The 67,925-nt window shown below is 37.2% G+C and overlaps 4 protein-coding genes across 10 annotated transcripts; 1 reads left to right on the top strand and 3 right to left on the bottom strand.

The window, feature by feature from the left end:
- Window positions 1–9,518: 9,518 nt before the first annotated feature.
- LOC111469317 (glucan endo-1,3-beta-glucosidase 14-like) lies at window positions 9,519–12,469 on the top strand. Of its 6 annotated transcripts, XR_002714849.1 has the most exons (6): window positions 9,519–9,742; window positions 10,144–10,206; window positions 10,282–11,312; window positions 11,783–11,891; window positions 12,053–12,135; window positions 12,208–12,469. XR_002714849.1 is itself a non-coding variant. In XM_023114551.1 (5 exons), exons 1-4 carry the CDS (start codon window positions 9,688–9,690, stop codon window positions 12,119–12,121), a joined length of 1,218 nt encoding a protein of 405 aa, XP_022970319.1. In that variant the 5' UTR covers window positions 9,519–9,687; the 3' UTR covers window positions 12,122–12,129; window positions 12,208–12,469. The 6 variants fall into 6 exon arrangements, 4 of the variants coding, with proteins under 4 accessions (XP_022970319.1, XP_022970318.1, XP_022970320.1 ...); XR_002714850.1 differs by lacking the exon at window positions 10,144–10,206; XM_023114551.1 differs by lacking the exon at window positions 11,783–11,891 and having other exon boundaries at window positions 12,053–12,129.
- Window positions 12,470–14,861: 2,392 nt separating this feature from the next.
- Window positions 14,862–20,255, bottom strand: LOC111469322 (coiled-coil domain-containing protein 94 homolog). The gene is made up of 8 exons (XM_023114559.1): window positions 20,091–20,255; window positions 19,019–19,225; window positions 18,626–18,910; window positions 18,425–18,490; window positions 18,225–18,278; window positions 18,002–18,109; window positions 16,529–16,613; window positions 14,862–15,256 (listed from the first exon to the last, which is right to left on the bottom strand). The coding sequence occupies exons 2-8, from the start codon at window positions 19,214–19,216 to the stop codon at window positions 15,063–15,065; spliced, it is 990 nt and encodes a 329-aa protein (XP_022970327.1). The 5' UTR covers window positions 19,217–19,225; window positions 20,091–20,255; the 3' UTR covers window positions 14,862–15,062.
- A 29,454-nt stretch (window positions 20,256–49,709) lies between these two features.
- LOC111469333 (probable calcium-binding protein CML48) lies at window positions 49,710–52,426 on the bottom strand. The gene is made up of 5 exons (XM_023114572.1): window positions 51,898–52,426; window positions 51,515–51,561; window positions 50,271–50,446; window positions 50,170–50,188; window positions 49,710–49,977 (listed from the first exon to the last, which is right to left on the bottom strand). Exons 1-5 carry the CDS (start codon window positions 52,292–52,294, stop codon window positions 49,867–49,869), a joined length of 750 nt encoding a protein of 249 aa, XP_022970340.1. The 5' UTR covers window positions 52,295–52,426; the 3' UTR covers window positions 49,710–49,866.
- Window positions 52,427–62,429: 10,003 nt separating this feature from the next.
- LOC111469316 lies at window positions 62,430–66,086 on the bottom strand. 2 transcript variants are annotated; one of them, XM_023114548.1, is made up of 7 exons: window positions 66,034–66,086; window positions 65,814–65,937; window positions 65,630–65,696; window positions 64,396–64,652; window positions 63,556–63,767; window positions 63,212–63,467; window positions 62,430–62,996 (listed from the first exon to the last, which is right to left on the bottom strand). In XM_023114548.1, the coding sequence occupies exons 1-7, from the start codon at window positions 66,039–66,041 to the stop codon at window positions 62,700–62,702; spliced, it is 1,221 nt and encodes a 406-aa protein (XP_022970316.1). In that variant the 5' UTR covers window positions 66,042–66,086; the 3' UTR covers window positions 62,430–62,699. The 2 variants fall into 2 exon arrangements, with proteins under 2 accessions (XP_022970316.1, XP_022970317.1); XM_023114549.1 differs by lacking the exon at window positions 66,034–66,086 and having other exon boundaries at window positions 64,396–64,650; window positions 65,633–65,696; window positions 65,814–65,973.
- Window positions 66,087–67,925: the final 1,839 nt, after the last annotated feature.

Below are 67,925 nucleotides of genomic sequence, written 5' to 3'. Positions count from 1 at the left end.
AAAAGTTTTTTTTTTTTTTTTTTTTTTTTTTGAAGTTAGACATGGAAGTTTTTTTTTTATTTGATGAGATGACGTAGAAGGTTTATTCGAATTTTTTTAGTTTGGCTTAGTCACCTCGCACGAGTGTTACTTGTACCTATAGTGAGACTATGATTAGAGCTTTCAAAAGTTAAAGAATGTGCTGACCATAACTCTACAAATTAGATGTTCATGAGGATATATGAAGGTTTGTAAATTGTAATGATGTCCAGAATAAATATATGAAGGTTTGTAAATTGTAACGATGTCAAGAATAAATAACTAGGATAACACGAAAAGGTTGGTGCTCTTTCTCGTGTTAGTAAGGTAACATGAGAAGATTAATGCTCTATACTGGAACATGAAAATATTTGTCTCAATAATAGTTGGTCTTATACCAAATTATTGATGCTCAATTAACGGATGCCAAATTGAACATCCTTACTAGTGATTAGCTAAATTGTCATCTTAAAGAAAAACCATGTACCAAGGAGATTATCCCCTCAAGAAGTTGACGTTAAAAGAGATGCCCAAAGCACTTTTTAGTGCATATGGTTGGTACCAAAAGTAAGATAGTTTCAAGAACTATAATGATGGTGTACTACAAAACAAAAAGATATAAGATACCAAAATATACTAATAAATATTTGATGGGTCAACAAGTGACAACTATGTGACAAATGCTTGTTGATTTATGATAGACCCTAGGACAACAAACTTCTCTATCAAGGATGTTTTTGTGTACCAACATGTGATTAGTTGAGAAATGAGATTGAATGAAAGCTCATAACTCACCTTATTTTCTATGCATCTAAGTTGTAGTAAAATATACCAAGACCTAAAACAACATTTTTGGTGGTGCATCTCGAAGAATAATATAAAAAAGTTTGTAAATAAATGTGTTTGCAAATAAATCAAGGCATTGAAATAGAGGATAAGAATTGTTGCAACCTTTGAGCCGTTCTAGAGTGGAAGTGGAGAGGGACTTCATCGTAAGTCTACCAAAAACCTTGAAGGTTAAATGGTGATATTTGTGATTATCAATAGACTCATCAAACCCACACATTTATTACCATAAAAACTATCTACTTTGTGGATAATTGGCACAAATATATAGGGAGATATTCAAATGACATGCGGTGCCATTTTTCATAGTGTCGGATTTGGACCCTTGTTTCACGTCAAATTTTTTACAGTCTTCAAAAAAATGTAGTGTTCTTGATTATATTTTTTATACTTCTTTTCACCTAGAGAGAGACGATGTTTGAACCAGACGTTGGAATATTTTTTACGTATCTCCGTGTTGGATTCTCAAGCAATTGAGATTTAAGTTTCATTTCTCGGAATCTCTAATAATAAATCTCAAGCAACTAAAGGCGTGATACAGTTCTAGGCTTTGTGTGGAAAATGGTATAGGTCTCTAGTATATTTAGACAAAGTGGATGAAAGCGTCTTATTAGAACCAAAGTTTGTACAAGCCACTAATGAGCTGGTGCATAAGATCAAGATGAGGATGCATATAGCCTAGAATAGACAGAAAAAATACACCGATGTATTATAAAAAGACTTGAAATTATAAGTAAATGACAAAGCGCCGATGAATAGTGTTTTGAGGTTTTGAAGTGAAAGCTTAGGCTTAGGCTCATGCTTCATTGAGCTTTTCAAAATTCTAGAATGAATTGGATTGGTAATATATCTATTGGCTCCGTCACCATCTTTATATGTGATGCATAATGTGTTTTATTTATTTGTGTTTCGTAAGTACATGATCAACTATACCCATATGATAGACCATAAGCCTTTGTAGTTAGACTAGAGCTTGGTTATGAGGAAAATCCCATACATGTTTTTTTTTTTTTTCCTTCTTCCGAGAAGTAAAGACCTTGAACACTAGAACAGGAGGATGGAATGATGAAGAAGTAACATATGTTCTTCCAAGTTTAACATACTTTTAAGGGACAAAAGTTCTTTTTAGATAGGTATATTGTTGTAGTCAAATTGAAAAAAAAAAAAAAAAAAATCCTTGGATCAACTCGAATTCAAATATGTTTATCAATTTGTTCTACATCCTACTATTTTTTTTTACAGTTATGAAGCTATTTTTGACGTAATTGGACTTGGTTCAAGCCAGGTTTGATCACATCAAGCAAAATTAGGCTAAGACCAGCTAAGGAAAGCAAAAGGACAATGGTTTAGACAAAATTGTAAGTACACGTACTATTGGAATTCCTACGAGTTAGGTTGGATGAATTGTTTGGTGTATGAATAACATGTGACATGCGGTCTATTTCCGTGTTATTAATTATGATATGATATTCAACGAATTTTTTTTATGCATGTATTTCCTATTTGTTAAGTATGTTTGCTATGTCAATATGATCACGTTTGTGCCATTTGAGACACCATGATGTATCATGTACGATAAGCATGAATGAAATAGCATGAATGTGTATATAAGTCTCATAGGAAATTTATGTCATGATAAGTATTGATAAGTATGGAAGTATTATGTACTTTGAACCATGATTTTTAATGCATGACTTCATGCATGTGGTATGTTACACAAGTATTGATTACTTATCCAGTATGTTGTGACGTACACCACGTTAGTATATGCCCTCCTTTTTTTATTATTGGTTTTTGACCGTGTGATTGTGTTCTAGCCCATAGTCAGACATAAGGAATATATTAACGAGCCTACTAGCGGGTTTATGCAAATGTATGGAAACTATATGTAGAAAAGTAATATACAGTGAAAAGAAAGATTAAGAAATAGTATATTCGTTGGGTTTACAAGGTTTGTATTACATATTCTGTCATGATTATTACAAGGTTTATGAACTTTTTAATTTTTTAAGATAAAATATTTTTAATAATTTTCTTTTTTTAAAAAAAAGACATAAGGTAATTATTTTAATTTTTGTAGCATATTTTATTATAGTTAAATTGATTATAAATTTAAAAGGAAAGTAAGTACGGGTAACATTTTAGTTACGTTTATAATTCAATTACACATCAAATTAATAACAATACGATCACGTGATTCCAATTCATTCACTATTTTCGTTGTCATTGATTTTCATTACGCGATTCTAGTTCATTCACTATTTTCGTTGTTATTGATTTTCATTACACGATTCTAGTTCATTCACTATTTCCGTTGTTATTGATTTTCATTACGTGATTCCAACTCATTCACTATTTTCGTTGTCATTGATTTTCATTAGGCGATTCCAGTTCCTTCACTATTTCTGATGTGATTGATTTTTTAAAAACGGAAAGAAAAAAAATAAAAAATTAAACTGCATTAAATTTACATCTAGATTGTTTGGAAAGACTTGTTTTGTAGACTTTTCTTAATTGAAGAATAGTAGGATAGTGTCGATTCACAACATCACCAATCGACTTCCACTCGAAAAGGTACTCTGATGTAGATTTAAATTTCTTAAAATATATATTTGTTGTGAAATTGAAAGCAAATTATGAAAAGAAAAAAAAAATCAATTATATTTTATTGAAAATTTTAAGTTCTTTTTTAAGTAATTAATCATCATTTTTTTTTTTTGGTTATATTTATGAAAAAATGAGTGAAAATTAAATAAAATTTATCCATCATTGTTAAATTATATAGATTGTTTGAGGTAGGGTGTAAATGGTCCGGGTTGGGTTTGGTTGAGGGTTTTTTTGATCCAACCCAAAAGTTCCGGTTTGTTGGATTGGTAACTCAACCCAATCCAAAAATTTTCACAACCCAACCCTCTATTTTCGGTTGGGTTCCAGTTGTTTCAATATATTTTTTTTTAATTTAACTAAGCCTCCCTAAAAAGATGCCAAATAACTATAGTTTCCACCTATCTAGCCACAATTAATGGAGTGCAGAGTGTGCACTCACGGCTGGTATTGGGTAGAGTGTAAAAAATGTCATCAAAATACCATCCCAATTTGAATACCATCAAAATGCCATAAAAAAAAAATGCTTCATCCACAACGGTAGCTCAGTAGCTAAGCTAAGAGTTCTTTCAACCACGAGAAGAAGAGATCCACTACCGACGACGAGGAGAGATCGAGACTGAGAGACGAAGAGGAGAGTCAAGACCACAGCATCGCGACATCACGGAGAGAAGTCGAAGTCTGAGAGTGAGAGACTGAGAGGTTCAGAGTGAAAAAGTGAGACGAGAGACTCAGTGTGAGACTGTGAGAGAGTGATAGACTGTGAAAATGAAGACCGAACAAGAGACAAATAGTAAAAGGTTAGAGATGAGTCCAAGAGACAAAAGTCTCCGACTCACAGTCAAATGGTAGACGCCAGATGTGTACGCCATCGCAGGACGTAGTGACAGATAATACAACGTGGGCTTCGATTTTGGTCTTTGGCCCCGTTCAATCCTTTGGTTGTGGCTGTTGGGCTTTTATTTATTTATTTATTTATATATGTTTTCAGGTTGGGTTGGGTTGGGTTGACCCAATCAATTTTTTTTGGAACCCGAACTCGACCCGAATCGGATCGGGTTCAAAAATTTGAATCCAAGCCAAACCCGACATCCCATTCAACCCAACCCTTATAATTTTGAAGTTATTTTGAAATTATTTTAAAAATGTAATGTAACAACGAAAATACTAATAATAAAATAAAAAGAAAAAAATAATGTAGATCAAGAATTTTTACCTCGGTCTTAACTTTAAATAATATATTTTTTTATTTAAGTTTTATTACCCAGCACTATAAAAACAATGAAAACATGAAATTCAATTTTTTTATTGAGTCAATTAAGTTTATATTTAAAATAGGTGAAAGCTCGATATAAGTGAAAACGAATTCCAAGAACTTTGGCTACTTAATATGCTTGATGTCAACCAAGCAAGTGACCTTATTATAGAATAGACTATAAATTGTATGAGTTAAAATTTATGATGTATGAGTTATGCTCATGTATGAGTTGTATCGTATGATGTCGTATACTAGTATATGATGATAAATGAGTTATGATGCTTGATGATGTGCGTAATATATATATTTCGATAAATGACGTACTTGATATGCTTGAGGTACTTTATGACAATATGGTGAGTATGATGATTGCATGACATGTTTTCCATATTAAGCATGCTATATGATAATGGTGTAACACAAGCTCATCGACAACACGATTATCAGGAGTTACCACCGATACCGATAACAAACTCCGACAACCAATCATAAATTTTGCAAAAGATTTCCACAAAAAAATGTACATAAACATCAAGTAAAATATTTCAAACCAGTTCTATTTAAAACATTATTAGCCAACATAAATTTTAAATAACTAATTACATAAACCAACCCAGACATGGATTCCCAATAGTCTCTAGTAGCCCTTTGGTCTCGTACTCGGTTGGCTTGCATCATCTAAATCTGGAAAGAAAAGTTATAATAATTTTGAGGAGTAATTAGATCATTTAACTTATCTTTCAAGAATTATAACTAATCTTTCCCGATGTTGTTAAGTTTTATTCGCCATTGACTCTAGTTTCTCTTACTAGGATCATCTGTTCGTTAATGAGGTATCTCAGCTACCTCCAGCTTAGGTTACTGACTCTCTTTATATGCTTATCTAGAATTTTTGGACTTGTATGTAAGACTCGCTCTCTGTCAAATACGACCGGTCTACTAATTTCTCTAGCGGCTAGTATAACTCATATACCAACGGTTAGGAGTACTCGTTCTCTCTAACTTAGGACACAGCGCGTTGGTCAAGAACTCTGCGGGAATTAGTAAACTACAATACTCGTATAATTAGGTCATGGCTCCACAATCTATAAGCATATCCTAGAATCAGAACCTTTCCATTAACATGCTTAGCATACTCACGTCTAATGCATGGTTTCATATGTTTATAATGTTCGACACATAGAACATTCTAGTAATCATTTATAACATGATTACATCACAGGCAAGCAATCACAATACACAATTAATTAGTCAATATTATCATAGCACATATTAACATACTAAGCTCTTAATCATGTAAACAACATACTCGCATGTTGTAAAAGAAGTTAAAGAACTAGTTTAACACACGATATACTACTTGGTTTCGAATCCCTTTTTCCCTTGGTTGTACGTTTAATAGGGTATTTCAACCCAATTTCTTCCAATTAGACCTATATTTCACCATTTTCAAGATAAATATAGACTAACTTTGATAGGACAGGTCAAAAGGAGTCGAACAGGACAAACCGGGAGCCAAAATGATGACGCACGCGCCTGCACACGCTCGGTGTGATTTTCTCACGCCCCTGATCTGCGCACAGTCGCGCTCTCACTCTCGGACTCCCATTCGCCCCACGTGTCTCTCACGCGCTCGTCTTCAACCTCGCGTTTTCTGCAATTTTTCCCAACTTTTCCGTTAATACCCGTTGTATCCCTAAGTCATAACTTACTTCTACAATCTGAATTTCACCTCGATTTCTTCTACAACTTTATAGATCTCCTTATTATAATTCTAACCAGCCTTATTTTATAACTTATTACGCAATATAGACCAAGATATCGAAATTTAAAAGGTCAAACAAATGGGTTTTCGTTACCTTTGGGATAAACGCTTAAATCAGCTTAAATTCAGAGTTTCAATGGCTGAAAATCATCACACTCGTTCGCCCCATCCTCACGTTTGCACACTATCACAACAAACGCTGAAGAACCTTACGATTTACCGAGTATATGGGTAAGATTCTCCTTCCTCGTTTTCTTTTTTTTCTTTCTTTCTATTCCTCTATTCTACGTTTTTTTTTTTAAACATTCTTACCGGACCTTTATAATTTTCATTCCACCAACTCACAAACCCTTCTCTCCTCAATGTTTCTACAACTCCAACCCACGTGTGTCACTATCCTCTCCCTCCATTATAGCAGCTCTATAGCAGCGACTTGGCGCAACAACTGTTTTATTTATTTATTTATTAATTAATTAATTAAATTTATTTCTTTTAGATCATTACAGATGGTGTTATATTGCATCATGTCGATAGGCCAACATAGGACACAGCCTCAAGAGCATAAAAATGATATTAATATAAATATCCAACGAGCATATGTTACTTAATGTATCAAAGAGATGAGCAGGTTTGTTAGAAGAGATGATAAGATGAAATTTAGAAGTACTTCCCCAAAGACGATAAGTGTGGTCAAGCACAATATGATGATGAGGGTGTTCATGGGAAGGATGACACCAAGGGGTTCTACTGACCTCCAGATATCGCTACAGATTAGCTTGACTAGAAAGGGTCCAAAGGGTGTGCAAGCCCCATGGAGATTCACACTTGCATGTGTAGATCGTGTGTTTCCGTACTATACATCCATAGTAGTCCGAGATTGGAGGCCACCCCTGAAAAATAAAGATAGGTCCCTAAAGTATGATTGCATATGTTTAGGATATGAGTATGTAGAAATTTAAGGTCTACATGTAAGGTAAAAGTGAGCTATAAAAGTAAAAAATTGAGTCAAAGTCAATCGAGAAGAAAAATAGTAATTTTGACCCTTTTTCTAATTACTGGTATGGATTAGCCCTAACAAGGTTATTCCTACCAAGAAGGTTAACGGAGAATAAAAAAAAAGAACAAAGGAAAGGAAAGGAAGAGAGAAAAAGCTTGGGGTTTTGAGAGAGAGAAGCGAAGAGATACCGAATTTGCTCCAAATCATAGTTTAGAGTTAGAATTTCGAAGTTCCTTCACAAGATTAGTGGCCTTGGACGAACCATTCTCGACTTTTGGACTACTCAAATCCATTAAGAATCAAGTAAGAAACAAAGGTAAGAATTTCGAGCTTTTGGTTTTGGTTTTTCTCCCGATTTGGAGTTTTTTTTGGGATTATCTTGATGTTCTTGGAGGAATTTTGCACAATATTCATGAAGGAAGTCAGAGTTAGTTTAAATCGGTATACGACATTCTGGCGTGTGTCAAGGAATAGTAAGATTTATAGTTTTGGACCATCTTTGGACATGTTTATTTCGTTTTATGATTAATTATAAATTACGAGAAAAATACCTTGGTAAAGATGGTTTAAAATTCGATAGGTTTAGTCAAGAAACCAAGTTCATTCCAGTTATGTATAGGAAGTTTTAAAAATTTAAAGAAAATAGAAAAGAATTGATAATCTAATAGAAATCTAGAAAATTCGTGCGGCGGCAGGATGGACATGTTTCAGGAAGGGGCGAAGACATGTGTCAAATCGCCAATGGAAGACTGCGTCTGGCCAAGAGAGTGGCGCACCACGAGAGGAATGGAGCAATGCTTCTTGCACTAGACGGTGAAGTGTGTCACGAAGACTCAACCCGACTCGGTAACCAGCTATCTTCAGGTTTATCCAAAGACCTTTGTCATGGATTATGAGTTATAAATCTTGATTCTAATCTACCGACCTTAGTTCTAAGATTCTATTTTTCTTATTCTAGTTCTCATGATTCATATCCTTGTCCTCATTCTTAATTTCTTTGTTATTGTCTAAGGTTCTTGTTTTTTACGTGGTACCTAGCTATCTTCGTGTCTTAATGGACTTGTCTTATGGAATGCTACTTTAGGGCATGGTATATTTGTATCTTTGTTATGAACCGTCTTGTATGCCTTATGGTCGATTATAGTTTATCATGAGGTAACATCATTAGGTCATGGGTTAGGTTACTGAACTGGGTCGATGCACATACAAGTCTAGAAGTTAGGTCGTTGGCGACCAATTGGGCCATAGACATTCTACTGGGCGAGATTGTATAGATCATTGGACTGATCTAGTGGGTAGAAAGATGGCAGGGAGAGGGAGAGAGATTTATGGAGAAATATAGTTTATAGGTATAGATATCCATTTCTATCCACATATTTAGAATAATACAATTTTTAGATTCTTTCTAAAGTTTAAGGGTATTATTAAGGTATTTAAAAATGGAGGAAATTATTAAAATAAATTATAAAGTTTAGAAGTATTTTCTCCCATATATTATTATTGTTGGATGATGAAAGTTCCACATCGGCTAATTTAGAGAATGATCATGGGTTTATAAGTGAGGAATACTAACTCCATTGGTATGAGACCTTTTGGGAAGCCCAAAGCAAAGCCATGAGAGCTTATGCTCAAAGTGGACAATATCATACCATTGTGGAGAGTCGTGTTCGTCTAACAATTATTACTCCTAAACTATATGAATATTATAAAAAAATTAATAGTTTAAGGTGGGTTATTCAAGGATAAAATGATAAATAAAAATTATTTAATAAAATTTTAGTATTTTTTTTAGAAAAAGGTTTAAATTAGAAATATTTGGGAGGGTCCCACAGGTTTTTATGAATTGATTATTGAAAAAGAGGGTGTGAGGGAATGGGAACAATTTAGATTCGGAATAATCTATTTTCTGAAAACTGTAAAAAATAAATATTGTCATTTTAACCTAAAAACTGTATATTTAATTATATTTAATTACACAAATAACTATCTAAAAATATATATTATTTAGAAAACAAGGTAATTCAAATAAAGGCTGTCCGGATGCGTCTGCAGCGTCTCACTGTAAAACGCGTACTCCATGAAATTTAGCCCCCAGTTTCTGGCCGGGGATTATCCTTCTGCTGATTCACGGCCGTTACGGAGGCGGACGTAGCGGTGCGGCGGTGTTTTGTTGGTTTGGCCTTATCATTTCAGTCCTTCATGGCTAACTTCCACCGCCTCTTCCGAGTTCTGTTGATGGTTTTCACTCTTTCAGGTTTGCTTTCTTGTTCTTGGTTGTTTGGCTGCTCGGAAACTGCGGAAAATGCTTTGGAACTTGTTTCTTGTTTGTTTTAATCGGATATTCAAGAAAGAATGTAGAAATTTTTGTTACGGGAGTTGTGAGTGTGTCATCGAGTGAGATTCTGTGTTTGTTTCTTGAATTCAGTGAGTTGCAGAGGATTGTCGTTCTTTCTGGTTTCTTTTTAATCGGATATTCAAGAACGAATGTTGAAATTTAGGTTACGGGAGTTGTGAGTGTGTCATCGAGTGAGATTCTATGTTTGTTTCCTGCATTCAGTGAGTTGCAGAGGATTGTAGTTCTTTCTGGTTTCTTTTTGCTTTTGCTTCTACTCTACAAATTGCAACGATTAGTTGATTGTAATTCCGTTTTTGTAGCATATTCTTTGTCTTTTACGAATTTCTGTTCTCCAGTGAATAATTACGAAATTGTGATGCCCTGTAATTTTCAATTTAAGATTCGTTCCTCTTTCAACGTTTTGGCTGTTCTTGAATTCGGATTGTGTTTTATTTCAGGTTCAGTAATCCGAACCATGAGTGTTGGAATTGGAATTAACTATGGCCAGATCGCTAATAATCTGCCGTCTCCATCACGCGTCGCCATTCTTCTCCAAAGTCTAAACATCAGTAGAGTAAAATTGTACGACGCAGACCCTAATGTCTTGTTTGCATTCTCCAGGAGTGATGTGAATTTCATTATAGGACTTGGTAATGAATATCTTCAGAACATGTCCGATCCCGAGGAAGCCCTAGCTTGGGTTCAACAAAATATTCAAACACACATCTCTCAGACTCAAATCACTTGCATCACAGTTGGCAATGAAGTTTTCAACTCCAATGATTCCCAATTAAGGTCTAATCTTCTTCCTGCAATGCAATCTGTTTATAACGCGCTTGTTAATCTTAGGCTGGATAAGCAGGTTTCTGTTACCACAGCTCATTCTCTTAATATCCTAGCCAACTCTTTCCCTCCGTCGGCTGGGACATTCAAGCCGGATCTTGCTGAATTCATACAGCCAATTCTCAATTTCCACTCGATGGTTAAGTCACCTTTTCTTATAAATGCATATCCCTTTTTTGCATATAAGGATAGCCCTGCCCAAGTTCCCTTAGAATATGTGCTGTTCCAGCCTAACCAAGGGATGACTGATCCCATTACAAATTTGCATTATGACAATATGCTGTATGCTCAAATCGATGCGGTTTATGCTGCCATCAAAGCCATGGGACATACAGATATCCAAGTCCAAGTCTCTGAGACTGGTTGGCCATCTCAGGGCGATATGAACGAGGTCGGTGCTACACCAGAGAACGCAGGGTTGTATAATGGTAATTTGCTAAGAAGAATTCAGAGTGGACAAGGAACCCCGGCAAAACCATCAGTTCCAATCGATATCTATGTTTTTGCTTTGTTTAACGAGGATTTGAAGCCCGGTCCAGCATCGGAGAGAAACTATGGTCTTTACTATCCTGATGGTACACCAGTTTATAACATTGGATTGCAGGGGTATCTCCCAGAGTTGTTGTATTCATCGTCCAAAAGAAATGTAAGAACACCAATTATTTTGTTTTGCAATTCCTATTACTGTTTCTACATTATTGTATAAAGTATCTGATTTGTGAATAATTTATTTGCAGGTTTTCTCAGTTTTGAGCTTGCTTCTTATATTCGTAGCCTATCAATTAATAATGAGACAGTAAAAGTATAGATAGTAGAAATTCTTATTCTTAGCATGATGTGTTTTATAGAGGAGCCCGTACAGATAGATCCATTCAGCTGCTGCACCTAACCATCCATCTGTATTATATGTTTACTTCCTATCCCATCATCAATTTGGTTCATTGGATGAGCTCTTTTTGTAGTTTCTCACAGCAATAAAGTATTATCATTTCATTATGAAGCTTTTTCACAGTCTTGAATTGAAATAATATTGTGCTCCAGAAGAAGAACCGGTTTCTTTTTCAACTCTTTGCAGCTTCATTTAGGTCTGATATAGTAAATCTCACAAAACTCAAGGTACTCATATCGGAAAAGGGTACTAAACACATACCTGGGAAGCCGAATTTGAAACTGCAAAAATTCTGAGGATGGTTGGCTAATTTAGGGAATGATCACGGATTTATAGGTAAGGAATACATCTCCAACCGTATGAGAGCTTATGCTCAGAGTGGACAATATCGTATCTTATTTCTAACCAAAAAAAAAAAAAATAGACATCTGGGGAAGGTTTTGGACAGTTCTCATCACAAATTGTGGACACCCCACCTTTGTCTTTTTTCCTTGCAGGAACAGAAGGTGGGCATCAGCTTCTGGCCCTTTTGGTGGAGTGATCTCATACGTGGCGGGGCCAAGTGATTCAAGTAGTAAGGGTCAGCCTTCTTGGGCCTCTGTTTTCCTTTTTGATAAGTTTGACATTTATTTTTTGAATTGTGTCATCTTAGGAGAAAGATGAGCTTTCTTTCTATATGAGGCGGTGGCTGTCCTTTTCAAAGGGAGGTATGGGAAGAGATTTGGTGGGTGGCTTCCAAATAAAGGAATTAGGTATTTTGTTTTTGTTGGTATTTTGGATGAGGTGTTAATGGATATCTTCATCTCTTAAGGACTGAACCATAAAGAGTATTAATGATTTTGAATGATGTTTGTATTGCCATTTTCATGTATTTGAGATTTCTGATATTTCTTAGGGAAATTGGCCTCCTTTTTTTTATTTACCTTTTTGAGGAGTAAAATTTTGTTCTACCTTTCTCTTCTTCTTCTCTCTCATATCCTAACTTTTCCCTTCTCCTCTCAAAATTAAGGTGATGCTTGATTTTTTCATTAATTTTTCATAACCATTTTAGAGCTTTCATTTGTAAGATTCTTTAACTTAGATTTTTATATTTATTGTTTGATAGAGTTAAATGGGATTTGACTTAATAGTAATTGTTAAAATCATTCTAACCCTATCCTACTTATTTTTATACTTAATTTTAGTTATTATACATTGCCAGGTAGTATTGCTATTTTTTTAATCTTAGTGTTTGAATGTAACATCACAATTTTTGATGCCTTGAATTACAGGTTGTCACGGACATTGAGGATAAAAGGAGCGCAGTAAAATTTTATTTTGTAGAACAGGAGACACAAGGAATTTAAGTAGTTTAAAGGTGTGATATCTTCGGAGTCAAATTAAAATGGTTTAAAAAAATACATAAGTTTGAATAATTAGCATTTAAAACAATAATAAAATGATGAGAAGAAAGACGGCTCGATCTAAAGGGCACCTTCTACAGCTGCATGGATCTGCATGCTCTAGCCCTCAACAGTGGTCTGCAGTCCGTTTGGAAAAAATAGAATAATATGGAATGAGTATAAAAATAATCAATAAGGAATCTAGTTGTAGACTCTTGTCATACTTAATTTTATATGCTAAGTGTTCATAACTGTTCCTAGCAAAATGTGCCTCGAATAACTGTGGCCCATGGAGAAGCCTTAAGGTAATACTCACAAGTTAAGAGGAGCCATTTTTGCTCGAAGTGATCATACTCCATACGTATCTTCCTACTAAACTCTATGGATTCTCCTTATTAGTGTCGGGCAACATCTACTTGTTCCTAAGATTAACAAACTACCTGTCACTATGTCTTTCCAGACTGGAACAATAAACCACCTACTCATGTACCCTCATCGGGTTAGAACAGTTTACTTGCTACTTTGCCTTTTCAGGCTAGAATAGTAAAACTACCTATCACTATGCCACTCAAGATGGAACAGTCAAAAGGTCATGATTCTCCCCACTAGGCACCATCGATAGTATTTCAGTAGTATACCTTGATATGAACCACGACCAAGAAATTTTCATACCTCAAGGTCCAATTACAAGGACAAGAGCCAAGAAACTATAACAAACCTTGTATACTAAAGAAATTCTAGAAGACGTTGGAGACCTCCCTTATATGTTGTGTAAAGTTGAGTTTCAAGAAATAGTTGCATTAAATGCATTTTAAGTTGCATTTATTAAACTCGGCTAAATTTATGGAACTAGTTTAAAGATGACTAATAAGCACATTTCATTCCTTGCACTATTTAATTATAATTTAAATATTTAATTGTCATATTTAAATTTGGGTTTAATATAGGAGTTATATTATATTGTAACCCATGCAGGTTACCATATTCCACCATTAACTAGCCATTTTAATATGAATGTTAGAGGTATTTCTCATTTACGAGTCAATTTAATTTGGGAGTTATGTCATGTGGGTTAAGGTTGTAAAGACTATATAGCCTTCTTTTCTTTAATTAGAGACAAAAGAATTGAAAGTTTCTTTTAGGTAGAGATTATGAATACCCACAAATTATTAGGTAAAAAGAAGATTTTGGAAGAATAAAATTGAGATCCCATATTAAGAATTTTAAATTGTCATTTCTAAGTTTTAAGTAATTATTGTGGTAGATTGCATCCGAGTCATTCAATCAAGTTACAGTTTAAACGGAAGTTTTGATCAAGTTTGATTGTGGGGTAACTCAATTTAGAACAAGATTTCAAATCTTGGTTCTAGATATTTGATCTTTTATCTTTTGGTTGATTTAAATTTTGTATGAAATGTTAATGTCTTTGATTTAAGAGCTCTTGATTCAACAAAGACCTGAATCGTTGCACTGAGGATTAGAGTTAACTATCAATGGTGGAGCTAATAAATCTGGCTATGATCTATTCGATAAAATTTCAGAGATACCAGAAGCGGTAGGTATTTTGTTAACACTCACCGGTAGGCATCACGATCATAATCATCCCCATGTGCATCTTAAAATATGTTTGAAGGTGTTGCGAGTTGAGTCGAGTGGAGTGGCCGGCTTCACAAATTTCTAGCATTTGCTTTACATTAATTACCATTGCTGCAAATCAACTTCTACTACATTTTTTTTGGTTGTCGGAATAGACCTTATTCATATTATATTTGGTGAATAATTGTTTGAATGTATATTTCATTTTTTTTCCTCAACTTTTGTTCTCCGTACAAAGAAAAAGAATGTCCTGTAATTACGGATTATGGAATCAAAGGACATACAGTTTAAGACAAAGAAACATTATTTTACTCGAGAAATTTACTTATTTTAAGACGAGAATTAACGTCGAATCCAACCAAGACTTCTTCATGGGTTCTTTTCTTTTGTACAGGCAACATTGCCAATTGATACAACTTTTTGTTTGTACAAAAATCACCAATTGAAATGGCATGGATTGAAAAATACATAGAATACAAGATGAAGTTCGTAAAGATTAAAATGTGACCTAAACCTATATTAAAATATATCAATCCTCTTCACTACCATAATTTTGGCACAATGACTCAAGTCCATTATTCGTGTCGCCAATTTGAACTTCTAACTTTTGTTTAGTCTCCACCCGAGGAGTCAATTCTGGTTTCTTAATAATGGAAACCTTAATTGACAAGGATTTAGAAATAAACTTAGCATCACTAGATGTGGCGCCATTGCCATCACCTCCTGTCAAGCAACAAAAAAAAAAAGCAAATACATCAAAATTTGAGCAGTCAATTTGTCAATAAACTTACCAACACTAAGTATCTAAAAGAAGCTAAAAGTCTTCAATCTACAAGCCTCCAACTTATTTTCATAATTGCCGAGCAGCAGCAGTAACCAGCTATCAATTGATTAAGAAATATGGAGACTAAAGGTAAGATTTGCTTCTAAGGGCCGTAGGCAAGGAAACCCTTCTAACCTTTTTCTTTCTCCATTTTTAGAAACAGCCTAACTTTTCATTGAGAAAAAGTGAGAGAATACACAGGCATGCAAAAAAACAAAGTTGATTAAAAGGAACTCCAATAAGGAAAGAGGCTCCAAGATCTTGACAACAATTACAAATAACGGCGTGTCCAACTGTGAGATCCCACATCAGTTGGAGAGGAGAACAAAGCATTCTTTATAAGGGTGTGGAAATCTCTCCCTAGCATATGCGTTTTATAAACCTTGAAGGGAAGCCCAAAAAGGAAAGTTCACAGAGGACAGTATCTGCTAGCAATGGGCTCGGGCTGTTACACCAACACCCATAGAAAATCAGGGAATCTAACAAGGTTACATGTCACTAGGGTTTCTCAAGCCCTCTAAAGGTCCTCTATTGTTCCTTACATCCCTCGAATCCTAGCTGGCCACAAAAACCTCCTGCTAAAATGATAGATGGGAAACACCTCAATCATTTCCCAGACCTTTGTGACTAGCAAACGACATCTAAGCACCTTAAAGAAAAAAAAAAAGAAAAACATTTTAATAGACACAACAGCCATAGCTAAGTCACAACTCTATAGACAAGGTCTTTCTCCGTCATCTGACAAAGAATGCAACAACATAGACCTATAAAAGTAGGTATCTTCCTTGAGAGTCAAGAAATTATAGAGAAAGTATTGGGAGGTAGCTAGATTTAACGTGCCCTTATGGTCGTCTATTATCTAGCATTTTCTGCAGTAAGTGTTTAGCCTCTTTTTTCTTATGCTCTTATACATTGTATTATATATATTTCTGAAAAATGATAATATGCATTAAAATCCACATGCCAAAGTATCTTAAAAAAGGTGTGGCAAAAAGTTCAATAGATGCAAATCGTTCTCTATCTTGATATATGGAAAGAAAAGGAAGTCAATTAAAAGTTTAGTATCATAGTCATATCATATGCTTGCTTGATATATGGAAAGAAGGAGCAAATCAATTAAAAATTTAGTATCGTAGAAAAATAGATGGACTAAAAATGAAAAATAGAACTACCTTCCCCCGTGAGACTATGAAGAATAACATCTTTTGGCGTAGTAGTAGGATCATCATGTGGAGATTCTTCAGAGAGCTTTTGCTTCTGCAATCAATTAGATAGAAATGCTAATGAGAAAGGTTTATACAAATTTGAATGCTACAAATAGAATTAATTAGCTAAAAAAAAAAAAAAGAAGAAGATGATGAAAGCATCTTTGTGCATAAAAATAATACAAATAGGAGAAATTTTGAAGTGTGGTGGAAGATAAACTTTGTTGGCACTAAGACCACAACGTTCAACAATAGGGGAAGGGCCCATTTTCTAGGGGACGTCTTTGGTTAAAGTTCTTGATGTGTTCTTGCTTGTGTTTCACGAGGTTGAAAGGGGCACCATGGTTATCTCAATTGATTGGCTCTAGATTATAGTAAGACCGAGTGGACATCAAGTCCATCCATTCAGTAAAGGTCTTCATCATTTGGTGAAGATCAAGTTGGCTATTCTTCGTCTCTACCATGGATTCTTCTATTCTAAGGAGACGTTGAAAGATAGATCTTCAGAAGCGGACATTAACCTCTTCACCAGTTCGAGCTACATCAATACAGAAGGTGGCATCAACTGAATTCTTTCCTCCAGCCATTTAGGTTCCCAATCAAACTACCATAAGAAAAATCTTGCAGGATTTTTGAATCAAATATTTAATAAATAATATCTCTTGCAATCTAGAGATCCCTATTAAAGGAGCCACAAATCAGCAGTCATTAGCAACAGTAACTTAATAAATAATATCTCTTACAATCTAGAGACCCCTATTAAAGGGGCCACAAATCAGCATCTAAGTCATTAGCAACAGTAACTAAGAGCTTAAAAAATTACAGTCTCACAGCTAGCCAATTAACTTGGCCTTAACCCAGTGAAGGCTTAAAGACTAAAATCCAGCCATAAAAGAATATTAAAGCCACAGTAAAAGAAAGAATCAACTATAAAAAAAAAAAAAAAAAAAAAAAAAAAAAAAAAAAAAAAAAAAAAAAAAAAAAAANAAAAAAAAAAAAAAAAAAAAAAAAAAAAAAAAAAAAAAAAAAAAAAAAAAAAAAAAAAAAAAAAAAAAAAAGTACACAAAAGAGTACACTATGTCACTATATCACAAAGAAATAGAACACATAGTGGCTGCCATAAGATCTCAAGACTTTAAAGTCTAATCTCATTCTTACTAAATTGCTTTCAACAAATTCTTTCTAATCACCATATTCACCCTTGATTAGCCAAACATCTCAGACTCTCAAAAACTGCACAACCAAATTTTACAAAGAGTAATAAAAACTGCACAGCTAGCTTCTTATGTCATGAAGTTAAGAAGAAGCTAAATAGTTGAGATTCACAGAGACCGGACCTGATTGGTCAATCCAGTTTATAAATGTATAACTCACACTATTAATGTTCACTATTAATCTACTTATATGGAATAAAAGGAGCCTTGCTTGCTATTTTATTACCTTAGCATTAATGTTGGATGTTTTGTCATTGTTGGTTGAAGGTTGTTCAGAAGGACTGCTACCATCAAACTGATCATCTGAAATTCTTCTAACATAATTGTTTGAGTTCTGCGCAGCAAAATATTGACAAATGTATATGAAAATTCATAATTCCTCATAGGAGTAAACAAAAAGAAATAACTATAAATGGAAGAAGAGAAACACTTTGAAACTATAAACTCACGTTGAAGACTATTGATTTTATCAACGCTTCATCCTCTTCTTCTAACTTCTTTTCCTGCAAAGTAAACATTTTAAAATTAGTCAAAATGGTGAAATTGACGCCCTACAAGAAAAAAAAGGAGAACCTAGGTTTTTGTTTTCAATACTACGTCTCATATATTTCATGTCCAAATGATTTCCTGGAGGCAGTGCTATACATACCTTTTCTGCAGCAGTTTGTTGCAAAGCCAAAAGCATTGAATCAATACTCACAGTTGCGTGTCTAGACTGCAAAACAAACACCCACCAAGTTGTTTAAAACAATAAACTGAACTTAGAAGAATCTCAATCAAAGCCACAGCTCCAAGAAACAAAGCACAAACCAAGAATCTCAATGACAAAACAATGTAATAAAAAGAAAACCTTCATAGACTTCATCTCATCCAAAGCAGCAAGGATGTCCATCTCGCGTTTAGAATCCAAGGTTCTATTCTCTAAAGATTTCATTGCATCCCCCATCTCTTCAGCATTCCTTTTGTGTTTCTCTTTCTCTGAAACTTCATCCTCCTCACGCCACGGTTCAAAATTACGTGTGGCTCCCGACTCTACAATATAATCTGAGTTTTGGGGGTCTGTCTTGATGGTGAGTTCAGCAGAACATCTAGTACACTTGAAGTAGAATCTAAACAGTTGAATTCCCAAATATGTCTGAGATAAGGCAAAAAAAACCATGAAAAAATTAATTGTAATAAGAACAAACATATTTTAAGTTATGTTTTAAGTCAAAAGGAAAAAATATCAAAGGCATTCTCTTGCCTCACCAACAACGTCCTCCTTGCGAGAATTGAACTTGGTACCCTTGTATATGTAATTACCACAAGTATTGCATCGGATGCTCATCGGAAGCATCATACGGACCTTGATTTGCTGGTTTTTGGGCCTACGAACCCTTGGTAGCTTTGATGGATCAAAATCCGGTGGGTAGTATTTGTTAAGCACCTTCCTCTCTCCCATTTTATCTCACTGTAGTAGAAAATAACAGAATGAATGGTGAACCAGTCAATATCTAGCACATGCCAAAAACCATGTAGATTTATATGCCATATTTTAGAGGAATGCATGCACTTGTCCCATTTAATCCCAAAAACCAAGTAGTATTTGTTAAGCACCTTACTCTCTCCCGTTTTATCAAAGGAATGCACTTGAGCATGGAAATTATTCAAATAAAGAATTTTTCAAACGAACAACCTAAGATCTTCGTCAAATTCCCCATATCCAAGATTGCGTATTGCACAACAGTAGAAAACAAGAGGATAGAGTTCAACTATATCTTTTCTTATTCTGTCTACTCTTCGCTTCAAGCATTTGTTCTCTCTCAGTAGATAACACATCTAAGTATCTTCCCACGATTGAAGCTTATTTTCCCACATTTCTTCTATCGCCCCTCACTATCAATACCTATACTATATACGAACTTTTTAATGTCTTTTACTCCAATCATTTTCTATAACTTTCTAAATCAAGTACATGTAGTACAAAGCATACGAAAAGCTCTTATGTCCATAAATTCATAGTATCATTGGTGTGACAATTAAACCAATTTTATGGTTAATATGAGGATAGAACTTCCATTTTTTCTTCGGTCGATCAAAAATAACTACAGCAAGCTAGGGTTTTAAATAGAATTGGATAATATGATAGATTACTTCGACAGTTTCTGCGAGGAAATTTATCTATTCGGCTAATGCTATTCACACAAAAAAAAAAAAAAAAAAAAACCTAAACAAACTCCTCTACTAACAAACCCTAATTCGTTTTGAGAATAAAGGCATAGATGGAGATTGAAAGAATAACAGTAACAATAAGAGAGTAGAAAATCAATGCAGACCCGACAAGAGAGATGCTACGCCGGCACGAGCTGAAGAAATACGATTGCGGCGGCGGCGGCGGCGGGAGCACTGAACGTGAAAGAGGGGCAGCGGCAGCGCACTGAACTGCTAAAAGGTGGAGGAGACGGCGAGAATAAATGGCCGTAGGGTCAGATTTGTTTTGTTTTCTTTTTTCTTTTTTCTTTTTTCTTTCTTTCTTTTTTAAGAAAAAAAGGTCTGTAATTCTTAATTAAATTATCTTTGAAAATTTTAATTCTACCCCCAAAATTACTCTCGTCTGTTAATTTTTATTCTAAATCTTTTTTTTTTTAATTAATTGTATCAAAAGAATAAAATATTGATAATATTAATATTTAGATGATATTATCTCATTAATTGAATTTGATAATTTTTTTTATTTTATGTAATACAGTGTAATATTTTCAAAATAGTTACTTATATCTCTTCTTTTTAATGAAATTTTATTTACAAAATAAATAAATAATTTCTTTAAGAATTATGAATATTAATATTTAATGGTTCTAGTGTATTCCTTCCATGGTCTCCCAAGGTATGTACTTGTGGTGTTAACCGAGGGTTGTAGGTTTGAATCGACAGATGGTGCAGTTTTGGAAAACGACGATGGTGTCACCTAAGAGAAAGTCGACAGTGCCACTGATATGACACTCGTAGTAAAATTGGCGCATGGTGTGCGTATACAGCGTGTCTTAGTAGCCTCTAATACGATACTTGAAGAACACTAACAGATCGAAGTCTGATCTAAGTGTCACAACTTCATATTTCTCTGGTTCTGCAGTATTCTTGAACGTTATTTTCCACTCTATGAGTGCTCTAATGCAAAATACAAATTAATTAATAAAAATAATTTTAATAATATTCTTGAATAAAAAAAATAAAAATTACCATTGCAATTGATATTTATTTTAAAAAATACTAATGATTTTTTTAAACATTTATAAAAAAAAGTTTTAAAAAGTTCATAAATAATCTCTTTCTTTAATTTTCTGTTCATATATTAATAAAATATTTTTTTTGTAGAAAAAATTTATAATAAAAAATTTAAAAGATGAGTATATGAGTATTTTTAAATAAAATATTAATGATTTTCATTTCAAACCGATGGTAATAATAATATTAATGAGATTTCATTTCTTCTTCTTGATCTCAACGTTCTCGAAATAGACATCATTTTTTACGTATATGATATACCGCTGCATGTTGTTAGGGGCTTCTAGCACCACATCCATCACACTGGTGAAATCCCTTGTCCCATCGGCGGCCACAATGGCATCGGTGCCCAAGTCATTTTGTTGCAATAGGCTTTGATCCTTGGATTTGAGACTTGAAAGTTTAAAAAATGGATTAAAAAGATTTAGTAGCTATTGATTTTAAAGTTTAGGAGATGGATTTAGATTTCGTAGTTATTGATTTGAAAGGTTAGGAGATTGATTATGCAATCTCCACGGTCAAAAAAGAAAATTAATGAAGTATAAGTGGTCAAGGTTCCTCTGTTCAAAAGCTCTCTCCCCTCAAGTTGTTATTCCACTTTAGTTATAAGATTTGACATATTTTGATCGTGGGTAATTTCTAACATTTGATATCAGAGTTTCTAGGATGTTGAAACAAATGTCATCATCACACGAAGTTGTCAAAGGAAATGTGACAACGATAAGGAGTGGAAGGGAGGAGAGTGTAATGCTCCAGTACCCGTTATTCACGAAGAATAATTATGCAGGATGGTCGATAAAGAAGCGTGTTAACTAACAAGCACAGGGCGTATGGGACGTCGTCGAGCATGGTGATGTTGAGGCGTAAGGATAGGATGGCTCTTGTCGCCATCTGCCAAGCAGTCTCAGAGGACATCCTTCTCATGTTGGCAGCATGGGAGACGCTACAAATAATGCATGTGGGCATGGAACGTGTCAAGGAAGCAAAGGTGCAGACCTTGAAGAGTGAGGTCGAGGCTATCCGTATGAAGGACGGTGAGTTAATAGACGACTTTGCCATGAAGTTGACAATGATCGTCAGCAGCATCCGTTCATTAGGTGATGTGGTGGAGGAGATCTCCGTCGTCAAGAAGTTCCTTCGAACAGTTCCCCTAAGGTTCATGCAAATTGTTACCTCCATCAGCAATTCGGCGACCTCAAGAACATGTTGGTTGAGGAGATCGTTGGTCATTTTAAGGTCCATGAGGAGAGACTTCGTGACTACGAAGACAAAGGGAGGATAAATACCTCTTACTCACACATGAGGAGTGACTCACACGGACGAAAAAGAAAGATGCAGACGACTCTTTTTTTTCAGGTACGAGTGGACGTGGCAGCCATAACAAAGAAAAAAAAGGTCGTGGATGTGGTCAGAGACGTGGTGGCAGAAGAGGTCGTGACAATACCTCACAAACCCATGAAAAAGCCAACTCCTTGAGAGACAAGAGTATGATCAAAGTGTTACTATTATGGAAATCAATGGTATTATGGTGCAGAGTGCTGCAACAAGAAGAGAGATGAGAAGAAAAACCTCAAACTCATGCGAGATAAGTGTAACACCCCAAAAATGACGGAAATTAGTTCCCAGACGAATAAGCCACGCATTTAAGACCCAAAGGATCCAAGGAAAGAAACTTAGAGGATTAAGGAAGGACAAGGGACTTAAATTAAGTCACTCGTATACGGTAGTAATCTTAAGGAGTTAAGGTTTTTGAAAAAGGATTGGAAAGGAAAAAGGAAGCTAAAAGGATGAAAATGTCATTTTTTTTCCAATTTTTAAGGAACTTCCCAAAATTTTAATTTCTTATCGAGAAGAAATTTCAAGATGCTCACGGAAAAATGACTACAAGGGATGAAGAAGTTTTAGTAAAATTATGGATTTTTTTAGGGAAAATAATAATAAAAATATTCGAAAAGTAGCAAATTACTAAAATACCCCTAAAAGACTTGATAATTACGAAAATCCCCCTCTGATCAGAATCAGAGCATCTACCGTGACCATCTGAGCAAAATCATTCGAAACTCAAATCTCTATCGTTTGATCTCTGCCAAAATTGGATATGATCTAGAAGCCGGATAGACTCATCACATCCAACGGCTAGTATTCCAAACTGAAGTCGGTAAGCCTCTGATCGGAGCAGATATTTTAGACGAATTATCCAGAACATTCAAACTCCAAATCACGAAAATTCTAGATCTTTCAATGCCGGTTTAAGCTCCTCCTATAAAGTCTGAAGTAGGGGCAACAATATGGAACAAGAATCGAGCAAGGTTAAGCACCCATTCGTGAGTTATGAGCGTTTAGATTGTGGGCCTCCTACTCTTGTGTTTCTTCCAAATTCGAGAGCCATTCTCCACCATTTCCTCTCAAACTTATTCATATAGTTTCTAAACAAGATTACCTACAAGTTATATGAAGGAATGGAGTGCTGAAAGTACCCAAAAACCATTCCCCCAATTCAATCCGCCATTGAAAGACTTCAAGGAAAACTTGAAAAATAAAATCCAAGGATACACGATGATTCTTTGAGAAATAATGATCCCAATCAGTTTATGCATCTTCAAGGAGTGTTTCTATAGAAGACCGCGAAGAGAAATAACCTCGAGAGTGTGCCCAATTGAAGGAAATCGATTTCGGGCTTAATTTGGGGATAAGAGTCGAATTCCGATCTATGGTCTCTTTCCCTTCGAATTGAGAATTCCTTAAGCTTAAGAGGATCAAATTGCGTAACTTTGATGAAGGAATCTAGAGTTGAAACGTCGTAGAACAAGCTACCCAAGAGATCGAAAATCCAGCGTTTTGGGTGAGTTGCAGATCGAGAACGATTTCTAGAAATTAAGGTCCCACACTCAAAAGAAGTTCCTCCCAACCAATTCCTATAGTTTGAGGAAAGGATATGGAAGAGGTTCTATGAAGAAACCCCTAGAATCAGCTGCCCAATACGAAATCCTTTGTTTTAGCTCCGGCAAGAAAAATGATTTTGGTCGAACTTTGGAGGAAAATATCTTGGTCTATGATCCACGAGAAGGTATGAAATCAATTTCAAGATCTTTCTTGTAATACCATCTGTTTTATGAATAAATTGAGGGGAGAAACGAAGCGATCGGAGCTGTTCAAACGACAGTGCAAAGGACGCGTGTGTCTTCTTCCTGTCTAGAGGAAAAAGACGATGATGTGGCTGGTTCAACCAAAATCCAATCTTCCCTCATTTTTCTCAATTTTAACCCTTTCCAGATTGGTTCTCATGAAAACCTTTATGGTTCCAGAAACTAGACACAATACAGAGTCTGTAGAAGGAAATTTGAAGTAATTCGGATATCGGAAGCTCAAGAACGGAGGTCCCGAACGTCGATGACGAGGTAAATAGCCACCTTAGACTTTTTGTTAAGAAATAATTATAGGAATCGCTTGGATTCTTACCCTAAAACAAGTATGAACTAAGGATACATGAAAGAAAAATCAAAAGAACCGTGAGTTAAGACCCTAAACCGACCAAATTGCTCGGGATTCAAGGAACGTTAAAATAACCTACTAAATGAGCTCTGATGCCTATAAAATTTTAATATTGAGCATATTATAGCATTTTGAGGTTATATATGAAATTTAGTGGTCATTGGATAAGGATAAGTAGGTAAACCAAGAAATTGGGTAAAATGACTATAATACCCCTAAGGATATCTACCTGCTTGATGAGCTGGTGAAGTTTGAAAGTCATTGAAACTCGTTAAGTAGAAAAACCAAGAATTAGAGGTAAAATGACCATATTTCCTCTAAGGAAGACTACCTATGGGTTAAGCCTTAAATGACCTCCCAACATTATGAAATGATGAATCCTTATCTCAGGAGGTTGTATAAGGTAATGAAGTTTGGGAGTCACTGGAAGATGTAAGGTAGCGAAACCAAGATATGGGGAAAAACGTTCATCACGACCCATATGACTTTACCTCCTAGGATGACCAAAGAGGTATCTATGAAATAAGAGATTCCCCACAAGAAACCATTATAAATCTATGACTCTCTAGAATAACTCATGCTAGTTATTATGGGTTCATATGATTACGAATGCATGATTACACCTTATGCCTTAAGAAAATAAGAACCTTAGAAACTTGTCAAGAACCAAGAACATTACCAACAAGCTTTACAACTACTAAGACAAGAAGAATGCTAGGTACCACTCAAAGATGGGGGACCAAAGTCCTCAGACATGAAAATTCAAGAATGCTAGGTAATACTCTAAGAATGTCCAACTGTGGCCCATACCTCCCACTACGTGGTGCTTTTTAAGGAGGTCAGTTTTCCTCTTCTAGGTGGGATGCCCTGCATCGTGTTTCCTTTGCAGGATGTCATGTTTGGCCTCATTTCCCTCACCTAGATGAGATGCCCTGTGCCATGTTATGGGTATCTAATGATTTGCAGGATGCCATGTTCATGTATGCACCGATCATGCGACCTATACGGTCTATATGCCAAATCACGTGACCTTTATGGTCTATGCCATGTTCATGCATGCATCGATCACGTGACTTTTATGGTCTATGCCATGTTCATGCATGCATCGATCACGTGACCTTTATGGTCTATCATGGGGAGTAACCTATGGCCACGATGGAACAAGAAGAGAGTAAGTTACCCTAGTCATGAATCAAGAACCTCCTAAGACCTCCCATGGTACATCATGCTTATGACTTAGACTATGTTGCTTGGAACGTATGAAGCCTTGAGCGTAGGTATTAAGACTGTGTCACTTGAAACCATGAAACCTTGGATACAGGTCGACAAGTTTATGTCTAGTATCGTAAATCCTAAGGGGAGTGTCTCGGAGAACGAATTAAGAAACAGAACAAGAACTTACGACAAAAACAAAAAAAGAAAAAGTGGGTACCCTAGCATATCAAAGACACGATTAAGAGCCTATAAGTAGGTTGCTTATTGAGTCTTTTACTCATTCCTTATTCTCCAATTTTTTTAGGAAATAAGGAGCTAGTCGAGGTCGGGAGCGAACTTTGGAGTAGGTGCCATAGACAAACCTCACCCATTGTCCTTCAACCCTTTTTGTGTCGTTCCTTAATTTTTGTTTTAACTATTGTGTTGTATTTTAAATTACTTTATATAAACTTTATTTTGATATAATATAAATATAATGTATGTAGTGTTTTAAATTCCTTTGTTTTATTTCGAGAAAAATTTACCCGTCTTTTTAGAGTCATCGAGTCAACCCGATCCTTACATCAAGAGTCTGCACTAATATTGGCCGAGAAGATGCCCAACCTATTGATGCTCAACGAAGAAAAGATTATGATGAACCTTCTCACAATAGGAGAAGATCGAGTGGATACCAATGTGTGGTACATTGATAACGGAGCAAGCAACCACATGACTTGAGATCGAACAAAATTCAAGGATCTTGATGAGAAGATTATTGGAAACGTAAAGTTTGGCGATGGATCAATTATACTGAACCAAGGTAAAGGATCCATCTTGTTCCAGTGCAAGAATGGTAACAACGTTTACTGACAAAGGTATATTATATCCCAAACTTGAAGATTAACATTATCAGCCTTGATCAAATGATGGCAGAAAGAAATAGAGTAGAGTAAGCTGACTCATTCCTCAAGATGTTTAACAGAAATGGAATCTTGTTGGTAAAGGTAAAACGATCGCATAACTACATTTACAAAATTTGGATATCAGTCGGCCTACCTCTCTATTGACGAAACTTGCAGACCCAGCTTGGCTATGACATGCAAGACTTGGGCACGTGAACTTTCAAATGCTCAAAATGATGGAGAGAAGAAGATGGCTATGGGCCTATCCAAAATCACACACTCAAACCAACTATGTGAAAGTTGCCTAGTCTCCAAACAAGAAAGACTGTCGTTCCCAACTCAAACCAGTTTCCGTGCTAAGGAACCACTGCAACTGGTACATGCAGATTTGTTTGGCTCGATCACCCCACCATCGATTGCTGGTAATAAGCACTTTCTCTTACTTGTTGACGATTACATTCGTTGGATGTGGGTGTGCATGCTCAAAGAAAAAAGATAGACATTATGTGCATTCAAGAAATTCAAAAAGATTCATTGAAAACGGGTCTGATCACAAGCTGAAAACCTTGCGCACTGACCGAGGTGGTGAGTTTTTATCCCATAACTTCTCAAAGTTTTGTGAAGATGAAGGTATCAAGCATCAACTCACTTCACCGTACACTTAACAAAACGGTATGGTCAAATGAAGAAATGGCACCATAATGAACACTACAAGAATCCTACTCAAGAAAATACAAGTCCAGACAATTTTCTGGGGTGAGACAATACGACATGCGGTTTATCTTTTAAATCATTTACCAAAAAAGGCGCTGGACACATGCGGCCCCTACAAAGCATGGTTCGGTAAGACACCTCACTTCGAGTACCTAAGAGTCTTCGGTTGTACAACACATGTTAAGACTACAAAACCATATATCAAAAGCTTGATGATAGAAGCGAAAATATGGTGTACTTTGACGTAGAGGATGGAACCAAGGCTCACTAGTTGTATGATCTGCAACATGAGAAAATTCATGTAAGTAGAGATGTGGAATTGGTGCAGCGTTGGTGATAACAAGAAGACTGTTATAGAGTTTAATGTTTGGAAGAAGAGGGAGACACAACAGGCCTAAAAAGTGCCCCTATAGCAAGACCAACAAGTCCACCCATGTCATCACCAGTGACATTGAAAGGCATGGTGGACTATCTAGAACAAGAGAACTCATGCGAGAGCACAGGAGAATCCACAATAGAGGATGGACCAAAGAAGTTTCGTTCACTTGCTGAAATTTATGCAGATATACTTGGATTAGAACTGGATCCCTATGGGTTAGTGTTTCTCACGACCAAGGAGCCGACAACCTATCGTGAGGCAACAACTGAGACGATGTGGCAGGAGGCCATGCAAAAGGAGCTTGAAGCCATTGAGAAGAATAAACATGGGCACTAACTAACTTACCGTCCAAACACAAGCCCATCAGTTTGAAGTGGGTGTTTAAGCTGAAGGAAATGTTATCAAGCATAAAGCAAGACTCGTGGCGAAGAGATACGTGCAACGACAAAGAGTTGATTTTGAGGATGTTTTCACGCATGTGGCTAGACTTGACACTGTATGGTTGATTCTTGCCCTCGCAGCTCAACACGAGTGGGAGATCCATCACTTGGACGCCAAATAAGCATTTCTAGATGGTGACCTCTAAGAAGAAGAGTATGTTGCCCAACTTGAAGAGTTCATCATCAAAGGCGAAGAGCACAAAGTGTACAAGTTATCAAAGGCCCTATATGGTTTACGGCAAGCACCGAGGGCGTGGAACATACGTTTGGACAAGAGCTTAAAGAGTCTAAACTTCATGAAGTGCTCATAAGAACAAGCAGTGTATATAAGAAACAATGAGGTTGAAACATTCATCGTTGATGTGGACGTTGATGACCTGATCGTCATTGGCACAAGTGTGGAAGGCATCAAAGAGTTTAAGCAGTAAATGATGAAAGAATTTGAGATGAAAGATCTCGAGTTATTCATGTACTACCTCGGTATTGAATGTTAGATAAAACTTGAGATTTTTCCTTATTTAGATTTACACGTTTTCATTAGTTGATTGAATACATTCGTTTGACCATTTGGCAAACACATCGAATAGATTACCAAGTTTTAGATGGCAATTTTGTAAGAAGTGGCACAGATTTATTTGCACTCTCCAGCCATTTTAGGATAAGTTAGATATTTAAATAGGGAAATCTATTTAGATCTCATTTTAAGCAAAAGTATTCATCAATTATCTCTCTCCATTCTTTTTTGCATCTTTATTTTCTTCCAACAACTTCCCGTCAAACAATTTCCTCTCACCGAAAAGGATTTCAGTTGCCGATTATCCTTGCCGATTCTTTTCAATCCGAGAAGGCCCATGTGGCTCAATCCGAGGAGGACGAGCCGATTCTTTTCATGGTAATTGTATCCAATCCTACCCAACGTCCCTAATCCCGAGGAAGAGCTCCCCAAATCCACGAAGGTAATCGACGACAGCATAACTGCTCCGGTGAGCGTCGAACTCGAGGAAGAGCTCCCCAAAACCATAGAGGTAATCGATGACGACATAACTGCTATGGTGAGCGTCAAACTCGAGGAAGAGCTCCCCAAATCCACGGAGGTAATCGACGACGGCATAACTGCTCCGGTGAGCGTCGAACCCAAGGAAGAGCTCCCCAAATCCACGGAGGTAATCGACGACGGCATAACTGCTCCGATGAACGTCGAACCCAAGGAAGAGCTCCCCAAATCCACCGAGGTAATCGATGAGACATAACTTCTCCGATGAGTGTCGAACCCGAGGAAGAGCTCCAACTGTGCATAACAAAGGCACCGGCTAGGGAGCCAAGTCAACTTAAGGAGGAGCGAGTGTTCGCTCAAATCAGTGAAAGAGGCGAGCAGCAAGAGCACCGACGATGGGTCCTCGACACGGGGGCAACAAACCATATGACCGGGGCCAAGTCTGCGTTCTCTGAGCTTGATTTGGTGATTCGCGGGACAGTGAAATTTGGCGACGGCTCCGTCGTCGAGATCGAAGGGCACGACACCATCCTATTCGTCGGCAAGCGAGACAAGCACCATAAGCTGACCAACGTCTACTTCATCCCGAGGCTCAAGGCTAATATTGTGAGCCTGGGTCAACTCGATAAGGCCGGCTGCCACATTTCCATCAAGCGCGGGCTACTTAGGATCCGCAATGATCGACGACGGTTGCTCATGCAAGTTCGGTGCACGACAAACCATCTTTACATCCTAGAGTTGGAGATAGAGCAACCAGTCAACCTCTCGCCCAGGTACCGGAGGATGGAAAACCTATTAGGAAGAGGAGATGAACCACCTGGACTGGCTGCGCGCCAGCTCGAAGAAGAGGTGGCCGAATAAGACGTGGAGTCTGGGCTCAAATCGGAGTTCAAACAAAATAAGGTAGATATACCACAGGTTTTAGGAGAAGATTGTTAGATAAAACCTGAGATTTTTCTTTATTTAGATTTACACGTTTTCATTAGTTGATTGAATACATTCGTTTGACCATTTGACAAACACGTTGAATGGATTACCAAAGTTTTAGATGACAATTTTGTAGGAAGTGACACAAATTTAGTTGACCACTCTCCTGCCATTTTTAGGATAAGTTAGATATTTAAATAGGTAAATCTGTTAAAGAGAAATAGGCACCTCATTTTAAGCAAAAGTATTAAGCAATTATCTCTGTCCATTCTTTTTCGCATCTTTATTTTCTTCCACAACTTCCTGTCAAACGATTTCCTCACCGAAAAGGATTTCAGTTGCCGATTATTCTTGCTGATTGTCGAAAAACAACATTGAAGTGGACCAAAGGTAAGATTGCATCATGCTAAAGTAATTAGCTTATGCTAAGAAGTTGTCGCAGCAATTTAAGATGACAGAATGCAACCCGACCAAGTATCCCATGGAATAAAAAGTTACAACTTGGAAAAGATGCTGAGGGAAGCTTAGTGAATCCCACTGAGTATAGGCATATCATCGAAAGTCTAAGGTACTTGACTCATACTCGTCTGGACCTTTCATACGTTGTTGGAATAATGAGTAGGTACATGGAAAAGCCCACTATAATGCATCATCAAGCGGTTAAGCACATTCTCTGCTATGTGAAAGGAACCACAAGCTATGAGTTGAAGTATCAAAGAAGGCCAGGTCCTGAATAACTAGTCGGTTTTACCGATAGCGATTTAGCTGGAGACATTGACGATAGAAAAAGCACCTCAGGAATGACATTTTATCTCAACAAAAATTTGATCTTGTTAGTGAAAAGAGTGAGTGATTGAATGGTTGATGAGAAGATTATATTATGAAGAGCAAGAATGCTATATATATACAAAGAATACAAAAAGATATTTAAAAAATCTACCTAAAACTTTGTAGAAAATCTGGTAACAAACCAGTAAACAAATCAAAAACTAAATCAAATCAAAACTAAATCAACTTCTAACTATAAGGAGATTTAATCAAATACTAACTGATAGCAATCTAAACAAATACGTGATCTTTAACACTCCTCCTTATTTAGATGCTGTAAACTCAAACTTTTTTCTAAACACCCATCTTACTCCAATTATCTTTATGTTTAGAGGTCGATCAACCAACTCCCAAGTTTTGTTTTTCTAGATCACCGAAAGCTCCTCCTCTGACAGGTGCATCATCAACCAGAGCATCTTGTCGTTCATCTTCAAACTCTTTTTGTCGTTCATCTTCAGACTCTTCTAACATGCTACCAAAGGTTAAATTGTTTGGTGCATTAGATATCTGATTCACCTTCGCCAGTTCTTTCGAATTCCATTGCTCATTTTTAGCAAAATGAACATCTCGGCTCACAATAACACGACTAGTGTGTGGTTGAAAAACTCTGTAAGCTTTGGATATAGTGTTATACCCAACAAAGATGCCAGCTTCTGCCTTTTTGTCAAGCTTACCACGCTTGACCTGTGGAATGTAAGTAAAAAAAAGACACCCAAATACTCTAAGAAACATTAAAGAAGATTTGTAACCATACCAAACTGAAAATGGTGTCGGGTCCTTCATAGCTTTTGTTGAAATTCGATTTTGCAAGCACACAACAGTGTTTGCTACTTTCCCCAAAAACGTTTTAGAAGATCCTTCTCATGAAGCATGCATCTCGTCATCTCCATTATGAATCTATTTCTCCTTTCACTGACGTCATTCTGTTGAGGAGTGTATGGTGTTGTCAATTGATGTTCAATCCTAACCTCTTCACAAAACCTATTAAAAGTTTCTAAAGTGTACTCCTTGCCATTATTTGATCTTATAGTCTGAATCAAGCATGCAATTTCATTCTCAACTTTAGCTTTGAATTTCCAAAATATACCCGAAACTTCTAACTTTTGCTTCAGCGAGAAGATCCAACACATTTTGGTTATATCATCAATAAAAACAATGTAATAAAGATTACTATTTAATGATGGTGTTCGTTGAGAACCACAAAGATCAGTATGAACCATCGGTAGCTTTTTCGAGGCTCTCCATGCTTGTTTAGGAAATGGTTGCCTATGTTGTTTTCCAAAATTACAAGCACGACAAAGAGGCATGTCATCATCAATGTTAGCACGTCCTTCTACTAGCTTGTTTGAATGCATCTGAAGCAAACCTCGATGATGAAAGTGTCCAAGTCTTTTGTGCCAAATCTCAGTGGCACTAGCTCTGGATATAAAGGCTGTCGGATTTAGAGCAAAGTTTTTTCCTTTCATTTTGACATTGAACAAGTCTTTGCTACTAGCATCTCTGATCAAGCACTGTTTATTCTCAAACAACACTTTATAGCCTTTATCAAGTAATTGACCAACAGTTAAGAGATTTTGATCAATTTTAGGTACAAATAAAACATCTGGAATAGATTTTGTACGTTCATAACTTGTTATAGCTATTGTGCTTTTTCCCTTGACTTTCAAGTGTTCACCATTGCCAATCCTCACTCTCTTAACTTCAGAGTCTCTTAATTTCTCAAAACACTCATTGTCATATGTCATGTGATTGGTGCACCCACTGTCAATCAACCAGTTCTAGCTTGATTCTTTGCCTGAGGAACAAGTGACCACAAACAATTGATCTTCTTCTTCTTGATCAGCTACCTATGCATCTACTTTTCCTGATCTTTGGCTCTGCAGATCACAACTTCATGTCCAAGTTGATTGCATTTGGAGCAGAAGGCGTCAGGTCTTCTCCAACACTTGTATGGTGGATGACCTTTCTTCTCACAATGGCGGCAAGGTTGATAAGATTTTTTGGAACCTCCTCCTTTTGTCTTCTAATAATTGGCAGATGAATCTCTATTCGTTGATTGGTTTTGGAAATTGTTTTTGTTTTTATACCTGCTATTGTCTTGATGCTTAACTGGTAAGGCACCTTCAATCACCCCTTCTTGCCTCATAGACCTCCTTTTCTCTTGTGCTTGTAAAGCATTCAATAGCTCTGTAAGAGAAATCTTTGACAGGTTTTTTGTGTTTTCCAGAGTAGTAATGGTGGCTTCAAACTTCTCTAGAACAGTGAGCAACAACTTTTCAAAGATCCTGGAATCATGTAATACAGAACCAAGAAATCTCACCTTGTTGGCGATGCTGAGAAGTTTGTCGGAGTACTCTTTCACCGACTCTGACTCCTTCATCTTCTACAACTCGAAATTCCTAATCAAATTTAGGATTTTCATTCCACAAATCCTCTCATCTCCTTCTTATTCAGCCTTGAGATAATCCCAGATTTCCTTTGCTGTTTTGAGGGACATTATTCGCATAAAGATCATTTGAGATACAAGGAAAATAAGCAAGCTTTTGCCTTTGATTTCCTTGTCTTCTTTTCCTTCTGTACTTTGATTTGTGCTACGGTAGGATGTGCTGGAAGTGGAGGGACCTCGTAATCCTCTTCTATTGCTTCCCAAAGATCCAAGGCATCCAGATAAGTCTCCATACGAACTGCCCACATTTGATAATTGTCTCCATCGAAGACTGGTGGTGCAACAGGTGAAAAACTAGATTCTACTCCCATGTTGATTTCACAGATCCCTTAAGAAGACTGCTCGAATACCAATTGTTAGTGAAAAGAGTGAGTGATTGAATGGTTGATGAGAAGATATATACTATGAAGAGAAAGAATGCTCTCTATATATAGAGAATACAAAAAGATATTTAGAAAATCTACCTAAAAATCTGCAGAAAATCTGGTAACAAACCAGTAAACAAATAAAAAACTAAATCAAATCAAAACTAAATCAACTCCTAACTATAAGTAGATTTAATCAGATACTAACTGACATCAATCAGTGCTTCAATTATAAGTTTCGACATATTTCAATCGTAGACAATTTCTAACATGTTGATTGGGGATCGATTTCACCATGGAAATAAGGTTATAGTGCTATGAAGTTAATAAGTTGATGCTTTAAATACTAGACCTTTGACAATGTTATTGGTGCCTTCGAATTCATCATGCATGTTTCTGGATTAACCCGTGCAACGCTGAGCCATGTCTTTAGATTAGAACTCAGATCTCTAGTACTGTTGTTCTTAGCTGTAATTTGTATTTTATTTGCACGTGAAGACAGAGTGAGAAGATTGTCTAATATAACTGGGAGGTCCAACACTAAATCAATTACAATATCTAAAATAGATATGGACTAATATGGAAAACAAAATTTATTAGGTCGTGGGGACAAAAATCATTTACCCTTTGGATTTTGGGTCACGAAGAGCGACCAGCTCAACTGATCAGTAGAAGAGTCCAGCAAATTGAGGCAGTCGGAAATGGTGGGGGAAAGTCGTGAATTACATAGTAATTTACTTTATGGAAAGAAAATGAGCAGGCACACTAATGGGGAGAGTGTGAGTTAATACGCTTGATTTAACAAAGGAAGTTATTAACTTATAACAATTGTAGGATAATTGTTTTGTAGTTACTTACTTGAATAACTTAGAAAATGTTAGTCTTTTGTTAAGGAAGAGAATTGTTAGTAGTTGCTAACTTGTAGGAAAGTTTAGGAAATTTTTTAGTGCCTTTTCCACTATCAATACTCATGAGATGTATGCTCTTTTCACAATTGAGAATTGAAAAGTACAAAGTGATTAAGGTTTCTTTGTTCCAAAAGATCTCTCCCCTCCAGTTGTTCTTTCTGCTTCAGTTGTTTGTTTCGACATATATCGATCGTGAGTCATATCAAACATTTGGTATGAAAGTCACTGAAGGAGATGTGACAATGATAAGAAGAAAAGGGGGGGGGGATTGTAACGCTCTATTACTCGTTACTCACGAAAAGTAACTACGCAGCATGGTCGATAAAGATGCATGTTAACTTACAAGCACAGGATGTGTGGGATGCCATCGAGTATGGTGAGGACGTTGAGGAGCATAAGGACATAATGACTCTTGTTGCCATCTACCAAGCACTCTCGGAGGACGTTGCTCTCATGGGCAGAGAAGGAAACGACAAAGGCAACATGGGAGATGCTTCATACGATGCGTGTGGGTGTGGGATGTGTTAAGGAAGCAAAGGTATAGACCTTGAAGAGTGAGCTCAAGGCTATCCACATGAAGGACGATGAGTAAATAATAGATGACTTTACCATGAAGTTGAGAAATAAGTGGCATCCATTCATTAGGCGACATGGTGGAGGAGATCTCTGTCGTCAAGAAGTTTCTACGAATTGTCCCCCAAGATGAATGCACATTGTTACCTCCATTGAGCAATTCGATGACCTCAAGAACATGGAGATTAAGGAGATTGTTGGTCGTCTTAAGGTCCATGAGAAGAGACTTCGTGGCTACGAAGACAAAGAGGAAGAGAAATATCTATTACTCACACATGAGAAGCGGCTCTTTTTTATCAGGTATGAGGGGATGTGGAAGCCATAACAAGGAAAACAGAGGTCATGGATGTGGTCGTAGACTTGGTGACAAAGGAGGCCATGACAATGCCAACCTTGGGAAGGAAAAAAGTATGATCGAATGTGTTACGAGAAAAAAAAAAAAAAAAGCTAAGTCAATAATGGGGCAACGGTAGTATTTCCTTTAAAAACGTGGCGACATTACCTATATGGGGAAAAAGTACAAGTCTTCACCGATCATAAGAGCCTCAAGTACTTGTTCATGCAGAAGGAGCTCAATATGAGATAAAGGCAATGGTTGAAACTGGTAAAAGATTATAACATAGAGATCATGTACCATCCCGACAAAGCCAACATTGTAGCTGATGCACTGAGAAGGAAGGTTGTGCATACTTCTGCGATGATCACCACGCAGGAAAGACTACAAGATGAGATGGAGAGGGCTGGGATAGATGTGGTGGTTAAAGATGGTACTGTTCAGATGGCACAGTTGACCATACAACTCACCCTAAGAAAGAAAATTATCGACACTCGGAGGTATGATGAACACCTCAGTAAAATGTGGAGTCAAACTGAGACAGAGAGACCACCAGGGTATTCTATCTTCTCTGACGGAGACCGACTGTGGAAAAACCACCTGTGCATTCCCTGAGACGAGAGAATCTTAAAAGATATTATGACCGAAGCCCATGATACATCTTATACGTTCCACCCTAGAAGTACGAAGATGTATTAGGATCTGAAAAGATACTATTGATGGTCTGGAATGAAGAGGGACATAGCGGATTTCGTAAGCCGTTGCTTGACCTGCAAGCAGGTGAAGGCCCCAAGGCAGCGCCTAGCACGACTACTACAGCCCCTGAATGTTCCTCAGTGGAAATGGGAAGCAGTCTATATGGATTTCGTCTTGGGTTTGCCAAAGACAAAGTAGGGTTTCAACGTCATCTGGGTAGTTGTAGACAGATTGACAAGGACGACCCACTTCATTCTAGGAAAGTCCACATATTGAGTGGATCGGTGGGCTCAGTTATATATCAAGGAGATAGTACACCTACACGAGGTACCAATGTCCATAGTATTAGATTGGAACACCAGGTTCACCTCTCAGTTTTGGAAAAGTCTCCAGAAAGCACTAAGAACTCAGTTAAGGTTTAGTACAACGTTCCATCCTCAAATGGACGGACAAACCAAAAGGCTGAACCAGATCATAGAGAATATGTTGTGAGCCTATTCCTTAGATTTCTCTAGGTGCTGGGACGAAGATCTACCTTTGATGGAGTTTGCCTAAAATAATAGTTATCAAGCGACCATCCAGATGACCCCCTTTGAAGCACTGTATGGGCGTAGGTGTCGAACACCAGTGTATTGGGAAGAGGTAAGCACGCAGCAACTACTAGGACCAGAGTTGGTTCAGGTCACCAACGCAGCGGTGCAGAAAATCAAGCAGAGGATACTCACCGCATTGAGCCGACAGAAAAGATATGCAGATTTGTGAAGAAGGGACCTCGAGGTGGGTGACCACGTGTTCTTGAAGGTAGTCTCTATGAGGCAGATGTTGAGGTTCAGAAAAAAGGGAAAATTAAGCCCAAGGTTCATAGGCCCCCTCGAAATTCTAGAAAGAGTTGGGGCTATGGCTTACAGAATTGCCCTGCCACCGAACCTTGTCGCCGGGTACAATGTACTCCACGTATCCATGCAGCAGAAGTACACTCTAGACCCTACTCATGTAATCGAGTATGAGATGCTTCCTCTTTGGGAAGATCTATCTTACGAAGAGAAGCCTAGCAGAATTTTGGCTCGAGACACTAGGCGATTGTGCAAGATATTCCCTCAGTAAAGGTCTCATAGGGTAACCACCGTGAGGAAGAGGCAACTTGGGAACGAGAAGAGGACGTGAGGCGAGCTTATCCCGAACTCTTCCAAGAGATATCCACTTTCGGGGACAAAAGTTCCTAAGGAGAGGAAGTTTGTAATGCAAAAAAAAAAAAAAAAAAAGTCATTTTGTCCCTTTAGCCATAATAGGGGCTCAAGGAAAACCCTATCAATCCTCCTGCAAAAGAAAGAGAAATTCAAAGAGAACATAAAAGAGTCGCTACGAAGTTCATCGTACCACTGCGGAACCCACCTTCAGAAGAGACCTGTACAAGGACTGATAGGCTAGCGAGGCCGACGCTCCGTCAAGATCCAAGAACGATTCATGAGGTAAGATTCTAAACGATATTTTCAGATTTGAGCTTTTCCTATGTGAATCGAGTCTTAAAATATTGATTTATTCACTTAGGAACAACTCTACACCTGATCTGCGAAGAAGTTTGGCCAAAATCTCAACCCGAAGGTGGAGATCCGAGAATCGTCCGAGAATGGTAAGCGAACTTCCGATGCTCTTAACTTGTCCGGTAGTTAAGCAAAAAATTATGAAAAAAATACCAGGACGTAGCCCATAACACGATCTAGAATCTTCTTCTTCGGTTCAGCTTGCTATCTCTTCTTTTTTTGATCAATTACAACCTAAAATGAACTCTAATGAATCCATAAAAATTATAGACCTTTCTTCATTCATTAAAGCCCATACACATTAGGCTTATTACAATAATTGTATCAAATGGAAGCATAAAAAAAATGTCAAAACCAAAAACAACTACTTTAGCAACCACAAAATTTCATTCATGAAATAGTACCCACCATGCTCAAATTAATGTAAATAAAGTGCCTAAAACTTGCTCTGATACCAATTGATGGTGTTAATATAACACATGTGGAAGTAATTTGGATCTTAGGCAGTCTAGGTACATCAATTATAGTGAATTAGCTAGCATGTTCAAAAGCATTAAAACTCAATGAGTTTGAAGACTAACCTTTTGTCGCTCAAGTTTCTTTTTCCTCACAAATCGGTTTCGAACCACCACTAGTGTCTTCTCCACTATTCTCTGGCCTTAGAACGGGATTGTGGAATCCGGTGAATGACTAAACTTGGGAGGGATTTAGTATATATGAAGAGAGAGTTTGTGAGAGGTTTTTCTCAAGGTTTTTTTCCAAAAGCCAACCTTCCATGTACCATGATCACTCTATTTATAGAGTCTTGTTTGCATGTTCTTGCAAATTTGAGATCACCAAATTTTGACACTCAAAATTCCACTCAAATGTTTGGGATTATGTGACAAGCATGCAAGTTTGAGTTCACCAAATTTTGACACTCAAAATTCCACTCAAATTTTGACACTCAAAATTCCACTCAAATTTGTGGGGTTTATTTGACAAGCATGCAAGTTTCGTTAAACTAAATTTTGACATCTCAAAATTCCACTAACTCAAACATGGATTTTTCCATTAAATGAAGTCAACATCTTGACTTTCTTCATTTTGATTCAACAATTAATTTGAATAATTAATTTCAAATTAAAGTAATATTAAATGATTAATTAAACTATTTAATTAATATTTAATATTAATTTAAATGCCAATCCCAATTAATTCGGGCACATATTTGATTAAGATATTAAATCTTATTTAAATATCTCAGATTCTCTCTTTTTGTTTAATTCGTAAATAAAACAAAAATGCAGTTAAATATATCACATATATGTAGCACATAGTCCCTAATTTGAATTCGAACACTTCAAACTCACTCGTCACACTGTTCTATGGTTTAGTCCGATATGAGCTAGCAGAGGGACCTAATGGACCTATAGATCATGGGATCCAACGATCCAAGATTAACCGGTTAAACTCAATAACCTTGTTAACCAACGTTCATTAACTACTAGGACATTCCACTATAGCCTAGTAGTTGCACTCCCCTCACTATAGATATATTTCTGTCCATTTGATATAACCATGATTAGTAAGTCGATCCTTCACAGGTTGTTCGTAACTAGAGCTGGGTCAATTTACCGTTTTACCCCTGAAGTTACTTCTTGTTCCTTATGTCTCACTGATCCTCTAATGAATAATTGGTTTGTGGTCCAACTAGTAAACCGAATCCCTCTCAGGCCAATGAGAGGGTGGGGCCCCTTGTTCAAGACCTGGAGTCAGTACTTAAGGGAACTACCTCTCTTCTAACCCTAAAAGTGGATAGGAGTGAACTTCATCTTGCACCCCACGTCCCTAGCCATTCACCCAGTCTTACCCCTGAAATAGGAGGCCTATTGAGTCAACGAACTTGAGCCACTCTCACCCATGCAAATCTAAGGATAATTTTGAATAAACAGGAGTTCATGGTTAGCTCTAGATTAAGATCGAGTTACCTAGGTCATCGAATGAAAAGAAAATCAGTCTCAATAGTAAACGACATTATAAAGTGAGAGTGATTTTCTTCATGGTCCGATCTTATGCAATACTCATTGCATAGGACGCTCCCACTCACATGTCTCCACATGTACAATTTAGTGATCACATTGTTTATGTCATATACAAAAGTGAGCCGCATCCATAGTGTCCCTAGAATAAGGTACTCAGCTTTATCCTTATACTATAGATCATTTTGACTATATACTTGAACTTTATCAACTCTTATGTCTCTACATATAGTTCAAGTAATCATGCTATAGTCAGAGTGTTCTTAGTTTATTGGATTTAGATTAATGATCGTAAAGTTCACTTTATTCAATAACAATTTTTACTGAATAAACAACAATAATATCTTTATTGAAAATAGAATATGTTTTTGTTCACAAACTTTGAGTTTTAGGACATAAAACCCAACAACACGGAGCGCGATGAGAAGGCAAACTTCATGTCCACGGATGATGAAGAGCCTGCATTGATGTTGGCCGAGAAAATGACACACCTATTGATGCTTAATGAATAGAAGGTTATGACAAACCCCTTCATAGATGAAAAATACAAGTAGAAACGAGATACGGTACCTAGACAATGGAGCGAGAAATCATATGACTGGAGATCGAGCAAAGTTCAAGGAGCTTGATGAGAAGTTTATTGGAAACATGAAGTTTTGCAATGGATCACTAGTATCGATCCAAGGCAAGGGATCTATCTTGTTCCAGTGTAAGAATGATGATCAACATCTATTGACCAATGTATATAAAATCCTGAGTTTGAAGAGCAATATTATTAGCCTAGGTCAAATGACAAAAGAAAGTAGTAGAGTGGAGATAGTTGATCTGTTGCTCAAGATATACGATAGAAACAGAACCCTATTGATGAAGGTAAAACGGTCGCAAAACTACCCGTATAAGATTCTATTGAAAAACCATTAACATCTTCCAAAAGTATCCATTGGTGTTGGCAGCAAGAAAGTGAAGAAAAAACCAATGGGTCGGGAGAAAAAGGAATTGAAGTATAAATCCAAGAAGGAATCAGAGGTTGCCCAATCAGCAAAGTGTAACCTAGTAGTAGATATGTTTCATCGACTTATCATCTCAACCAAGGAAGCCTAGAGGAAGGCCACACTGGGTGTAAGAGAAATGAGACTTCAAAATTATTGAATAAACATTAAATGTTATTTTTAGTTAATTTTAGTGGGTTTTAAATTAAAAAGTCAGTTGTACAAGGCCAAGAGTGTTTATACGAAATAGTGGCACTTAGTAAACAGTGGCATGACTATATTTAATTTTAGAATAGCTTATAAATACATTGTTCTTTCTATTGTGGTAAAGAAAAAAGAAAAAAAATAGAGAAGTAATAGATGAGGGTTTTTTTCAGATAAATAAAGGGTTCTTTGTCTCTTTCTATTTCTATGGTTAGTGTGTGAGATTTATTTCACAAATTTAGAGCGAAGGAAGGAGGTGTGGAATTGCTGCATGTGGCAAGTCAGGATCAAGTTGTGGATATCTTTACAAAACTGCTACCGAAAGTACTTTTCGACAAATACAAGAAGATGATTGACATGACAGATGGCATGAGCTTTTTAAGTTTATGGGAAGTTTTATTGACAATGAGTGTTGAAGACTAAAGGCAAAAGAGTGTTGATAGAAAATAGTGGCTTTTTATGGCTTAGTAAACTGTGGCATTATGATGGCTATATTTAGTTTTAGAAGCTTTTTATGGCTTAGGAAATAGTGACAATTCTCATGGCTATATTTAGTTCTAGAAGACTTCTTAATAAATAGTGGCATAATAGGGGAAAAAAAAAACATAATAGAGAGGTTTTTTCCAAAAACATAATAGAAAAGGGTTTTTCGAGAATGGTAGAAAAAAAAAAGAAAAAAAAATAATAGATAAGTATTTTTTTACAGATAAATAAAGTGTTCTTTGTCTCTCCCGCTAGTGTGTGTGAGATTTATTTCACAAATTTAAAGTGAAGGAAGGAAGTGTGGAATTGTTGCATGTGGCAAGTTAGAATCAAGTTGCAGATATTTTTACAAAACTATTATTGATAGTAATTTTCGACAAATACAAGAAGATAATTGACATGACGGAGTAGGAGCATTTAAGTTTATGGGAGAATTCTATTGAATAAACTTTAAATTTTATTTTTAGTTAATTTGAGTGGGTTTTAAATTCAAAAATACTTTGTAAAGGAAAATTACAAGAGCCTGAAGAAAGGCCAAGAGTGTTCAATAAATAATGGCGTTTTATGGCTTGGGAAAGAGGGGCATTCTGAGCTTATAAATGCATGTTATTTATATTGTGAATAGGAGAGAAAAAAAGAAAAAAGTAATAGAGGAGTGTTTTTTCAGATAAAGAGGGTTCTTTGTAAACAAAAACATATTTTATTTTCAATAAATTTATTATTGATATTTATTCAGTAAAGATTGTTTTTGAATAAAGTGAATTTTACGATTATTAATCTAAATCCATTAAACTAAGAACACTCTGACTATAGTATGAGTACTTGAACTATATGTAGAGACATAAGAGTGGATCAAGTTTAAGTATATAGTCAAAATGATCTATAGTATAGGGATAAGGCTAAGTACCTTATCCTAGGGACACCATGGATGCGGCTCACTTTTGTATATGACATAAACAATGTGATCACTAAATTATACATGCGGAGACATGTGAGTGGGGGCGTCCTTTGCAATGAATATTGCATAAGATCGGACCATGAAGAAAATCACTCACTTTATAATGTCGTTTAATGTTGAGACTGATTTTCTTTCGATGACCTAAGTAACTCGATCTTAATCCTGAACTAACCATGAACTCCTGTTTATTCAGAATTATCCTTAGATTTGCATGGGTGAGAGTGGCTCGAGTTCGCCGACTCAATAGGCCTCCCATTTCAGAGGTAAAACTAAGTGAATGGCTGGGGACGTGGGGTGCAAGATGAAGTTCACTCCTACCCACTTTTAAGGATAGAAGAGAGGTAGTTCCCTTAAGTACTGACTCTAGGTCTTGAACAAGGGGCCCCACCCTCTCATTGGCCTGAGAAGGATTCGGTTTACTAGTTGAACCACAAACCAATTGTTTATTAGAGGATCAGTAAGACATAAGAAACAAAAAGTAACTTTAAGGGTAAAACGGTAAATTGACCCAGCTCTAGTTACGAACAGCCTGTGAAGGATCGACTTACTAATCATGATTATATCAAATGGACATAAATATATCTATAGTGAGGGGAGTGCAACTACTAGGCTATAGTGGAGTGTCCTAGTAGTTAACGAATGTTGGTTAACAAGGTTAATGAGTTTAACTGGTTAATCTTGGATCGTTTTAGCCCATGATCTATAAGTCCATTAGGTCTCTCTGCTAGCTCATATCAGACTAAACCATAGAACAGTGTGACGAGTGAGTTTGAAGTGTTCGAATTCAAATCAAGAAATATGCACTACATATATACGATATATTTAACTGCATTTTTGTTTTATTTACGAATTAAACAAAAAGAGAAAATCTGAGATATTTAAATATCTTAATCAAATATGTGTCGGAATTGATTGAGATTGACATTTGAATTCAGTATTAAATATTAATTAAATAGTTTAATTAATCCTTTAATATTACTTTAAGTTGAAATTAATTGTTCAAATTGATTGTTGAATTAAAATGAAGAAAGTCAAAATGTTGATTTCATTTAATGGAAAAATCTATGTTTGAGTTTGTGGAATTTTGAGGTGTCAAAATTTGGTGATCTCAAATTTGCATGAACATGCAAACATGACTCTTTAAATAGAGTGATCAAGGTACATGAAAGTTCTTCTTTGGAAAAACCTTGAGAAAAACTCTCACAAACTCTCTCTTCATATATATTAAATCCCTCCCAAGTTTAGTTACTCACTGGATTCCACAATCCCGTTCTAAGGTCGGAGAATAGTGGAGAAGACACTAGTGGTGGTTCGAAACCGGTTCGTGAGGAAAAAAGAATTTGAACTACAAAAGGTTAGTACTCAAAGACCTTAAGATTTAATACTTATGAAAATGCTAGTTATTTACTATAATTGATGTTCTAAAAGTGCCTAAGATCCAAATTGCTTCCGCATGTGTTATTTTAACTCCATCAGATGGGTTGCCAATCACAGAACTAATGTTTCGAGTGGCCTCGCTCGAAGAAAGAGTTGCTCCTACGAGCAGCTCAAGACCTTCTAGTAGCCCTGATAGCTCTGTTGCACACAAGGAGGGACGTGGCGAAGAATTCGACGTGCTACAAAATACCATGATGAGTTTGTTTAATGGATTAGCTGACGAATTCAGAACAACGATTGATGTCATCCAAGAAAAGATGGCCGACATGAACACTCGAATTGGGGTGACCATGAAAGCCGTGGAGAACGTCACGGCTGGGCAAACTCATACAGGATCCAACAAATTGAAGTTCCCAGACCCCAAACCCTTTAAAGGGGACCGAGACGCCAACGAGTTTGAGAACTTCATCTTTGATGTCGAACAGTACTTCAAAGCCACAACAGCTTGTACTGACAACATAAACTGACAGTAGCCTCAATGCATCTCATAGACGATGCAAAACTTTGGTGGGGTACAAAGGTGCAAGACATCGAGAATGGATTGTGCTCCATTGACTCGTAAGAGAGAGTTGAGGGACTAATTCTTCCCCGAAAATGTAGAACATATGGCAATGGAAAAACTAATAACCCTAAAACAAATGGGAAGAATAAGGGACTATGTTCTCAACCTTGATACTAGATATCAGGGGCACATCAGAGAAAGACAAGGTATTTTTCTTTATAAATGGGTTACAACCGTGGGCCAAAACCAAAATACATGAGAAAAAGGTTCAAGACCTAGCTACCGCAATTGCCAGCGCCGAGAGACTCCTAGACTTTGGGAACAAAGCGAGTTTCCAAAGAAGAACAACACAGGCCCCAAACACTGGGGGCAAAACATATAGACTACCAGGTCATCAAAATAAAGGCCTCAATAGAATAAACGAAAGTAACGATAGACCAAGTGGGTGGACAAATAGACCTCCTCAGAATAACCAAGTGGGGACATCTCGAGGACCTTACCCTTAAAAGAACTACCCGACAGCACCTTTACAATGCCTATTGTGTAAAGGCCCCCACAAACTGTGCTACTGTCCTCATCGGCCTCTCTCAGTGCACTCCAAGTGTCCATTCAAGAGAGCAATGACACAGGAGTCGAGACTAGCCAGATAGGAGGGAAGATCAGGACAACCCCCAAATGGGTGCGCTTAAATTCTTGTCAGCCCTCCAACGGAAGGTCGACCCAAAAGAGATAATAGAGAAATGACTCATGTTCGTAGATGCAACAATAAACTCCCGACCAAGCAAGAGCACCTTGATAGACTCAGGTGCAATCCACAACTTCATCACCGACCAAGAAGCACAAAGATTGGGACTCACCATAGAAAAGGACCCCGGAAAAATGAAAGCTGTCAACTCCGAGGCCCTGCCTATTGTGGGAGTTTCCAAAAGAGTCTTCTTCAAATTAGGGACCTGGACAGGAGAAATGGACCTTGTCGTGGTTCGCATGGACGACTTCGACGTGGTACTTGGGATGGACTTCCTCCTAGAACACAAAGTTATCCCAATGCCACTGGCGAAATGCTTGGTGATCACCGACCACAACCCCACAGTGATACCTACAAGCATCAAGCAACCAGGTAATTTTAGAATGATTTTGGCCATACAATTGAAAAGAGGACTCGCATGAGAGGAACCTACATTTATGGCTATACCCTTGATGGAAGAAATGACCACTGAAGAAACTGTTCCAAGCGAAATCAAGGACGTACTAGACAGTTATGCTGACATAATGCTAGAGAGTTTACCACAAACACTACCACCCCGTCGAGGCATTGATCACGAAATTAAACTCCTCCCCATGGTTAAACCCCCAGCGAAGAACGCATACCAGATGGCTCCCCCTGAGCAAGCTGTATTGAGGAAACAACTAGATGAGTTGTTGACGGCAGGATTCATCCACCCGACAAAGGCACCTTACGGAGCCCCCGTACTATTTCAGAAAAAGAAGGATGGGACGTTGCGTCTGTGCATAGATTATAGAGCCTTAAACAAGGTGATGATACGCAACAAATACCCACTGCCGATAATATCCGACTTGTTTGACCAGCTTCACGGGGCCAAATATTTCACGAAGTTGGACTTATGATCAGGGTACTACCAAGTACGTATCGCCAAAGGGGACGAGCCCAAGACGATGTGTGTAACAAGATATGGAGCCTTTTAATTCCTAGTAATGCCCTTTGGTTTGAAAAATGCCCTAGCTACATTTTGCACGTTAATGAACTAGGTTTTCCACGAATACTTTGATTAGTTCGTCGTAGTATACCTCGAGACATAGTTATATACAACACAACCCTGGAGAAACACAAGGTGCACCTGAAGCTAGTGTTTGACATGTTGCGGCCGAATCAGTTGTACGTCAAGAAAGAAAAATGTGCCTTCGCACAAACATGTATCAACTTCCTTGGACATGTCATCAGTTGTGGATAGATTGGTATGGATAACAATAAGATAAAAGCTATCCAAGAGTGGAAAATCCCTACTTCAGTATCCGATGTGCGATCCTTCCTAGGATTGACAAACTACTATAGGCGGTTCATCGAAGGGTTTTCACGACGAGCCGTCCCATTAACTGAACTCCTGAAAAAAGACCACCCTTGGTCGTGGTCAAATGAATGTGAAATGACCTTTGAAGATCTAAAGGAAACATGATGAAGGGTCCTGTCCTCGGATCAGTAGATGTTACCTAAACCATTTGAAATAGAGATAGATGCATTTAACATTGCCCTAGGCGGTGTCCTTATTCAAGAAGGCCACCCCATCGCTTATGAAAGTAGAAAGCTCAATGATGCTGAAAGAAGGTACACTATCTCCGAAAAAGAAATGCTGACTGTGGTCCATTTGCCTACGAGTCTGGAGAAAGTACCTTTTGGGATCACAATTCGTAATGAAGATGGATAACATAGTCATTTGCCACTTCTTCGATCAACCGAAATTGACGGAAAAACAAGCCCAGTGGTAGGAGTCGTTGGCTGAATTCGACTTCAAATTTGAACACAAGGCAAGAAAGAGTAACCAAGCAGCCAACGAGCTGAGTCGGAAGGGCGAACATGCAGCCTTGTGCATTTTAGCCCATGTTCACTCAAGTAAGATCGATGGATCGATGCGCGACATCATGAAAGAACATTTACATAAAGACCCATCGGCCAAAGCCTTCGTTGAACTAGCCAAAGCTAGGAAGACAAGACAGTTTTGGGTCGAGGGAGACCTTCTAATGACAATGCAAAATAGATTACACATTCCAAGAACATGAGAACTGATGAAGAAGCTCATTCAGGAATGTCATGATACCTTATGAGCCGGACACCCTAGGTGGCAACAAACATATGCCTTAATAAAAAAGGGGTACTTCTAGCCAAATATGCAGGATGACATCATGCAGTACACCAAGACGCGCCTCATCTGCCAACAGGACAAAGTTGAGAAAGCCAAAGTCTCGGAACTCTTGGAACCTCTACTCGTGCCAACAAGGCCTTGGGAAAGTGTCTCTGGACTTCATAACACACCTCCCAAAAGTCAGGGAATATGATGCCATCTTGGTTGTCGTAGACCGATTCTCGAAATACACAACGTTCGTTCCCACTCCCAAATTTTGCTCAGCTTAACTAACAGTCCAACTATTTTTCAAACACATTGTAAAGTTATGAGGAATTCCATCGAGCATCATCGTCGATAGGGATGGTAGATTCATTGGCACATTCTGGACCGAGTTATTCGCTTTCTTGGGAACGACTTTAAACATCTACTCGAGTTATCATCCTCAAACCGATGGACAGACAGAATGGTTCAACTACTTGCTCGAAGAATACTTACGTCACTTCGCCGACGCTCGCCAGAAGAACTGGATACATCTGCTAGATGTCGGCCAATTCTGTTTCAATTGTCAGACGAGTTTGTCTACGAGAAAGAGCCCCTTCGAAATTGTAAGTGGACGACAATCAGCTTTGCCCCATATTATTGATCATCCTTATGCAAGAAAAACCCTCAAGCTCAAAATTTCACCAGAGAATGGAAGCGGACAACAGATATAGCCCGGGCATATTTGGAGAAAGCTTCCAAACATAACATATGAAGAAGTGGGCGGACAAAAAGTGTCGCCCACTCCAATTCCGAGTAGGAGACCAAGTCCTCATCAAGTTGAGACCAGAACAGATCAAATTCCGCAGCCGAAAGGACCAGAGACTAGTTCGAAAATATGAAGGCCCAGTTGAAGTCCTTAAAAAGATCAGGACTACTTCCTACAAAGTTGCACTACCCACATGGATGAAAATCTACCCAGTAATTCATGTGAGCAACTTGAAACCCTATCACCCTGACCCAGACGACGACCAGCAAAATGTAATCACTAAACCGAGCATCGATCTAAAACAAAGAGACACCAAAGAAATAGAGGAGATCCTAGCCGACAGAGTTAGGAAGATAGAAAGACCCATACTGAAGATTCGCGAATTCCTTGTCAAATGGAAGAATCTCCCTACAGAGGAAACCAGCTGAGAAAGCACCGAGATCTAGACTCCGCCGCCACCCACATCGCCAGGTTTGAAAGTAGTCGGTTGGCGGAGAAGTCAACCAATTAGGTGGGAGAGGATGTCACGGTCATGCTCATCCAAGGCGTGTTGCCCATGGTCGCATGCCCATGACAACCAAACTCTTATGTCTTTCCATATTCTAGTGTTTTACTTCTGTATTTTTAGGAAGGATGACGTTTCTGAAAAATCATGTCTAAGCCTGCCATACATGAAATGTCTCATAATGTACTAGGGGATATGACAAGTTGTCAACTTCTCCCTACCAAAAGTTATATACTATGAGCCGTTGTTGTTACTCTCTTACTTGCATATATAACTTTTCTTCAAAATCTCTCTTTCAAAAATCTCTCTCTCTCCTCTTTCTAAAATCTTCTTCTTAAACCGAGGCAAGAGGCTCGAGCATATGTCGCTTGACCGTAGACGACGTAAGAACGAATTGTCGTTGAAAAGTGAGTGCCGCACAATTGCAAGTCTGCTGCCATCAAAAGTGCGATTTAGACACAAGGCGGGTTGATCTGCAGGTGTGTTGATGCTGGGCGCAGATTTTGGGTCGAGAACACAGACGAGCTAAAGCAGAAACTGGCCCAGGTTTGCTGTGCTAATGAGCCGAGAACGCTAGCTACTTGCTGGGCTGAAGGCGCGCCTGGGTGGAATCCAAACCTGACTTGGTTTAGTCTGAGGCTGTGGTTCGGATTCTGTATCAGCCACCGAGCCTAACTTTTTCCAGATTTTTCCTTTTTCCTTCTTTCCACGTTTTCTATTTATTAGTTTTGTTCTAAGCAAGTGAGTTAGATAAAAAAAAATTGTGATTTTTTCTCCTTAATTACGCGTTTCTTTTGTTTTTAGGTATTTACGCATACATTTATAATGGTAGACCATATTTTTAACCCGTGAATTAAATGAGAAATAAAGTAAAGTAAAATTTGTTTTAAATAAGTGAATTAAAGGAGAAAAAGTGGCTCACTTCATAAAGTCGAGCAAGACAACTTTTCTTAAGACTAGAATGCTACCTCACTCGAACTCAAGACTTTTAGCCAGTCTTAATTGATTCTTGTCCCCGTTATTTTCTAACCCAACACTTGAATTCCTAGAACACAAATAATTCTTGATATTTATTTTTTGGTAAATATAAGACACTCCTAAAAATGATGGAGGCACTTCGTTATTTTTCTCTATTTTATAGGGTATGTTTTGGATTAATTTAAGAATTTTATTGTTCATAACATCATTTGTAAACTATTTAAAAGGAATGTTTTCGGCACAAAGAAAAAAGGTAACATCAATGATTGCATCAAATATAGAAAATTGGAGAATTTTGATAAAGAAAAAACAAGTTCCAAAACATATCTCTACACAGAAGAAACAAAAACCTTTTTGCTCTAAACCAAACGTCCTTAAATGAACACTTTATATGGCTATTTTGGAGGCCTTTTAACTGTAAGACACAAGAAATGGGAGGATTGTTGACATGAAATCTTCGTACGTCAGCATAGCCGAACCCGTGTAGTGCCTATCCTTCTCCTTGAATTTCTCGGTCAATCCCTGTAATTTTGCACGCATCGGTTTAGAAATGATATCACTTCAAACCATGTGCAGCTACTAACAATATGATAATGATACCCATGAACACCAAACGCTTTCAGTTTTACTTCAGCAAGGTTTATCGATAGTATTATTTAGTCGAGCAACGTGACGATATTAATGAAATCGGGAGTAAGAGGTCTTAAGTCTTACCTTTACTATCATGCCACATCTGCAGACAAGAAATAGACAATTCCAGAAATGTAAGTATCTCATAAAAAGCTAGAAGTATTAAACTATGCTCAAACACTTACTCGACGAAACTGCCGAAGTTAAATTCAACTCGACGCCCACTTTGATCATCGTAAAGTGATATTAGAAGTTTGAGGACTGAAGATGGGACTGCATAGCCAAGACCATAAAGTGCATCCCTCATTTCTAACGCATCAATTTTCCCACTTCTATCTCGATCATATCGCTCGAACGTGCCCTGAAAATGAGAGTTCTTTAGTCTCAATCAAAGGTCCGAAGGAATTCTGAAAGTAAATAAACAAAAGGAATGGAAAAGGCAAATAAAACTCAAACGTGTTCGATATACAACCTGGAACTGTCTTTATTAAATTAAAAGGTTGCTCTGTCGTTTCGTTTTCTTCTTATCTACCCTCTTTCGTCAAACCTCTAGAAAGCCTTATCCTAAAAACATCCTTAAATTTTGGAAAAAAAAACGGTACATCAACTATACATGTTTCATGCGCTTCTATATTGTTCTGCAAGTAGCTGTAGAAGCAAGAGAGTTTTGCTTTCTGAATGAAAGAACAAAATGCAGAAAAATCAACAAATTGGATCAACTAAAATACTTTTCTGTTATCTAATATTATTATGGTACTCCATCACAAGTTAATTTGAAACGGCCTAAGTCCTCCACTATCAGAAATTGTCCTTTTTAGACTTTACTTTCTGAGCTTCCCCTCAAGGTTTAAAACGCGTATGCTAGAGAGAGGTTTCCACACCTTTGAAAAGAATGCTTTGTTTCCCTCTCCAGCCGACGTGGAATCTCACAATTCACCCCCTTCAGGGCCCAGTGTCCTCGTTGTCATTCATTTCTCTCTCCAATCGATGTGGGATCTCACAATCCACTTCCCTTCGGGGTCCGGCGTCATTGCTAGCACACCATCCGGTGTCCACTCTCCTTCGAGCTCACCGTCCTTGTTGGCACATCGCCCAGGGTCTGGCTCTGGTACCATTGATTGTAAGATCTCACATCGGTTGGAGAGGGGAACGAAACATTCTTTACAGGGGTGTGGAAACCTTTGTCTAGCATACGCGTTTTAAAATCTTGAGGAGAAATCCAAAAGGGAAAGCACAAGCAGTGGAATTGGTCGTTACATTATTAGTCAGCATTACACCCAACAATTATTTTTTCACACAACAGACCACATAAGAACATTTAAAACCAACAATCTACTCATCACTTTAAGAAGTTTCAGCAAAAACAGATAAATTATGAGGCCAAAATGAAGAAGAGAGAGGGAAACCACACAATCACAACATTACTCACACGCCATTGCCCAAGACAGTTCCACAAAGCTGTAAACTCATTAGGCCCTGCAACAGCCGATTCAGACACACATTGTTAAGTAAAAGGCACCACCAAACTCAGTCAATGTTCGAATATATTCAAAACAACCAAAATTGAGGACTCCATATAGAATGAAGCTGAATTCCTATTCAAATTTAACAACATGGGTTTTCATTTTCAATTTACATTTATTCACAATCTATTCCCCTTAGTTTGATACAGGGCAAACAAGACAATCGTTACCCATTGAGCCTCCAAGAAAGGCAATGAACAGGACAAAATTAAACAGAGATTTCAGTCTAAATAACGATCTCAACCGAGCTCGATTGCATCCAAGATTGAACAGATAGTAAGAAACTCACCCATTCTGGAGGAATCAACCGGATTTCTGAACAAAAAAATGAGCAAACGAACGGTTCTAAGACTAAATCTCTGGTAGCCAGAAGAAAGAGCTTGCTGCAATTCATTCTCATCAATGAACCCACTTCCATCCCTATCCACCATTTGGAAGCTCCTAATTACCTCAGGGGGGGTCCCAGGTGGAAAACCATAAGACCCATATGAAGAAACCCCACCATAATTAGACCCATAAGGCTGCGGCGGATGGTGTTCGGAGAAATACGGCGAAGCGGTCTCATGAGAATGTTCATGGCCGTGGGCTTCTGGTGCCGATGGCGCGTACGGTGCAGATGGAGCATGGGAATTGGAATTGGAGCTGGAACTGGAATGGGATGTGAATCTACCAAAGAAGGATGCCATTGATGGCCAAAAAGAAGAGAGGATGAACAGAAGATGGGATCAGAAAAAGCAAAGAATCAGATGGGGTAATCGAATCCGGGAGCTTCGAAACGGTGGCAGAGAAAGCAACTTTCGTTCGGTTTTGTGTTTATCGGCTCGCAATGAAAAGATCGAAAAAGACGAAGATAAAATATTAAAATAATAATAATATCAATAAATTTTATAAACTTCAAAAATATTATAAAAATAATTAACACTTTATTTAAAAAAAATATCATAACAAAAAAAAAATGTTTTCAAAACGGGATAAACACAACCTAGGCTTGGCGTGACTCTATATGACGCTCCAAATCCACTTCGAGCTCTTATTTGTTACTTGAAAAACATAATAATTGGGATGAGTAGAAAGACTTAGTAAATAGCCTACTTCAAGCTCTTAATATTGTCCTTAAGGTATGTTAGGATACAACAGTTCATGTTTTTGTTTGAGAACTTAGACCATTAGGTTCTACTCTTGAGTTTTTGTCATGTTCTAGCCGAAGGATCTTGGTCCTAGGTTCTAAGTTCTTAATCTTATTTCTGATTAAAGGACCTTAGTTTTGAGTTTCTTGGTCGTACATGCTTGCATTCCCACCAAACCTATCTGTCGTATACAATATATTGCATGTGTCTATCTTACGAAAGTACATGTCCGACCCTACTCATGTGATAGCACATGAGACACTCTCCTCAAGAGAGGACTTAACCTAGGAAGAGAAGCTGATATAGGTATTGGTTAGAAAAGCCAAGAAGCTAAAGAACAAGGAGATCGATCTAATAAAAGTTCTATTCGAATTACCTTGTTGATTGAATATCTCAAGGTAAGACGCTTGTTTGAGATTCGAATCACTCCATAAACAAGATTGATCATGTCGAGCTTGAATGATTCTACGTGCAACCTAAACTACATAGAACTACAAACAAACTTAATCATTGGCTAAAGAAAACACAAATGTTTCTTTTACTATGTTTTCGAAGTCTACTCACAAATACAACATACAAGACTTTATATAGCCTCAAAATGAAACTATTGACCTTACCTTGAGACATTTCAAAAGTTTGTAACATTCATACTTTATAAGCACAAAATCCACTAAATCTTAAAATCTAGCCGTTAGATTTCCTTCAAATTTGGATATGATCTTGAATGTCCATAGCTCATCACATCCGTGGAATTCAAAGATGAAGTCGGTGAGGCCCTGATCGGAGAAGATGTTTTTTATGGAGGTTTAAAAAAATCTGAACCTTGAAATCATGAAGATTTTGAGTGTTTCAAGGACGGTGAATCCTTCCTCTATAAATTATGAATTGTGGGCAAACATTTAGAATAAGAATCGAGCGAAACTGAGTCTCCAATAAAGAGTTATAGCCTTTTAGTTTTTGGATTTCATATTCTTGGATTTATTCCAAGTGTGAAAGTTGTGGTTCACCAATTCTCTTCAAACTTGTTCTTATACCTTCTAAATCAAGTTGCCAATAACTTTGGTCGAGAAACCAAGCATTGAAAGTGTCTCTAACCTAAACCCCTAAAATGATCGCCATTAAAGAAGCTTGAGGAAGAACTTGGAGATCTAATTTGGGGCGGCACAGAAATACGTTGCGTAAGGTCTGTGCCATTTGATTTCTGCACTCTCAAGGATAAACTTTGTTGAAGACCATGAAGGGAGTCGAGCTCAGGAACGCTCCCAATTGAAGGAAATTGCTTTTGAGTAAGTTTTGGGATAAAGCTCAAATCCTTATTTCTAGTCCATTTCATTCAAATCTAAGTATTCCATTAGTTTCTGGGGACTAAATAGAGAATTCTTGAACAAGGAGTCGAAGGCTAACTTGTCTTAGATATAGTTGCCCAATAAAGTCAAATTCTAAACTTCAAAATTTGCCTGAACACATAAATTTGTCCTCCCAAAACTATTTCTTGAGAGATTGTCATGACCATACTATGAATACAGTAGATTGTGACACCCACATGCAGACAGATAAGGCAGTGACATGGAAGTGGTGCTCAATCGATAAAATGAAGGTTGAAACAAGACAAATATCATACAGTTGATGAAGAACCTAGTCTATCATTTAAAGATAAAACACATTAGAAAATAATATCTTTCAATTGCAAATAAGTGAAAGAAGGTGATATGTATTTTAAGAAAATAGAGGGTGCATCTAGCCGACATGTTGACAAAATGTGTTGATATTGAAAAATTGAGGTTAAGCAAAGTCTTAATTGGTCTTTCTGTAGCTTCTGTAGATGTTGCAATGAGGTGATTATATTGATGACAAGGAGAATCTTTTGAGAATGAATTCTAAACCGATTGGATCAATCTCCGAGTAAGAGAATCGTTAGGTTGTGGAGCTTAATGTTTACTTTTTGGGTTAAGTTTACTCAATAGTTAAGAAAACTTTAATTAATCTTTATCTTACCGGATCTTATTTATTTTTTTATTTAGTTTCTATGTTATCCTAGTTTGAGGATGATTCTTATTTCCTTATTTGGTTTCTAAGACTTGGAGTTTTGTTTATCACGATGTCTCCATGTATATTTCTCCTCTCATCTTCTCTCTCTTGTTTTTTATTTTCTTCGTCTAGATCGAGTATCTGAGTTGTGCGATCCTCACTCACACCTGTAGCATAACATAGGGTGCTACTCAGGGAGCTCTTGTTGCACTTAGTGGCGAGCCTACCTTACACTATTGAGAGAATAAAAAATGGTGCTTAGTAGGGAGTTTGCTGGGTACCATTAAGTGAGCACCGACTAATGCTCAATAGTAGACATTATGGACCTATTAAGAGGGGGTGCTATGTAGAGTGATATGATCCATATATGGATTCTAAGAGTCTAAGATCGATGAGGATATCCCTATTCTCGTTTGCATATCACGTGAGGACTGAGGACTTAAACAGACCAATAAGATTAGTAATTGAGTAGCTAAGAGTAGCTAAGTATACATGTCTGGATGATTGTTATAGATTTTGTCCATACATCTCATAATTTTAATAATTTTGTGAACTCTTTTGCATAACTCATATCAGATTGCCTTTGAATATTTATTAAATTTAAGCATTCGCTTATGAAATGTGTTTTAAAAATGAAAATCTTTATCGGTCTTTTCACCTTAGTTTTAGTACATGACGGTCCATAATTTCATGCTTCAAAAAATGGGTTGTTGCAATATTAGAAGTTTTTATAAAATTTTGTATCATTTAGATACGAATCTCTTAGTTGAAAAACTAACAAAGATTTGTACGGGAGCAGAAGTTGAAGAATTTCTCAGGAATCCTACCTCTTTTAGACAAGACTTGACTTTTTCTTTTTGAAGCAGACCGACAATCAGATCTTCGTCGTTCGCCCATCAATAAATGAGATATACCTTTTTCGAGGGGCCGCGGTCAACCATCCACATGCATTAAACTATGTGTCTATTTGTTATCCAACCTTCCCATTTGTCGAGTGCCCTGCCCGGTTCACTAGGCTGTGCGCAAATTTGTACCCAGTTACATAGTATATGGGAGAGCATCTCTTTACAGTAAAGAGTACTGATTCACATCAAATTCACTTCATTTGACATAATATTGGAAATATGAGCTGATTCTCATATGCTCTAGGATTGAAAGTTAGGTATCTAAAACAAAAAAAAATCTCCCATCTGATGTGGGTTTGCTTTAATCTCATAATATTTCTAAACCAACAACAATTTTGATGTAAATATAGTTTCCAAATTGATTATGGAGGAGAGATATCATGTTAAGGATCGTTAGGAGAAGAGTTCCACATTGGACAAAGTCATGTCAATATCATACCATTATGGAGATTCGTGGTTTCTAACATGGTATACGAGTCATGCCCTTAACTTAGTTATGTCAAAAGAATCTTCAAATGTCAAATAAAGAAGTTATGAGCCTCTAAAGAGTAGTCAAAAGTGACTCAAGTGTCAACAAATGGTATATTTTGTTCGAAGGCTCTAGAGAAGAAGTTAAGCCTCGATTAAGAGGAGGTTGTTCGAGGAAGCTCTATGGTGTAGAGTAGCACCCGAATATTTTAAAAAAAAAACAATAGGATTAAAATCAAGAGAGGGGCAAATAGGTAAGTTTGTCCATCCAACCATAATAGGGGTCCTTGAAACCCTAGTACATAGCTGCAAAGGAAGAAAAATGTAGAGAGAGAAAGTTTGGGAGCGAGAGCAAGAAAACCGCCGCCAGAAATCTCATCGAACCACCATGAGAGTCGTCTCCAGCCACGATCTAATGACAACGACTTATTCTTGGAAGGAAGAAGAAGATATTGGCGTTCGGAGTCCCATTTTCTGTCTCTAATGACAAGGACTTCTTCTTCCAAGAAGAAGATGTTGGCATTCGGAGTCCCATTTTCCATCAAGAGATCGAGAAAATCTACAAGGTAAGATCTTGATCGTTTTTCTCATATCTAAAACTCTCTGTTGAATCAAGGTCTAAACTTTTGATATGTTCGTCTAGAGGGAATTCTCCACAAGATTCACGAAGAAAACTAGTTGGAATTTTGGTCCGAAGGCGAAGATTTGAGCCGATTTCCAAGAACGGAGGAGAGAGAAAATTTTATGGCGAGTCACATGTCAACCGGCGAGAGGAGCACGTCGGCGAAAAAGTGACACGTGTCACTCAATGCATGGAGTAGCGCGTCACACACAGAGTGGAGCGACGCGACTCCATACAACCGTCGACACACAGAAACTCCAGCCGACCCGCGACTAGAGAATCCGATCCGAGCATGACACACGCGCGGGACACCTGCGACTAGACTTCTTCTGGGCGCTGACAGTGCGTGGAAGCGCGTGAGTTTCTGTTTTCCATCTGTCCGACTTCTGTTTGCCTGATTTCTGTTCCAATTCCAATTCTAATGATGTTTTTATGAGAATAGGGACCCAATTGAGGAAAATCAATATTTTTGCACAACTTACGAGCATAGAAAAGCTAGCGAAAGGGCACACATCAACCAGATAAGTCACCACCCGATATTTAGGAAGAAATACTAGGATTCGCTTGGATTGCATGCATGCTAGTACATTTGCCTTAGATTAGCTTTCCATGAATGAGATTAGGTATATCGATTGTTATGAGCGTATTGGGTGAATTATATGGGTGTTGCTTGTATGTTTTTAGCTTCCGCTTTACGGATGCATATGTTTAATTCATGTTGAATAGGTGAACTCCGCGTTTCAGGCACTTGATGGATGACATCGCCCCGTTGAGCGCAAACTCCGCTTTCTGAGTGCCTGATGGAGGTCATTGTCCCGTTGAGTTTGCATGTCTAATTTGCATTAATTATGTGTGATAATGTTAGACGGCAGTTGCGTGCACACTCTGTTATTTTCCATGACCCATTACTATGAGGAGCTTAGGGAGTTGTAGTTATGAGTGTCAAGTCACTCGAACTAGATATAAACTGTTAGTGAAAAGAGTGAGTGATTGAATGGTTGATGAGAAGATTAAATTATGAAGAGCAATAATGTTTTATATATATATACAAAGAATAGAAAAAGATATTTAGAAAATCTACCTAAAAATCTGCAGAAAATCTGGTAACAAACTAGTAAACATATCAGAAACTAAATCAACTCCTAACTATAAGAAGATTTAATCATATACTAACTAACAAAAATCTAAACAAACATGTGATCTTTAACACTCCTCCTTGTTTAGATGTTGTGAACTCCAAGCTTTTTTCTATACACCCATCTTACTCCAATTATCTTTTTATTTAGAGGTCGATCAATCAACTCTTAGGTTTTATTTTTCTCGATCATCGAAAGCTCCTCCTCTAACAGGTGCATCATCAACCAAAGCATCTTGTCGTTGATCTTCAGACTCTTCTTGTCGTTCATCTTCAGACTCTTCTAGCATGCTACCAAAGATTAAATTGTTTGGTGCATTAGAAATCTTATTCACCTTCGTCAGTTCTTCCCAATTCCATTGCTCATTTCCAGCAAAATGAACATCTCGGCTCACAATAATACGACTAGTGTGTGGTTGAAAAACTCTGTAAGCTTTGGATATAGTGCTATACCCAACAAAGATGCTAGCTTTTGCCTTTTTGTCAAGCTAATACGCTTGACCTGTGGAATGTAAGTGAAGCAAAGACATCCAAATACTCTAAGGAACTTTAAAGAAGGTTTATAACCATACCAAAAATGGTGTCAGGTCCTTCACAGCTTTTGTTGAAATTCGATTTTGCAAGCACACAACAATATTTGCTGCTTTTCCCCAAAAACGTTTTGGAAAATCCTTCTCATGAAGCATGTATCTCGTCATCTTCATTATGAATCTATTCCTCCTTTCACTGACGTCATTCTATTGAGGAGTGTATGGTGCTGTCAATTGATGTTCAATTCCAGCATCTTCACAAAACCTGTTAAATGTTTCTAAAGTATACTCCTTGCCATTATCTGATTTTATGATCTGAATCAAGCATGCACTTTCATTCTCAACTCTGGCTTTGAATTTCTAAAATACACCCGCAACTTCTTACTTTTTCTTTAGCAAGAAGATCCAACACATTCTTGTTAGATCATCAATAAAAACAATGTAATAAAGATTACCATTTAATGATGGTATTCGCTGAGGACCACAAAGATTAGTATGAACCAGTTGCAGCTTTTTTGAGGCTCTCCATGCCTGTTTAGGAAAGGGTTGCCTATGTTGCATCCCAAAATTACAAGCACGACAAAGAGGCATGACATCAACAATGTTAGCGAGTCCTTCTACCAGCTTCTTTGACTGCATCTGAAGCAAACCTCGATGATGAAAGTGCTCAAGTCTTTTGTGCCAAATCACAGTGGCACTAACTCTGGATATAAAGGCCGTCGGATTTAGAGCAAAGTTTTTTCCTTTCATTTTGACATTGAACAAGTCTTTGCCACTAGCATCTTTGATCACGCATTGCTTATTCTCAAACAACACTTTATAGCCTTTATCAAGTAACTGACCAACGCTTAAGAGATTTTGATCAATTTTAGATACAAATAAAACATCTGGAATAAATTTTGTACCTTCATAGCTTGTTATAACTACTGTGCCTTTTCCTTTGACTTTCAAGTGTTCACCATTACCAATCCTCACTCTCTTGACTTCAGTGTCTCTTAATTCCTCAAAAAACGCATTGTCATATGTCATGTGATATTTGCACCCACATTCAATCAACAAACTCTCGCTTGTTTCTTTGCCTGAGGAACAAGTGACCAGAAACAATTGATCTTCTTCTTCTTGATCAGCTACTTGTGCATCTACTTCTTTCACCTGATCTTTGGCTTTGCAAATTCCAGCTTCATGTCCAAGTTGATTGCAATTGGAGCAGAAGGCGTCAGGTCTTCTCCAACACTTGTATGGTGGATGACATTTCTTCTCACAACGATGGCAAGGTGCATAGGACTTTTTGGAACCTCCTCCTTTTGTCTTTTGATAATTGGCAGATGAATCCCATTCGTCGATTGGTTTTTGAAATTTTTCTTGTTTTTATACCTGTTGTTGTCTTGATGCTTAACAGGTAAGACACCTTCAATCACCCCTTCTTTCCTCATAGACCTCCTTTGCTCTTATGCTTGTAAAACATTCAAGAGCTCTGTAAGAGAAATCTTTGACAAGTCCTTAGTGTTCTCTAGAGTAATAATGGTGGCTTCAAACTTCTTTGGAACAGTGACTAGCAGCTTTTCAATGATCCTGGAATCATTTAACACAGAATCAAGCAATCTCACCTTGTTGGCAATGTTGAGAAGTCTGTTAGAGTACTCTTTCAACTTAGACTCCTTCATCTTCTGCAACTCGAAATTCCTAATCAAATTCAGGACTTTCATTCCATGAATCCTCTCATCTTTTTCATATTCAACCTTGAGATAATCCCAGATTTTCTTTGCTGTTTTGAGGGACATTATTCGCATGAAGATCATTTGAGATATAGCTGCAAATAGGCAAGCTTTTGCCTTTGATTTTCTTGTCTTCTTTTCCTTTTGTACTTTAATTTGTGCTACAATAGGATTTGCTGGAAGTGGAGGGACCTCGTAATCTTCTTCTATTGCTTCCCAAAGATCCAAAGCCTCCAAATAAGTCTCCCTACAAACTACCCACATTTGATAATTGTCTCCATCGAAGACTGGTGGTGCAACAGTTGAAAAACTAGATTCTCCTCCCATTTTTATCTCATAGATCTCTTAAGAAGACTGCTCTGATACCAATTGTTAGTGAAAAGAGTGAGTGATTGAATGATTGATGAAAAAATTAAATTATGAAGAGCAAGAATGTTCTCTATATATCCAGAGAATACAAAAAGATATTTAGAAAATCTACCTAAAAATCTGCAGAAAATCTAGTAACAAACCAGTAAACAAATCAAAAACTAAATCAAATCAAAACTAAATCAACTCAAACACGTGATCCTTAACAATAACCTTCCCCTAGGAGCCGAACAGATTACCACAACGAAGAAGTACCTTATGAGTGTTCTTAAGCTGCTATTTGTGTGAACGGTATCCATAGCTTCGTGGGAGGACCAAGGGTTCCCGATCAGTTCTTACTGCTTTTACCCATTTCACATCGGAAATGTGTCTCCACGTCGTACAGCCCAATAGCTGCATGGGAATGGGTTGGGTCGCGCTCCCTAGGGGGACTATATGGGCTTAAGAGGTACTTAGCACACCCTTAAGCTAGATACCATGTAGTCTCAAATAGCCATGTAAAGGTAGCACCTCATAGAGAGATACCGGTCATTACAGCTCGCCATAAGGAACCCATAAGTATCAAATGAAAGGACGAAGAACCAATGAAGCTCCAAAGAGCAAGTCCCAATGGGCGAGCCCCAAAGGGACTAAGACTAGAACCAGACGTCGTAGAGTCAATTAGAAGACCGTAGGAATTTTGTTAAGTTAGGATGCGATGAGAGCCTACAAGTAGGTGGCTTACTGAGTATAATTTTTATACTCATCCCATTCTTCTTTTTTTTTTTTCTTAGTTGTTCGCAGACTATCGGTTGAGGTAGAGGAGCGTTCGAGAGTTGTGCGGTCACAGAGGGAGTCGTTCCGGAGCGTCAAGTCCCTTTTCAGTCTTTTAGAGTCGTTTGTAAATTCCCCTCTATATTTGTATTTCCTTTTTGTAAATTTAAATTCTCGTTTGAAATATTTGAAAATTACAATTCACTTTCTTCTACTTTAATTTTATTGGATTTTCATCTTTTTATTTTACTCTTCTTTTTGCTTTCTTTCTTTTTATTTGTTTTCGTTTTTGTCTTTTTGGTCCCCAACCAATTTTTGAAGCCTCAAAAATTGGGTCATGACATGTACTTTGTTCGAGGGGAGAATTGTTGAGAACTTTTGGGGGAGGAGTCCCACATAGGCTAATTAAGAGGTTGACATTGGGTTTATAAGCAAGGAATCCCACTGGGTATAGGTGTGTCATCAGAAGTCTAAGGTACTTGACTCATACTCGTCCGAACCTTTAATACGCTGTTGAAATAATGAGTAGGTACATGGAAAAGCCAACTATGATGCATCATCAAGTGGTTAAGCACATTCTCCGCTATGTGAAAGGAACCGCAAGCTATGGGTAGAAGTATCAAAGAGGACGAGGTTCTGAAGAACTAGTCGGTTTTACCGATAAATAATTTGCGGGAGACATTGACGATAGAAAAAACATCGCAGGAATGACGTTTTATCTCAATGAAATTTGATCTCTTGGCAATCTTAGAAGCAGCGAACTGTGGCACTATCTTCCTGTGAGACCGAGTTCATGGCAACAACTACGGCGTCGTGCCAAGCATTGTGACTGAAAATTTGGTTGAACGAAATGACTAGAAGTGAACTACAGCTGGTAACTCTCTACATCGATAACAAATTTGCGATTACACTGATGAAGAATCCAGCATTTCATGAATGCAGCAAACACATTGACACTCACTCCCACTTCATTCGTGAGTGTGTTGAGAAGAGACAAATCGTTGTGAAATTCGTATGCACTAGAGAGCAATGTGCAGATATTTTAACCAATGCCGTAGCAAGAGTTAAGTGCAGATATTCAGAAGCTCTCCCCTCAAGTTGTTGTTTCATTTTAGTTCTTTGTTTAGACATTCGATAGTGGGCCAAATATAGTAGGTTATTCCAAGAGAAAGACCAAATCATTCCCAGAGATTTTAACGTTGAATCAAGAAATAGAAGCCAATTCTGGCAACGTGCATAACAGTTACAGATTCTATTTTGGATTTGATCCATCACCTTTACAAAGCTGTTCCAAGGCGAGTCAAGCTACATAACACAATCAACATTCAGTCATTTCCAGGAGGATAAGTTTGTTGCTACTATTGTACGGAAGTTTATCGTGGAAGTAATGTACCTAATACAATACAACAGTACATGACATGATGGCAGAGTGGATGAACTTATCTACCCAAAAGTGCCCTTATTATGGCTTCAAATTTTTCAGAATCATGTATTATTAGATGCCCAGCGTCAGGAACCTCGTGATACTGAATCCATGGATGTTTCTCTGCTATAAGACGATTCACCTCAATAGGAACCACACGGTCTTCACTACCGGACCAAAGATGAACAGAGCCATCGTTGTTAGGGAATGGATTGCTCAAGTCGAGGATGGGGTCAAATTCCCATTTTGCTCCCAAAATAGCCAGCATGTCTCGGTTAAGTGATTCGTGTTCGCCTTGTTGTGTTACTTTTTCCTAAATTTAATAGCAAAAGTAACATAAAGGGTAGATGAAATAAAGACGTGACTTACGTGAAGTGTTCATAGAAAAAGTGATAGATATTGTTCCAAATTGTCTTTAACACTTAAAAAGTCAGATGAAACTAGGGAAGTTGGATCAAGTGTGCATCCATTGTGCATCTAGAAACATATGCTATTCATTCATTGATTTATTGCAGAGAAGAAAAGTACCTGTTCATGATTTAGGCATCCTGAAAGTCTCTTTAATATCTCCAAATCTGAATCACAGAACATGCCATCAGCGCCCAACGTTGGGAACCATTTTTGTGTCATCCACCAGTTGTATAACCAAGGTGTGTAACGTGCAATCCGATACGTCCGTTGGTAAGATTGAGGAAGCCTCCTAAAAGTCTGTAGTGATAATGCAGAAGGAATGGAAGACCACCAGTAATTCACAAAAGGTACCACTAAGGAAGCTCCTAGAAGTCTGCAAATAAAGCTCCATTAAGAGTTAGGGAAAGTCTATAAAAAGGTCCAAAAAAGTGGGAACTGATCACAGTGAAATGAAGAAGTGCCTGTCTGGAATGTATTTTAGACAGCTCCAAATAGAGGATGCTCCCATTGAACATCCAATTACATAAAATTTTGTGCCAAGGTGCAATTTGTCTGCTAATTCTTGAATGTCAAATGCTTCTGATTTCACCGAACGTGCTGGATACGGGTCACTCTCTCCATAACCAGCTCTGTCATATAATACTATGTACAGCTTAAGCTCATCTATAAATTCCTGAAAATAAAAAATATGATAAAATAATAAGACAGAAGCAAAGGGATTCTCACTTCAATTGATCAGCGATGAAGAGGGCCTTAGGTATTGAGAATATTTGTTAAAATTAATGGGCGGTGAGAATTCTCTATTTATAATCATTTATAAAATCAAATAAATTACAAAATATATGGAAAGAGAAATAAATGGATACAAGATATTTTTGTCGATAATAAAACGGCAAATGTGATACCTTTATTAAATCGTAATGGAATGCAATATTTGCCTATAATAAATGGTCAAATATGGTACCTATGGTAAACCATAATGGAATGCTAAATATCCTCAATCATACAAGATATTTGCCTATAACAAAGGGGTCAAATATGATACATATGGTAAACTATAATACAAGACTAAATAACCAATATCATGGTTACGAGAATCAAAGATATATTTTAATGGTAAGGTAACAGAAAACTAGATTAAGTTTGATAAGCTAATGAACTGGTAACATAGTTTATTAATGCTCATCACTCATCACCAATGTTAGGAACTTAAACCAATGTTTCAACCTTAAACATCCCAAGGACAAGAAGTTTGAGCAATTCTGGCATTTATGAGTAAGGGAAGAATAATGACATCATACTTGAGAGGCAGGTAAGTACATATCTTTGGAGCTATTGTAGCCATGGGACATAATGATTTTGCATTGAGCTTCTTCCTTAGGAACTCCAAATTCTCTGTAGGCCAAATGTCTACCATCATTAAGCTTTACTCTAGGTGAAGTCACTGGAGGCCCATTTGCAGATCCACATATCTTTGGGGGGGAAGGTTTCAGTGCTTGATAAACCCATCCAAGAAGACCCACAGCAAATGCTACTCCTATTGGTGCAATCATTGCCTGAAAAACCGAGAAGTTCATTACTATGCAGGTGATTCATAAATAAAAAGACCAGACCAGACTTTGTGCCCTGTCGGTTATTACAGAAAGTTCATTAGCAGCAGTTAGGTGATTAATTTATCTTATAAAAGTGAAACTCCCACATGTATTACCTTCCACAATCCTAAATAATAATATCACCGGACAGGTTTTTATACTGTATCATACATCCAAAAATCACAAATAAAATGTGAGATTCCACGTTGGTTGGGGAGAAGAACGAAGCATTCTTTATAAGGGTGTGAAAACCTCTTCCTAGCCGACGAGTTTTAAAAATTTTGAAGGAAAGCCCAAAGAGTACAATATCTGCTAGCGGTGGGCTTGAGCCGTTACACAAAATCTACTTCAAATTAATAACAGCTATCTCTTTTAATGCAGCCATTAAACTGGCCATCCATGACCACTCATTCCAGACATAAACTTTCAAGTCAAAAACTAGCTAATGAGTATACATTATCTTTAACATTCAGTAAGCCTTAAACATAGATTAATCATTGCAATTCGGACAAAAAGATGATATAAGATTTGAACTCAAATGCCGGATCTAACACTCACTGATTCTTGTACTATTCCCATCCACACATCCGTTGAATCACAAAATTGAAAACAAGAAATTCAATGAATCAGTGTGTATGGTAACGAATTTAGAAACAGCATCCCGTGTTTGATAGTACATTCATAGACTCTAAAAGAACTTATAATCACAAACATTAGGATTCAATGAATCCCAAATTTGGATCACAGAAATCTTGGAAAACAAATTTTCGAAACGCATAGACATTAAATCGATTTAACACAACAAATCTGAGAAGACAATACGGAATTTAGATTGATCAAATAGTGTCAAAGAAACATAACAGAGTTTGGCTCAACAACAGACTAGCGAATAACATAAATAAACTTCAAAGCCAGAAAGCGGGAAAAAAGGAGATGAATCCTTTACCAAGGTTTCGAATCACTGCCTGAACTTCCGCCTTGAATGTAGCAGGTACCGGCAGCTTAAAACGCTACAGAATCGAACAAAAACACTTAATCAGCAGAAAATAAGAAGTAACAATGATGAAGAACAGGATTGTAGAACATTAGATAGGAAAGATGAAGAGGATTGAGAAGGGAAAACCCACCAAGAAGAAATGCTCTGAGTCAAGAGAAATCGACTGTTGACATGATTTTGTACAATTTAAACATGATCCGACTCTACGTGAACGGCCAGATTCAACGATATCCACGCGTACGGCAAAGATCAACCTTCACGTCATGTCAAGAACATAAAAACATCAAGGAAAGGACAAGGAAAGGAAAACCCTCAAGAACTCTTTGCCCCCAATCATTTTTCATACTGACCTTTTCATTTGATTAAATTAGAACTCAAATTTAGTTAAATACTACTGTTGTTGCTGATTCTCCCACCACTTTTTTAAAATTTAAAATAAAATAATTTGGTGAAAATATATTTAAAAAAAAATTATTTTCAAGAAGTTCAAAAAAATTCACAAATATTAACCAATTATAATTCATTAAAAAAATATGATTTTTTTTTTAAGATTAAGATTATTGGAACCCAATAAAGATTAGGACATTAATTCAAGTTTGAATTACAATTTAATAAAATTTTTATAGTAAGTTTAGTGATAAATTAATTTTTTTCTTAAAAAAATGTTATTCGTCAATTTCATATTTTTTATTTTTTATTTTTTATTTTTAAAATTATACTTGTAGAGTTACCCATTTTTTACTATGTTTTTTTTTATTTTTTTAAAGTAAAATATTTTAAAAACATAAAATTTAGATAACAAAAAAATCAATTATAAACTTAATTTTCAAAATTGAAAAGGTTATCAAGTGATATCTTTAATAATTAAAAATATGTTTCATATAGTTTTTTTTTTTTTTTTTTTTAATAATGATTTTAGGTTACTTGAGTTTAAAAAATCTTAATAAGTAGCTAGAAACAGATTAATTTAAGAGTTGTTTTTTAAGAAACATTTTAGAGAATATCCAAAAATGATTTTAAGGTAATAAAACAAATTCAACACTCACCACTTTATGCAACCAAATATGTTTTTATTTAAAGGTAATAAAAACATTTATATAATAATTATAATAATATTTAAAAATATGTTTTTTTATTCTTTCTTTTAATACGAACTTTTCAAATTTGATTGAAAGATGTAGAAGTCGAATCTAAGAATGTAGTAGAAAAGATACGAGGAACCTAAAAAAATAATAATAATAAAATAGATAAAAAAAAATGTTAGTCAAAATAATCTAAGGGTAAAATAGTAATTTTGTTCCTCTCGGGGAAGAAAATATTAAAAGAAATAATGAACGAGAGAGAAAAGTGTAGAGAGAGGAATTTAAGGTTTTTGAAGAAGGAAGGAACTGTGGACAAGCACTCCAAACCGAGACCTATATCCACGACTTCGGTTGTATTTTCACAAGGAAGCGATCAAAGATTCGTGGTAATGACCTTTTCCTTCAAGAAATGAGGACCTTTGTCACAGTTCTTTCTAAAGATTCGAAAGCTTTCCCGTGTGTTGAACTCTAAATTAATGTCGTGTTAAGGAATCCTCAAAAAATTCTTGAATGAAATCGAAGAGGATTCAAGTCGGGATCGGATTTTGAGGACGTTGTAAAGCTCATAAAGGTGCCAAAAAAAAGAGTTTCAATATGTTTATTTATGTCTCCATTCACCTAAAAATTATAAGAAAAATACCTCATCAACTCTAATTGGATTATGGAAAAAATGCACGCAGACCAAGAACTCAAACGACACGTGACAACAGAAAGGGAGGAGAATGAGTTGGGATGACACGTGTCAGTAGTAGACTGGAGCAATGCGTTAAGTGGTTTGTGTTACACGTCGCTTGGACTTTTGACCCAACCCAGAAACCGAACCACCAACCCGCGTGCGACCTGGTCCAATTACCGCCAACCCGAGTCGGAACCAAAAACCCGAATCACCTACAAGCGCCTACTAGAGTGCGCCACGTGTCTCCATCTGAAAATCAGAAGGTAAACTTTACGCTGGTTGGGATTCACACATTGGAGCTGCCCACCTACCCGTGCGTGCACATGCATAACCGATCAACCATCGGTGCATGGGGGCGCGTGAGACCCCACTTTTGCTTGGTTTGACTTCCGTTCTCGCCGTCAAAGAACTGACTTAAACTTAGTGCTTGCTTCCCTTTTCGGCACTGACCTTAATTTAACTCGATGTAGGACCTACCAGAAAG

Source organism: Cucurbita maxima, unplaced genomic scaffold, assembly GCF_002738345.1.
Source record: "Cucurbita maxima cultivar Rimu unplaced genomic scaffold, Cmax_1.0 Cma_Scf00039, whole genome shotgun sequence".
Classification (NCBI taxonomy): domain Eukaryota; kingdom Viridiplantae; phylum Streptophyta; class Magnoliopsida; order Cucurbitales; family Cucurbitaceae; genus Cucurbita; species Cucurbita maxima.
This window is presented reverse-complemented; position numbering and strand designations above follow the sequence as displayed.

Excerpts from the sequence above, each read along its gene's own strand:
- LOC111469316 (XM_023114548.1), bottom strand. Across the intron at positions 63,468-63,555 it reads CTAAAATACATTCCAGACAG|ACTTCTAGGAGCTTCCTTAG; the intron begins GCACTTCTTCAT and ends CTTTATTTGCAG. Across the intron at positions 62,997-63,211 it reads GATGCCTAAATCATGAACAG|GAAAAAGTAACACAACAAGG; the intron begins GTACTTTTCTTC and ends TATTAAATTTAG.
- LOC111469333 (XM_023114572.1), bottom strand. The coding sequence starts at position 52,294 with ATGGCATCCTTCTTTGGTAGATTCACATCCCATTCCAGTTCCAGCTCC. Across the intron at positions 51,562-51,897 it reads GGTTGATTCCTCCAGAATGG|GGCCTAATGAGTTTACAGCT; the intron begins GTGAGTTTCTTA and ends CGGCTGTTGCAG. Across the intron at positions 50,447-51,514 it reads ACTGTCTTGGGCAATGGCGT|GGCACGTTCGAGCGATATGA; the intron begins GTGAGTAATGTT and ends TCTCATTTTCAG.
- LOC111469322 (XM_023114559.1), bottom strand. The coding sequence starts at position 19,216 with ATGGGAGAGAGGAAGGTGCTTAACAAATACTACCCACCGGATTTTGAT. Across the intron at positions 18,491-18,625 it reads ATGAGATGAAGTCTATGAAG|TCTAGACACGCAACTGTGAG; the intron begins GTTTTCTTTTTA and ends TTTGTTTTGCAG. Across the intron at positions 18,279-18,424 it reads AACAAACTGCTGCAGAAAAG|GAAAAGAAGTTAGAAGAAGA; the intron begins GTATGTATAGCA and ends TTTACTTTGCAG.
- LOC111469317 (XM_023114551.1), top strand. The coding sequence starts at position 9,688 with ATGGCTAACTTCCACCGCCTCTTCCGAGTTCTGTTGATGGTTTTCACT. Across the intron at positions 9,743-10,143 it reads GATGGTTTTCACTCTTTCAG|CATATTCTTTGTCTTTTACG; the intron begins GTTTGCTTTCTT and ends CCGTTTTTGTAG. Across the intron at positions 11,313-12,052 it reads ATTCATCGTCCAAAAGAAAT|GAACAGAAGGTGGGCATCAG; the intron begins GTAAGAACACCA and ends TTTTCCTTGCAG.